This window comes from Caretta caretta, chromosome 1 (genome assembly GCF_965140235.1).
Source record: "Caretta caretta isolate rCarCar2 chromosome 1, rCarCar1.hap1, whole genome shotgun sequence".
NCBI lineage: Eukaryota > Metazoa > Chordata > Testudines > Cheloniidae > Caretta > Caretta caretta.
The window spans coordinates 320,245,082-320,317,170 of NC_134206.1; positions in this window are offsets into that span (position 1 = coordinate 320,245,082).

The window sequence follows — 72,089 nt, forward strand, 5'->3', positions numbered from 1 at the left end:
TTCTATATAAGTACTTGAATTGGATTAGATTGGATTTTCAATCATTCATTTATTCATTCACTCACTCATAACTGGGTGCATCAGATTTTTTTAAGCCAATTTGTTTACAGTTAGCTTATGGGTAAGTAGCACTCCAGTAATCACTTTATTTGTGTATGTTGTGCTGTTGCAATTCTGCTAGTGTGGAATTTGAAGCTATAACTCATTTCTCATTATTATATTTATAGGCTTTCAGTCCTTCTCTGTGTTTGTAAAAATATGAAAAAAAAAACATGTTATCCAAACTGATGAGTTATATTAGCAGCGGAATACATCCACTGGAGCTGTGAGTCATAGAAACTGTCAGGGCTGCAGATACAGTGACTGGCTCTGCATAAAAGCAAAATCAACAACAACAGAATGCTCCTTGGTGGAGAGCTGCAGGGAATGAATGAAAGAACGTCCCATGTAAAGAATGCCTACCTTCCTACTCTCTTAGGTATCTGAACCTGTTCTGTCCTGTGAAGTGAAGCTGACAGCCGTGGAAAACCTATGGAATTGCAGTCCCTTTAAAATTCCTCCTGGGCTGACTGGCACTAGAATATAATTACCTTTGTAATATACATTGCATATATTGCAACAGCACTGACTATAGTCCTAGGAAGGAATGCCCAGTGCTGAGAATAGGAAATAGCACCTGTGGCTGATGAGTCCAGGAAACCTGCAGAGTTTATATGGCCCAACAGCTACAATGGCAATTTTTTGTTGTGTTCAGGCTTATATTCTTCCAAGAAGTGAATATGGTTTCTAGGTTTATACTATACGTTAATTTAAGATTCCTGAAATCTCAGCACTAGCATAAAGAGACTCCACGTATTTTACAGCCCCATTGACTTCACTGGGGTAACATGTGGGCACAAGGGTATAAGCATAAGTATCTAAGTGCAGGATCAAGCCCAGCAGTTTTACCAGACATATGAATACAGCCACACGTATGAATGCTACATGCCACAAGGAGCCACAACAGTGGTCCCTTAACCCACCCAACAATATTGTTAATCTTTCCAGCTATACTCTTAGCCTGACAGAAGAGCCTGTCCTATCTCGGGGCCTCTCCTTTTGTCCCCCCAGGCCCAGGAACATGATACAGTTCTGTGGTGACCTAGAATCCTACTTTCGACGTCTCCGACTCCAAGAATATTTCCAACACACCTCTGAACAACATACTAACCCACAGAGTCCTTCCTACCAACACTACAAAAAGGATTCCACGTGGACTCCTCCTGAAGGTCGAAACAACAGACTGGACTTCTACATAGATTGCTTCTGTCGACGTGCATGGGCTGAAATTGTGGAAAAGCAGCATCACTTCCCCATAACCTCAGCCCTGCTGAACACAACACCATCAACAGCCTCAGGAACAACTCTGACACCATAATCAAAAAGGCTCTTAAACGAGGTGCTGTCGTAATCATTAATAAGTTGGAATATGAACAAGAGGCTACTAGGCAGCTCTCTAAATCCACATTCTGCAGGTCATTATCCTCTGATCCCACTGAGGATTACCAAAAAAAAACTACACCATCTAGTCAAGAAACTCCCTGGGAAAGCACAGGAACAGATCTGTGCAGACACATGCCGAGAACCCTGACCAGGGGTATTCTATCTGCTTCCCAAGATCCATAAACCTGGGAATCCTGGACACCTCATCATCTCAGGCATTGGCACCTGACAGCAGGATTGTCTGGCTATGTGGACTCTCTCCTCAGGCCCTACGCTACCAGCATTCCCAGCTATCTTCAAGACACCGCTGACTTCCTGAGGAAACTACAATCCATCGGTGATCTTCCTGAAAACACCATCCTGGCCACTATGGATGTAGAAGCCCTCTACACCAACATTCCACACAAAGATGAACTACAAGTTATCAGGAACAGTATCCCCGATAATGTCAAGGCAAACCTGGTGGCTGACCTTTGTGACTTTGTCCTCACCCACAACTATTTCACATTTGGGGACAATATATACTTTCAAGTCAGCGGCACTGCTAATGGGTACCCGCATGGCCCCACAGCATGCTAACAGTTTTATGGCTGACTTTGAACAACACTTCCTCAGCTCTCGTCCCCTAATGCCCCTACTCTACTTGTGCTACATTGATGACATCTTCATCATCTGGACCCATGGAAAAGAAGCCCTTGAGGAATTCCACCATGATTTCAACAATTTCCATCCCTCCATCAACCTCAGCCTAGACCAATCCACACAAACGGTCCATTTCCTGAACACTACTGTGCTAATAAGCGATGGTCACATAAACACCACCCTATACCGGAAACCTACTGACCGCTATAATTACTTACATGCCTCCAGCTTGCATCCAGGACACACCACATGATCCAGTGTCTACAGCCAAGCTCTAAGATACAACCGCATTTGCTCCAATCCCTCAGACAGAGACAAACACCTACAAGATCTCTATAAAACATTCTTAAAACTACAATACCCACATACTGAAGTGAAAAAACAGATTGACAGAGCCAGAAGAGTACCCAGAAGTCACCTACTACAGGACAGGCCCAACAAAGAAAATAACAGAACACCACTAGCCATCACCTTCAGCCCCCAACATAAACCTCTCCAGCGCATCATCAAAGATTTACAACCTATCCTAAAAAATGATCCCTCACTCTCACAGATCTTGGGAGACAGACCAGTCCTCGCTTACAGACAGCCCCCCAACCTGAAGCAAATACTCTCCATCAACCACACACCACACAACAAAAGCACTAACCCAGTAACCTATCTTTGCAACAAAGCCGGATGCCAACTCTGTCCACATATTTATTCAAGTGACACCATCATAGGACCTAATCACATTAGCCATGCCAACAGGGGCTCATTCACCTGCACATCTACCAATGTGATATATGCCATCATGTGCCAGCAATGCCCCTCTGCCATGCACATTGGCCAAACTGGACAGTCTCTACACAAAAAAATAAATGGACACAAATCTGACATCAGGAATCATAACATTCAAAAACCGGTAGGAGAACACTTCAACTTCTCTGGCCACTCAGTAAAAGATTTAAGGGTGGCAATTTTGCAACAGAAAAGCTTCAAAAACAGACTCCAATGAGAAACTGATGAGCTTGAATTAATATGCAAACTAGATACCATTAACTTGGGTTTGAATAGAGACTGGGAATGGCTGGGTCATTACACATATTGAATCTACTTCCCTAAGTTTAGTATCCTCACACCTTCTTGTCAACTGTCTAAATGGGCCATCTTGATTATCACTACAAAAGTTTTTTTCTCCTGCTGATAATAGCTCATCTTAACTAATTAGCCTCTCACAATTTCTATGGCAACTTCCAACTTATCTGTATGTATATATATGTATATTCTTACTATATGTTCCATTCAATACATCCAATGAAGTGGGCAGTAGCCCACGAAAGCTTATGCTCTAATAAATGTGTTAGTCTCTAAGGTGCCACAAGTACTCCTGTCCTTTTTGTGGATACAGACTAACACAGCTGCTACTCTGAAACCAGCATTTGGCTACGTTTTAGTTTTGTAAAACAAAGTATTTTAAAATGTTCCACAACTCAATGTTATGAAATGTTTCATATTGATGATGTATAATAAATCATAGTGTATGCCACAATACAGGCACTGGTTTGTGAAGTGTTTGATTTAAAATTAAATATACCGCTCATAAGCCAACAATATTTTAAATTAAAATTGCATGCTGGACATTTGCAGACCTTCATATGATTTTTAGATATTTCATTTTCAAGGTTGAGTAATACTTTCTGCTGTCATTCACAGTAAATAGTGAAATAATACACAGGTATCTCTATAATTTTGGAATTCCTGGAGAATGTCAGAGCATTATTAAGTCAGTGAAAGTATGGGAGGGGAATCCTTAAAAAAAATAAATTAAAAAAAAAGAGAGAGGGAGTGATAAGCTGAATATAAACACTCAAAAATGTCATCCTGTTAATTATCAAAAAAAATAAATTTTGTTGCAGCTACAGAACCACACTTTGGATAGGGGCCATTCATCTCCCTTTGCAGCTGCTGTCCAATATGTTGTCTAGTGGGACCATTTGTATGACAGGCCAGTCCATAAAAAAATAAGCAAATAACAGTTAAAGGCAGTGGGTTCTATGCAGCCGTGGTGTAAGATCAAAAGCGAGTTTGGTATTGTTGTCCCTATTGTTCATCACTGATCACACCTGTAAAATAGGACTACAAAATAATGTTAAGATGACACATCATATTACAGTCTAACCATTGGTTTCAGAGGAACAGCCGTGTTAGTCTGTATTCGCAAAAAGGAAAGGAGTACTTGTGGCACCTTAGAGACTAACCAATTTATTTGAGCATGAGCTTTCGTGAGCTACATCTGATGAAGTGAGCTGTAGCTCACGAAAGCTCATGCTCAAATAAATTGGTTAGTCTCTAAGGTGCCACAAGTCTAACCATTGTTAGGCCAGGAACAATTTTTAGTGATTGCTTATAGTTTATTCACCTTAAACAAAGCCATGTGTTAGTAACTTTTCAGCAACATTCACAGCTCAGATAAAAGAAAATGAGGGAATGCAGCTGTCATTCTTTTTTTCAGAACTACCAGAATGCAAAAAAAAAAAAAAATTAGGAACAGTGCACTAGCTCAGTGGTTCTCAGCCAGGGGTGCATGTACCCCTGGGGGTACTTAGAGGTCTTCCAGGGGTACCTCAACTCATCTAGATATTTGCCTAGTTTTTCAACAGGCTACATCAAAAGCACTACGGAAGTCAGTACAAACTAAAATTTCATACCAACAGTGACTTGTTTATACTGCTCTACATACTATACACTGAAATGTAAGTACAATATTTGTATTCCAATTGGTTTATTTTATAATTTTATGGTAAAAATAAGAATGTAAGCAATTTTTCAGTAGTGCTGTGACACTTTTGTATTTTTATGTCTGATTTTGTAAGCAAGTAGTTTTTAAGTGAGGTGAAACTTGGGGGTACACAAGACAAATCAGACTATTACAAGGGGTACAGTAGTTGGGAAAGGTTGAGAACTACTGCACTAGCTAATGTACTCCCTCAGACCTCTCCTTCCCACGTGACCTGAGGATCATCAGCAATTTTCTTGTCTTTTGGAGGCATGAAGTGGGAGGTGAGAACTGATGCCTTAAACATTCCTTTCCTCTCCTTCTTAGAAGCATTTGCTCATCCTCTTGTAGTACAGCTTGCACTGAACTTCAGGGAGTTTACCGCCCCAGTTGATTCAGCAAAGCACATAAGCACATGCTGTAAAATGTGGTTTCCATCCTGATGACACCAACCTGCATCTTAAAATTAAAATTAACCCATGCCCAGTGCTCTGTTGTGAATAGAGATGGGATTACTCATTAGTTTAGATGGAATTGTTTTGTTGAATCAAGGAGTATATGAAGTTTCATGGGATAAGCCAGCTATTGGGTTGTGAACTTTGTTTCACAAAAAAACTATTGTCTACTGTCAACTTCTGCTAAAAAAACCCTGCAAACTTTGTTCTTCCTTCATGCCTATCTCTTTTTTCTCTGATTTTCATATGATTAAATATCAACCTGATTGTAACAAACATTTTGTATGTGATTTAGATATATTGACTGAAAGGAGCCATGACCATGAATTGAAAATATGCAAGAAACATTTCTTTAGTGTAGGCAGCCCTTTTTCTGAAATAAATAGCTTAGATCATTATCTAGTTCATGCTCACGATATAAATATTACCTCATATCTTTAATGTAGAAAATATCACAGTACAACAAATACAATCCTATTTAGGTAGAAATATAATAAAATGATAGTATCTCGCACTGCAGTGTTAGTACTATGCTTTTAAAACCTCTTGATGGAATGTTGAGCAGTATCCTGCTTATTTAAGAAATAGTGTAGTGCAATCTTTTTAGTGATAGGCTTATTTACTTACAAACCCACTGGCCAAATTATCACTATACACATTGAAACTATCTGTGGTAAGTCATTTTCTCTGACAGTAGAGATATAGTACCTAGTGCTAAGTAGATTCAATCATCTGCTGACACCCCTGATAATATCCCATTCATGAAACCAAGCAGATGTTTCTGCTGTGTAATCCAAAGGGAACCTTATAAACCACTTTTTCGCCTATCCAGGAGCAAATTCTAGTTCAGCTGAGATCCATATACTTGCTGCATGAGTCTGAGAACAAAGGGTGACCTTACCAATGTGTCTTTGAAATGGAATCCTCAGGGGTAATGTGTCCAACAGAATTTTTCCCTGTTTCATAGCATTTTCTCCTTTTCAACCCTGTGTCTAGCTAGAGCCAATAAAGCAGGAGAGATACTGTGTTTATATGCCAACTCACTTCAGAGTGAGTAGTAAACCCTTATTTGAACAACCAAGTAAAATTTGAAATAACACTTAGATGTAAAACCCTGGTTTCCATATTGTTAAATCATGAAAAAAAATGTATTTGAAGGGAAGAAAAAGTCATTGCTAATGCTACTAAAATAATATTATACAAATAGGAGAATAGACAGAAGATGAACTGAAGTAAATATATATAGAAATGTAAGTGAAGGCACTGGTCCCTGTTGCCTTACATTCTGATGACACATTGCTGATAAAGAGAAGGAAAAGATTTCTTTCTTTGTGTCAGAGTTCATGAAAAGATACACATTGTGAAATGACTAGACTATGTAAGACAACCCATGAAAGTCTGTATGTTCCACAAGGACAGAGACATTTGATCAGATCTAATAAAAAATCATAAACTCTTGTTTAATTAATAATGGAGTTTTTCATATAATTAATGGTATTTTCCCCATAGCAGCTGCAATACTATATGTTATATGCCACATACTATACATATGCCACTTACTTAGTGTAAGGGCAAATTTTCAAAAATAGGAATTTGCATGAGGCAACCAAATTCCATAACTGGACACTCAAACTTTGTGCTAAATGCTGATTTCAGCACCTAGATGAAGGATATGGGACCTTAATTTAGGTGCCCAAGTCTGGAAATTGCATTTACTACAGAAAAGTAATCTGTAATAGATTGAACGCAAGGCTTCCCAAGATAACAGTGCAGGTTTCAGTTTACAATATTTTTTTAAAAATAAGAATAAACTAATTTTGGGCATACCACACAATCAGATGCTGTAAATTGGTGTGTGTTATGTAATCAGTATCAATTTTGCACCAGCTGGGATCTAGCCCTGAAATTCTTCTTGCTATAGATTCTATATTTGTTTTCAGACCTACCTCTCTATTTATTCCAAATAGCAGGTCTGGGTAAGGTTTAAATTAAACAAATCTATTTATAACTCCCTAGCCCTTTGCAAAAGTTTGTGAATTTTGGGGGAATGGTTGTACATTTTGGGTATCTTCCAAATGATAGTCACTCAGTTAAATTGTTTATACTTTCCAGCTCCATCAGAAAAAGCTGTCAAAGGTAAAACTAGTCAAGGATTTTCTATTGAAATATTTTCTCAATGGAAAATGTGGTTTTAGAATCAAATATTTCCTGAAATTTTTGTACCACAAAAATTGATATTTCAACTTTTTGTCCTGATGAGTAATTTGGGGTGAACACTAATAAACAAATATTGGAATTTCTTGGGGGACAGAAATTCTGATTTTGGACTCTCTCTAATAAAATGTTTTCTTTGGTATCTCCCCATGAAAAATAAGATAGATAACATGGTGTTAGAATATTGATCATGAACAAGAGGATGGATAATTTTGAATTTGAAGGTAATCAATTGTGAGCAAGCTGTTTAGGAAGACTTGTGCTTTATCAGGAGAAAATTGCATTACTTCACCCTGTTCATAATATACTGCACCCTCATTAATGAATCATTCAGACTCAAGTATCCTGAGTTTTATGAATATATGATGTAATAAAGGTAAATATGAGAATGAATACAGCTTGGAGCTAAGGATGCATTTTACAAATAACCACATTTTATCAGAGAAGCACATAATGAGTAGAAATTATGTTGTATCAAAATCACATATTCAAATACCTACAAAATTTGGGGCGCTCAGGATCTGAACCAAAATCTGCATTTCACTGCTATCTATTGCCTATTAGTACAATGGGCAAAATCCTGGGGGGAAAAACCTTGAAATCCTGGGATATTTGTAATCTGGAACCAGTTTTTTTCGGTTTAGTGTCTGTCATATGTAACAATGAGGTGGGAAATCTGTAGCAATGTGATATTATAATAATCTTGGATAAGAAAAAAGGCACTGAAATATATTCTGTACCAAAGTATTCAGAGAAGCAATCATCAGCCATGGCATTGTAGGTAAATAAAAAGATGTGAACTAAAAAGAAGGAACTCTCTGACCTTCCCACACAAACCCATGCACAACGTATTGCAATAATTTGAGTAGCCTCATTGATTTTAGTGGGATAACTCAGGTAAGGACTTCTCATGTGAGTAAGTGTTTCAGGATTGAGCCCCTACAAGTATATACGTGTACATCTATTGTGCAATTTAAAACCATAGATTTACATCTTGTTTCATGCTGAATCATGCTACTTTCGTTATGCCTTTGCTACAGAATAATGTTAATATGACATCAAAAATATTAATTTCCTAAAGTAGCTACCTTTTTTTCTTATTGACTATTAGATTATTTGGTTATGTTGTGCCTCACGGGCTAAAGGAAAAACTACAAGCAAAAGACATTAAAAGTCATTTGAGAATACTGTACTTTATCAAGTTAAATGCATATTTTTTGACATTTTAAATGCTGTATATAAAATGAAAGCAATATATCTGTTGAACTGGATGGTGCTTTTATGCTGCAGTAAGCAACACTCAAGAAGCCTGAGTAGCAAAGAAACAGATTTGCTAAAGTTGTAATGCCATTCAAAAACCTATACATAAACTGATACTTTAGAAACATCTATAGCCCACAAAGGGGTTTCATTGAAAACTGTAAATTATACATATAAAATGATATGTAACAGTATACATATATTTTTACAGTAAAGTTATGACAGCAGTTCTATTATAAGCCCCCATTTTCAGGAGTTTGTAACTTAACCACAAAAATATGCGACATGATGGAATTTGCCATACACGAGAACAATGTTGTGTTCCCAATTTATTGTTGTTAAAATTACATGAGTAATAAAAGCAAAGAAGTTTACAGGTTTTGTATTCTTTTTGCCTTTCTGGTATAACCCCCAAAGGACCTTTGTTGCAGTGTAATTTTTTTTTCAACTGAGCAAGGAATTGAATTTTGCAACGTGCATCCCACATATCCACAATAGATACTTTACAACCACATTTTAAAGCAAATTCTGTTTCCCTTTCCACACAGGAGTAATTTCACTGAAGTCAAGGGGGACACTCATGTGAGTGAGGTAAGTAGGACTGACCCATTCATGAAGATTAGCATTGCTGAAATTACACTGGGAAAATCTGAGAGCAGATGGATTTTTCCAAGTTGGTTGCAGGGTACCATCTTCTTTAGTAGCCAGGCTGCCATTGGTTATCCCTTCTGCCCCAGCACTCCAACCCCACTTCTTCACGAGCTAGCATCAAGCAGGATTATCTTCTGTACAAATACCCATTCGTATTTGTAATTGGAACAATTTTTATAGTGGGGGTGCTGTTGATGGAAACCATCTATTTGGTGGTTGTTATTACTACTTCAAGCCAGGGGGTGCAGCAGCACCACCAGTAACCCTAGTTCCAGCACCACAGTAAAGAGTGCAGCTGCTCACTGTCTCCGTCCTCCTTCATTCAGTAATATAATAAATTAACCAGGTCGGACAGGTCACACAATGGAAAATGAGGCCAACATCTGGGACAAAAAGACTGTGTCTAACCAAACTTCCTCAGTCAAAATATATTTTTTAATATTTTAAATTACCACCCTGAAGCCTTAAATTTTCACTTACCCTTCCAGAAAGGGATGTATTTGTTTACTAGAACTCAGCGTAATTCACCCTGCATGATATTATTTATCATTATTGCCTGGCTATACCAAAAGAAGGACAGGAAACATCTGACATGGATTTAATCAGCCACACCTTTATTATTAGACGTTTGTCACTACCTGGAAGATAAAAGTGTACAGTGCAGTAACCCCATGGTTATTCCATAATTATCTGGGGGCTTCCCCCAGTTCCCCTCTTTTTCCATCCAGGTGCCCCTCAGCCAATCCATTGCTGGGACCTTACCATCCACTCACCCTCTCCGTAGAAGGGTTAAAATGGACTATGAAAAAAGGGGGGTTGGCTCCCTGTCGTACCAATCATAGAAATCCCTAGCCCCCCCTTCCGTGCCTTTAATGAACACCTCCTCTTAAGTCTGTTTCAAATTCATTTCTCTGGTCACTGTATAGCTTCCATATGGAGTACCTGCACTGGACATTCACTACATACTTACATAATGAGTTGCAACATACAGCCTACCGCCCTTCACGCCATGCGTGAGCAGAGCCCACCTGAACCTGCTGTGACGAAGGTGAAAAAAAAACCAGGTTTTCACCTAGACCAGTCTGGTGGTAAGGGAAAATTCCTTCCCAGCCCCCCTAAACAAGGGGCAGCTAGTGCAATGCCCATAGCAGGTCTTGACCAAACCTGGTATTTCACCACCTAAAGGGAAGGGAGGGTGGGTGCTGCCTCAGCCTGTTCCATGTAAAAGGGGGCTTCATGCACAGGGCTGCTCCTTTTAAGTCCTTCTGCCCCTCTGGTTCCCAGGGGATGAGACAGCATTGCTAGGCTGGTCCCTTGACCCTTTTGCAGCAGTTTTCCCCCCTTTCCCCTCCCTCCAGCAGCCATAAAGCACTGTTTACTTCATTTGGCCAGCCAGCCAAATTCCACCTCTCCCCCCACTTGAAGGTATGGTGCGGTCATTTATAGCAAATGAAGACCTCAAATGAAATCAGGGAACTGCTGTGTTCAACTCTGTATAGGCATACTAAGAGACAGTGCGTGTATGAACACCTTACAGACTGAATAGACAAGTCTGACAAAGGGTGGGAGAGAAAAGAGTGAAGCAAAGTGACTTGCCCAGGAACAGACAGCAAATGAATTACAGAGCTCTGAACAGAACCCAGGTCTCCTGTCTGATTCCTGGTTTTATGTCCTACCCTCTGGAGCTTGCTGACTGTCTGGAGAAGACATAATCAGAAGAACAGATGGAATTATAATGCACCAGGACCTTACCAGTTTGCACTCAGGCAATGAGATATTTCAAAATACATTGGGGGAAGTCCTGGCCCAACTGCCATTCAGTGCAAACTGGACTTCACGCACTGAACAGGATACTGCCCTGATTTACAACCCCACCGAAGTCAGTGGCTTAGGGTGAAAGTGGGTAGTGTAGTCATTTTACAAAGAGAGCACCCCAACCTGAAGTCAGCTGAAAGAAAGGAGGTGTGGTGTGTGACTCAAGACAGGAGCTGGCCTAGTATAATAATATATCAGTCGGAAAACTTTCAGGCGTATGCTTTAAGGTAAGAACAACTTTAAGCCTGACTGTGCACTCCTTAGGGCAGGTTTACACTAGAAGGGCTACACTGGTGCAGCTGCATCAGTACAGCTGTGCTCCTGTAGCACATCTGGTGAAGACACTCTATGTCACATAATTACTCCACCTCTGCGAGAGGTGAAAACGGTGTTGTCACAAGAGTGTCTCTCACCGACATAGCGCTGGTGTGGACAGCACTTTGGTCACTGTAACTTGCGTTGCTCTGGGAGGCGTCTTTTTCAAACCCTTGAGTGATGTAAGGTACATCCGATGAAGTGAGCTGTAGCTCACGAAAGCTTATGCTCAAATAAATTGGTTAGTCTCTAAGGTGCCACAAGTACTCCTTTTCTTTTTGTGAATACAGACTAACACGGCTGCTACTCTGAAACCTGTAAGTTACATCGACTCAAGCAGTACTGTAGACCTGCCCTAAGTTTAACAAAGTTCCTGTTCAGCTTAAGGGGAGCTTTGCCTGACTAAATGAGGACTGTGAATTTTGGCCCTTTATTTTAAAAGTGACTATTCCACCCTCCTCTGTGCCCTGCAAAGAAGGTCAAGGTAAAGCAATGAGCTGGAGAATGGCTGTTCCGAGATCATCAGAATATTTTCCTAATAAACTATAATAATTAAATCATCCCCAATTATAAACTATGTTAAAGTGAATTATTAAAAAGAAAAGAAGGCAGCATCCTTCAAATCCACCATTCACAGTGAGGAAAATTTGTATTAGTGTTTACATATTTTAGTAGATAAATACATTGAAGGGTATATTTTCTGCTTGTTGCTTACCCATGTTAATATTAATCAGAGTGAGGTGCACATATCATGGAGAGAATAGGTGTGTAATTATTTAATTGGTATGATATTAGTTTTATAGCTCACTGTATAATGTGAACTTTCATTCTGGTAAAAACCCAGTTGGGAGTACAGTATATCCAAAGAGATGCAGCACATTACAATGTATTTAATTTGATAGCAAGGTTAAAAAGCTTGATTCAACATGGTATAAACTCAAATGGCACCTCAAGTATTGAGACTTTTATAAGTTTCCTACTTAGTTTAAAGGCACAGATCCTAGTGAAACATTTTCATGATATTGATGAATTGTTTAAAGATTAGCTTCAGTGTACAAATAACAGTAGCCTCCTCTATACTGCATCTGACCCCAAAGATTAAAACAGCTACAGTGTCATTGATCTAACAGTTAAGCATCCCTTCTCTGAAGATTCCCTAACCATATTGACTTCCACTGCACTTTCAGGAAAACATATTTCTGGCAGTAAAAGGAACCAAGCACCAACCTAATGTTTAGGCTTTAATTATAATACTGTGAGCTCAGTTTTAATGTTAATTATATGCAATATCTCCCAGTAGCATTAGCAGGGAATTTTTTTTTCTGGTAACGAATGAGTTTATCTATAATCACAAAATCCTAAGTTCCTAAAAGACAGTCCAGATAATTTTGAATAGAAACATTTTCAGTGTGTACATTATTATCAGAGTAATTCATCTTTCTCATTCTAGAATCAGGTTAGTGTAAATAAAATTATAGTACCATTTACTATAAATAACAGTCTTAATACAAGCTCTTTGCTGAAAGAGAAAGCCCTTTATGGATCTTGGTGGGCCTAATATCCTTGACACAGCTGGAGGGATAAAGGCTATAACAAAGAAGGCTTGAAGTAAAAATATCAAACATTTTACAACCCTAAGGTTGAATATTCATGAAGAGTTATCACAGATAGGAGAATAGAAGCTGTGACATTCTATACCTTGGGGGAGCATCCTGTAACCCCCATATTCCTCATTTTTATATAATTGTGATCTTGCATATAAGATAGGTATCAGGGGAAAGGTTGTAATCTGCTGAAAGTCATTTCTGTATCCGTCTATGTGTATCATTAATGCATATGAAGTTATGAGAATTGTGTGGTATGGTTGTCACTAAAACATGCTGTAAGTTGGGGAATCAGCCACATATTAGCTCCCCAGAGGCAACAGCAAGGAAAGTAACCAACACCCGGGTGGGGTATCAATCAACCCATCAAAAACCATTGTCCAGCAAGGGAGCTACAATTCAATGACTCACCTGTATGAGCCCATTCCTGGGGAATTGGTCAACCTTGCCTGGAGACTCAGCAATGCCCCAGACATGCCTGGACTTGTGTTTTCTAAGCACATGGACTAAGGGTATAAAACAAATAGAGTGGACACATTGGGCCTTTTCTCCTGCCCCCACCTATGCTGCAAGGAACTAAGGGCTTGACTACACTTACATTTTATAGCACTCCAACTTGCTGGCTCAGGGGGGTGAAAAAATCACCCCCCTGAGCGCAGCAAGTCTGAGCACTTTAAAGCGCTAGTGTGGACAGGCTCCGACTTTTGGGAGCCGCTCTCCCAGGGCTCGGAGCTAATCCCCTCGTGGAGGTGGATTACCAGGAGCGGTGGGAGACCTCTCTCCCAACGCTTGCGCATGACCCCACTTGCACTTCAAAGCGCTGCCACGGGAGCATTTCCACAACAGCACTTTGAAGTTTCCAGTGTAGCCATACCCTAAGACACTGAGGAGCAGACAAGACTCCAACAGAGCAGATTGGCCCAGGTTTAAGGAACAAACCTGTATATTAAGGATTGCAATATCCAGTGGGATGAGAAATTGCTTAATCTAAATGTTGCCCAGTCTAATAGGGTTAAGAGTTTAGACTGTGTGCTTATGTTTTATTTTATTTTGGTAACTAACTCTGACTTTTTGCCTAGCACTTAAGATCCCTTAAAATCTATCTTTTGTAGTCAATAAATTTGTTTAATTGTTTATCTTTACCGGTGAGTTTGTATGAAGTATGTGGCAAATCTCAGGTTTTGCAAAGCCTTTCCATTGCTGAAATGGTAAACCAATTAATAAATCTTCACTGCCCATCTTGAGCAGTGCAAGATGGTATATTCCTGAGGGACAGTGCTGGGAGCTGGGCGGGATTTGGCTCTGGTGCCTTTCTCTGTATGATTCATGAGAGGCTCTGGGAGCATTCATGCAATATAGCTGGGCTTGGGGCTCCACATGCTTTTGTGCTGAATGATAACAGTGCCTGGAGGAGGTTGTTGCTGTTCACTAGCAAGGAATGTGAGAGACAGCCCAGGCTGGAGAGAGTTCAGGGGGCACAACAGTCCCACAGTCCCAGGCTGCATTACAGGGGCATCCTGTCACAGAAACTACTAGGAGATAGGGAAGGGAAATGTGAGTAAAGTCTAGATGCAATTGCCAACAAAAGTGAACAGGAAGACTTTGGGGAAGGATTTAATGAGGGTATGAATGCAGATGACAGGGTTAGAGGTAAAGTGTAGTAGAATTTGAATTCATGAGGATTTGACTTTTGGAGTGGGTAGAGGACTGTGCACTACATTGTGTATGATCAACATTCTCCTGGGAGAAAGGCAGTTAGAGGTAATGTAATTGGAGGGGATCATCAACACAGAAACTGAAGTCTGCAATGATGAGACTACAGGAGGAAAGATCAATAGTGAAGATGAAGTCTGAGATAGCCCAAAGGAGAGGTAATAGACCAAATTGGCCTGTAGATTAAAGAGGGTTAATGGGTTGAAACACTGAGAGAGTTTACATTAAATATACTCATCAAACTAGAAACCATTCAGTGTTTTCAAGTAAAGAGCAAATAAAAATCTGGAAATACTTACACAACTTTTAAGTAGATTACTCTGGAAACCCAGTTTGCCTATTTGAGTTCTATAAAGCTTGTTCACCGTGTTAGTAAAAAAACCCACCACTTAGTTTCACCTGAATTTTGAAATTGATCATGGTATTTTAGCTTTCTTCTACAGAGGAAAACTGGAGTCCATCCTAAAATAATAAAAACATTTAGCCAGATCCTCAGCTAGTGTGGGTGAGCATAACTCAATTAACTTCTTGATATAATAGGGTTGGGATGCTGGCAGTACATTCTCTGTAAAGTTCCTAGGACTTTGGATTTGCCCTCCTCCCTGGTCCACAATCACCCAGATTTGTAGACTTTCAGGACCTGCTACAGGGCCCATTTGTTCCTCTAGGCTTGTAAAGAGATTGAGGTATAGATCAATATGCTGATGCCAGTAACTGATTATGTGCTGCAAACTGGAGCAGTGAACTGACTCTACTGTGTTTTGGTTTTGAAATGATAAATTATTTTCAGGGCACTTAGAGCCTGTGTATGAGTGATTTCATTTATATATTTACTCTAAATCAAAATAAAATATATGAATAAATGGAGCTCTGCCATTTTGCAGTACCTGAAGGTCGAGCCCATAGTAGTAGGTACCATTTCCAAAGGAAATCACGGGTGGTGCCATTGGAACCCTAAAATTTTAGACTCCTAGATTAAATCCTGACCTCAGTGAAGTCAATGGCAAAATTCCTGTTGACTTCACAGGGGTCAGGACTTACTCCCTGGAAATGTTCTGTTTCAGTGGGTAGTTGTTCCATTGTTTGCTACACTGCTTTTTAAATTATTCAAGCTAAGGAACCTAAACCCTGCAATACAATGTCCCAGTACATACACTAGATTGAAAATTAGTTAAAATATTTTTAAAAGGTTAATGATAAACATCTTAGAAAAGAGAGCGTAAAGGGGGATATGATAGAGGTCTATAAAATCATGAATGGTGTGGAAAAAGTGAATAGAGAAGAGTTGATTACCTTTTCCTACAATACAAAGTTCAGGGATCACCCAATTAAATTAATGGATAGCAGATTTAATACAAACAAGATGAAGTACTTTTTCACACAATGAACAATTGACTTGTGGCACTCATTTGTATGGGTTGTTGTGGTGGACAAAAATATAAATGAGTACAGAAAAGAACTAAGGTAATGGAAGATAGATCCATCAATGGCTATTAGCCAAGATGGTCAAGAATGCAATCCCATGCTTGGTGCAACTCTAAACCTCTGACTGCAAGAAGGCAGGAGGGGAAGGCGGAGTGGATCTCTCCAGTTGCCCTATTCTGTACACTCCACCTGAAGCTCTGGCACTGCCCACTGTCAGAGGCAGGATATTGGACCATTGGTCTGATGTAGTGTGGAAGTTTTTATGTTCTTAACAATCTATAAAGTTGTGTGGCGGTTGGTGGAGGATAGTAGGGATCTGGCAGAGTTGTTCGATCCAGTGTTCCTTAATGTACTCATTGACTATTTAAAAAACGCTGCCAACAGACAGTGAATGAAGTCTGAAAGTGAAATGGAGCAGTGTTCACAACTCCCATCAGGCTATATAAGCAAGGGCAGAAGGACAAACTTACATGTCTTGTTGTTTTTCAATACATACATCAAACAGAAAAATCAATCACTGCTTTTGCATTCCATCACATTATTAAAATTCACTTATATCTAGACACTGCATGAACATTAATATTAGAAAGCCAGGAAATTAAAATAATGTTAATTTTCAAAAGTATGAAAATATGGAAAAGCACAAAGAAGATCATCATACAACTTTGAGTCTGTTCCCAGATCTGCACCCCATACACCAATAATCAAGAAAAAAAAAACATTATTCCTGAACACAGAGCACACAGCAAGTCACTCTTCATTAAGACAATAATCTGGTATGCTACAAATATTATTATCCCTATTCTATGTTGTATTATTAGTTTTTTCATTGGTAATACACTTAATTTCAGTTTCAAAATATGTTTATACAATATATAGCAATTCAGCCATTTGATCTTATTAATATTTCACTAACAATTTCTGCCATTAATAAATGGAAATTATTTTGTGGTTTTTTATTAGTTAAAAGTAGCTGGACAAAGCAAAATGAAAAGATTAAATTCCATGTTTTACAAGGTGTTAGTACAACACTCAGCGGCGGTGATCTGTCAAGGTCGAGGATGATCTCTTTCATAGGTTTTATTTTTTACGGGTCCTTTGGTGACTGAATAGTCCAATCCTTAAGCTGCAGGCTCATTGGCAGACATTGCAGGTGGTGTTGGAAGTCAGGGTTGGGTCACGATTGCTGCAGGACAGTTGTCAGTCTTGTCTTTTCTTTTCTGGCATTTTTCTGCCACCAGGGCAACACAATTGTCCTCAACATTGGACGTTCCTTCGCTGACAACTCGATAACTGGTTCCTTCTCTGACAAGTAGTAGAGACTTGTCAGTACAACACTAATGTAACAGTCAATAGGAGCCAAACAAAAATGTAACAAAATCCATTTTTGGAAGTATTGTATGAATACTGTAGGACCCATACTGAATGGGGGAGGCAATATATTGACAGATGATGTGGAAAAAGCTGAAGTACTCAATACTTTTTTTTGCTTGGTCTTCACAGACAAGGTCAGCTCCCAGCCTGCTGCACTGGGCAGCACAGTATGGGGAGAAGGTGAGCAGACCTCAGTGGTGAAAGAACAGGTTAAGGACTATTTAGAAAAGCTGGACATGCACAAGTCCATGGGGCCAAATGCAATGCACCTGAGGGTGCTGAGGGAGTTGGCTGATGTGATTGCAGAGCCATTGGCCATTATGTTTGAAAACTCATGGCAATCAGGGGAGGTCCTGGATGACTGGAAAATGGCAAATATAGTGCCCATTTTTAAAAAAAGATAAGAAGGACAATCCAGGGAACTACAGACTGGTCAGCCTCACCTCAGTCTCTGGAAAAATCATGGAGCAGGTCTTCAAAGAATCCATTTTGAAGCACTTGGCAGAGAAGAAGGTGATCAGGAACAGTCAACATGGATTCATCATTTGCAAGTCATGCCTGACCAACCTGATTGCCATCTATGATGAGAAAATTGTCTCTGTGGATATAGGGAAAGTAGTGAACATGATATACCTTGACTTTAGCAAAGCTTTTGATACAGTGTCCCACAGTATTCTTGCCAGAAAGTTGAAAAAGGTATGGATTGGATGAATGGACTATTATGTAGATAGAAACCTGGCTAGATGGTTCGGCTCAACTGGTAGTAATCAATGGCTCGGTGTCTAATTAGCTGTCGGTATCAAGTGGAGTGCCCCAGAGGTCTGTTCTGAGGCTGGTTTTGTTCAGCACCTTCATTACTAATCTGGATGATGGGCTGGATTGCACCCTCAGCAAGTTCGTGGATGACACTAAGCTGGGGGGAGAGGTAAATACCCTGGAGGGTAGCATCCAGATACCTAGACAAATTGGAGGACTGGGCTAAAAGAAATCAGATGAGGTTCAATAAGGACAAATGCAGAGTCTTGCACGAAGGATGGAAGAATCCCATACACTGCTACCGGCTGGGGACCAACTGGCTAAGCGACAGTTCTGCAGAAAAGGACCTGGGGATTACAGTGGACGAGAAGCTGGATATGAGTCAACAGTGTGCCCTTGTTGCCAAGAAGGATAATGGAATATTGGGCTGCATTAGTAGCAGATCAAGGGAAAGGATTATTCCCCTCTATTCAGCGCTGGTGAGGCCACATCTGGAGTATTGTGTCCAGTTTTGGGCCCCCCACTTCAGAAATGTTGTGGACAAATTGGAGAGAGTCCAACAGAGACAACAAAAATGATTAGAGGGCTGGGGTACATGACTTATGAGGAGAAGCTGAGGGAACTGGGTTTATTTAGTCTGCAAAAGAGAAGAGTGAGGGGGGATTTGATAGCAGCCTTCAACTATCTGAAGCGGGGTTCCAAAGAGGATGGAGCTAGGTTGTTCTCAGTGATGGCAGATGACAGAACAATTTGCAGTGGGGGAGGTCTGGGTTGGATATTAGGAAAAACTATTTCTCTAGGAGGGTGATGAAGCACAGGAATGGGTTACCTAGGGAGTTGGTAGAATCTCCATCCTTAGAGGTTTTTAAGGCCTGCCTTGACAAAGCCCTGGCTGGGATGATTTAGTTGGGGTTGATCCTGCTTTGAGCAGGGGGTTGGAATAGATGACCTCATGAGGTCTCTTCCAACCCTAATCTTCTATGGCTCTATGATTCTATGAAGATAAGAATTAACTAAATTTCACAGATTTAAAAATAAATATGAATTCTAAACTTTCTAATACCATCTAAAATGACTATCAGTATCATCATTTTATGAGTCATTCTATGGATAATATTCATTTAAGGACAAAGATGAGTGCACATAAATTGAGTGATGAAAATAATGTGAAGAAATCATTGATATTGTCTCCTAAAAGCCTACTCTTTTTGTATAGTAATACAATTGATTTTTCAGTTTCATTTATGTAACAGAATTTCATAAAATGACCATAGGTCCAATACCACCTCCCTTTCTCATGTTGTTGAGTATTGTCTTATAGTAGCATATCCTGCTTCCCCAACAGCCTTTGTTATCTATGATGTGTCCATTGACTCACATCAGCCTACAGCATCTTCAGGGCTCAAGTGGCCGAGCCATGTCAGCTCAGATCTTTCTTGAGTATATCATCCAAACTTCAGCACCTTTTTTTGCTTTCTATTCAAATATGGATACTTGGGGTGACATAAATAATGCATTTGCTCATTTAAAGACCTTTATGGGAGAAAAACATTGACTTAGCAATCCAGAAAGGCTCCTCTTCATTGCACACTGTGTACATAGGAAATAATGGATAATAAGCAAGTATTAATCTATGCCACAGTTTCAGGTAACTGCACCTGTATTTCCCGCCCTGTGATCTCTCAATGACACCCACTTAAAGGTGTCTGGCTCCCAGTCGTCACCTCTCCTGGGAAGACACCCCTGTTTCAATCCCCACAACCAGGATTCTTGAGGCTGCACAGCTCCCTGATTTACATTGTGATATCCCCAGAAAGCCAGACTGCCTAAACAGGACAGGGTCTGCACTTTGCTTTCTCCCCAAGGGCTAAGACCAGTGTATTGCCCGCAGTTATGTTACCCCATAGCTCCTTCTAAGCAAACACATTTATTCTTAAGGTGAAAAAAACATTAAAATAGTAAAAGAACCTACACGCATGCTAAAAAGCTTACTATAGGTCACCTACCAACTCCAGGCAAGGACTCTGCTAGGTTTCAGTCCCTCAAAATCCACAGCGGAGTTTTCCCCATGGTTACAAGTTCATCTACCTTAGATTCAGAAGCAGATGCAAGGCTGGGCAGATCAGTCATTTCTTTACACAGTGTGTGCCTTTGATCTTGGCCTTCTATAACTGGTAATCAGTGGATAATGGCCCTCTCCTCAGGGCAGAACTTCAAACAGCTGAGTTTTTCCATAACTTGGGTTAGGGAATTTGCATGATCTTCTCTCTATGGGTTCCCCAGGAAATCCACTTAACACTTTTTGTCCCAGATGTTACATGCACCCCAGAGATGTTACATGCAATCCCAGCCCACAATAATACACAAAATTAACACAATAAGATCTTTCGAGGATATTGCAGAAAATGTCCTGTCACAATGACTTGATTCAAAACTGTAAATGTGAGTGAAACTTAGGTGGATATACAGATTTCCACTAAATTATATAAGTATCTTTTTTGCCCATTAGATGCTATATTGCATGGTATATGCCAGGATATTTTTCCAAAAACGGCAACTATAGTAATTTAATCCATCAGGAGAAAGAGAAAGAGAAAGAGAGAGAGAGAGAGAGAGAGAGAGAGAGAGAGAGAGAGAGAGAGAGAGAGAGAGAGAGATTCTGTTTTATTCTAATGTTCTCATATGAGATTTGTTCTTTCTTTTATCCTAGTTATAGACTAACACAGACATTACTAATTGTAGACCATAGACCCTCTGGAGTTGCCAAACATTGTGGACTTTATCCCGATCCCAAGTATCCCACACTTCTTGCTGAAAACAGAAGGAAGTGGCATTTGTTATTGTTGTTTTACTGCTGGACTCTCAGTTTCTTCAGGAGGACTGCTAATAAAATACTGGACATAAGCCAGGGGTTTAGGGATGCAGAGTTGCAGTAGCCCTGACTAAAGAGACTTAAAATCTGGCAAGAAAATAAATCACACAGGCACCAGCTGCAAACCTTTTGTAGCCATTCATGCAATAATTACTCATTTTTGCTCTTCTTTCCCAATTCATATTCATGAAAAAGAACAAGAAGTGGAAAACCTACATTAGAATTGAGGCAAACATGACTGTGTATTGTCAAAAAATGTGTGTCTGAAACAGAAAATGAACAGGAGATCTAATTCCTTAGTGCTGCATGCTTTCCTTCAAAACAAGATCATGATAGCATTTAAAATGCTGAGGGTATTACTGAGCACTGTAGTAGGCAAATAAAGTCCTAAGTAAGGGACTTTAATTTGCTGTTAAGTAGGATAAAACTACTAATATACAGGCTAGCACTATCTACCACCTTTTCCTCTGTCTTGTGTCCTCCAAATGGACAGCTGAACAGGTTTCCACAGAGAATTGGGAAATCTAAAGAATTCTGATTTGCTTATCTGTTGTGACTAAGTGCCAAACCCTCTCCTAGAAATTCAGCACTATATCCTTTGTATATACTAAATTGGTTAGGCTAAATTGTATGTTTAGGCATAGCCCTTAGCAAGGGTGGGCATGTGTAACCATGCATCAGAGCATCACACAAATAACACTGGGATGCATGGTGTCTCAAAAACACTCCACTGAGGGCTCTTGGGTAGAGTGGTAATCTGCAATTGGTCCAGACTAGCAACATACAACAACGACATACTGCCTGATGCTTTGGAGTGGCAAAGCCAAGGTACCATCTACTCCACTCTAGGGGTGGGATAGCTCCTCAGTACTTACATGTGTGTGTCCAGACCCAAAATCTGGGTAGACTGTGCAGTTGTGGAAGGGATGGATTCTTATCCATGTATAGAACAGGTAGTCCAAACACTAGCCCATATTTTCTAACATATTATTATAACTAATTTGCAGAATAAATCTAAGGTTTGCATTGTGCAGGCATGTATGTATTATGAAAACATTTGTCTTCCCATGCCTACAGTGATTAATTTTAATGTGCTGTCAGTGCAACTACGGGTATGTTGACACTGCAAATAAAAACCCATGGCTGAGTCAGGCTGATTCAGGCTCATGGGGCTCAGGCTAAGTGGCTGTTTAATTGCTGCGTAGATGTTCAGGCTGGGGCTGGAGCCCAGGGTCTAGGACCCTGCAAGGTGGAAGGGTTCCAGAGTTTGGGCTGCAGCATGAAACCGAATGGCTACACTGCAAGTAAACAGCCCCTCAGCCTGAGCTTCATGAGTCTGAGTCAGCTGGAACGGGACTGCTGTGGGTCTCTAATTGCACTGTAGACATACCCTATATGAACTTGGACCTCTCTGTAATAGACCAATTACTCCACTTAGCAAAGAGCATCTAATGTAGTCTAGAAGAACTCTCTTCCTTCTTCACAAAACTGGATTAGCACTGGCAGAAAAGGATAAAATGGCACCTTTTTGACAGGTTCTCAGTTTGATAAAAATATCATTTTTATAAGTATTTATATACAGATTCAGTGTCTACATAGGACCGTGTGCTGTGGCTGGCAGTTGGAAGCTGTGAGCTTCTAAACAAGGTTTGAAATCTAGAAGCCTCTGTTCACTGGCTAAGCCTTAGTTGGGGGCGGGGCTATCAAGAAGGTCAGGGCTTTATAAAGCAGTGAGCAAACGACCAGGGAGCTTTGTGAACAGGGACCGCTAACAGGGAGTTTCAAGATGGAGTTCTCAGGGGAGTGGAAAGGGGGCAAGGTACACTTGCCATTCTTTGAAACCTTTAAGCTAAACTATAATCAAAACTTCTTGATTTAAACAAAAACCCTGTCATTAACCGAGGTAGCTGTTGGAGAGAATGCAGGCAGAAGCCCAGCAGCAGAGTGGGGGCTATCTTGTTTATTGCACTCGGTGTAGCATGTATGATTACCTGCCCTGTGGGCGAGTGGCATATGTGTGCATTCAGTGCAAGGATCTCCTGGCCTTCAGAGACCATGTACGGGCTTTGGAGGCCAGGGTGGCAGAACTGGAGGAGCTAAGGGAGGCAGAGAGGTATGTTGATTAGGCTTTCCGGGACACTGTAGATTTGTCCCACCTCCAGTCAGACAGATTCTGTGCTGTTAAGGAGGATGAAAGGCCCAGAGAAGGAGAGCAGTCAATGGGAGCAGAGGGAAACATTCCCATAGTTGGGACCCTCCTTCCAGGTGACGTTGGGGTATCCTCTCGCACTGAGGTTACCTCTCCGAGAGAGGGAACTCCAGTCATTAGGAAAAGGCAAGAGTTAGTAATGGGACATTCGATCATTAGAAACATAGATAGCTGGATTTGTGATGACTGGGAGAACCATATGGTGACTTGCCTGCCTGGTGCGAAGGTTGCAGATCTCTTGAGGCATCTAGATAGACTTATGTGTAGTGCTGGGGAGGAGCCAGTGGTCGTGGTACATGTAGGTACCAATGACATAGGGTAGGGTAGGAAAGATATCCTGGAGGCCAAATTTAGGCTGCTAAGAAAAAGACTGAAATCCAAGACCTCTATGGTGGCATTCTCAGAAATGCTTCCAGTTCCACGCACATGGCCAGGTAGTCAGGCAGAGCTTCACAGTCTCAATGCATGGATGAGACAATGGTGTAGAGAGGAGGGGTTTAGATTTATTAGGAACTGGGGAACCTTTGGGGATGGGGAAGCCTATACAGGAAGGATGGGCTCCACCTAAACCAAGGTGGATCCAGACTGCTGGCACTTAACATTAAAAAGGTAGCAGAGCAGTTTTTAAACTAAAAGATGGGGGAAAGATGATTGCTGCAGAGGTGCACGTGGATCGGACGGAGACTTCTCTTTGAGGAGAGTCTATTGATAGAGATTCTCTAGGTTTTAGTCAGGAGGAGAGGATGGAAGAGGACAAAGTATGAGCCAGATCAGACAAGAAACAGACATATAAAGAATCTGACACATCAGAAAAGGGCAGACAAATAAACAGTGTCAAGTTTTTAAAGTGCTTGTACACAAATGCTAGAAGTCTAAATAATAAGATGGGTGAACTAGAGTGTCTCATGTTAAAGGAGGATATTGATATAATAGGCAACACAGAAACCTGGTGGAGTGAGGACAATCAATGGGACACAATCATTCCGGGGTACAAAGGAAGGACAGAACAGGTCCTGCAGGGGTGGGAGGGTGGAAGGGGAGTGGCACTATATGTGAAAGAAAATGTAGAATCAAATGAAATAAAAATCTTAAATGAATCCACATGTTTCATAGACTCTCTGTGGATAGTAATTCCATGCTCTAATAAGAATATAACAGTAGGGATCTATTATCGACCACCTGATATCACCAGGACAGTGATAGTGACGATGAAATGCTCAGGCAGATTAGAGAGACTATCAAAATAAAAAACTCAATAATAGTGGGGGATTTCAATTATCCCCATATTGACTGGGTACATGTCACCTCAGGACGAAATGCAGAGACAAAATTTCTGGATACTTTAAATGACTGCTTCTTGGAGCAGCTGGTACAGGAACCCACAAGGGGAGAGGTAACTCTCGGAAATAGTGACCATAATATAATAACATTTAACATGTCTGTGGTAGGAAGAACACCACAACAGCTCGACACTGTGGCATTTAATTTCAGAAAGGGGAACTATGCAAAAATGGGGAGGTTAGTTAAACAGAAATTAAAAGGTACAGTGACTAGAGTGAAATCCCTGCAAGCTGCATGGACACTTTTCAAAGACACCATAATAAAGGCTCAATTTAAATGTATATCCCAAATTAAGAAACACAGTAAAAGAACTAAAAAAGAGCCACCGTGGCTTGACCACCATGTAAAAGAAGCAGTGAGAGATAAAAAGTCATCTTTTAAAAAGTGGAAGTCAAATCCTAGTGAGGTAAATAGTAAGGAGCATAAACTCTGCCAAATTAAATGTAAAAATGTAATAAGAAAAGCCAAAAAGGAGTTTGAAGAACAGCTAGCCAAAAACTCAAAAAGGTAAAAACAAAATGTTTTTTAAGTACATTAGAAGCAGGAAGCCTGCTAAACAACCAGTGGGGCCCCTGGACGATCGAGATACAAAAAGGAGCACTTAAAGACAATAAAGCCATCACAGAGAAACTAAATGAATTCTTTGCTTCAGTCTTCACGGCTGAAGATGTTAGGGAGATTCCAAAACCTGAGCCATCTTCTGTAGGTGACAAATCTGAGGAATTTTCACAGACTGAAGTGTCACTAGAGGACAAACTTAACAGTAACAAGTCACCGGGACCAGATGGCATTCACCCAAGAGTTCTGAAAGAACTCAAATGTGAAATTGCGGAACTATTAACTATGGTTTGAAACCTGTCCTTTAAATCAGCTACTGTACTCAGTGACTGGAAGATAGCTAATGTAACGCCAATATTTAACAAGGGCTCTAGAGGTGATCCTGGCAATTACAGACCGGTAAGTCTAATGTCAGTACTGGGCAAATTAGTTGAAACAATAGTAAAGAATAAAATTGTCAGACACATAGAAGAACATAAATTGTTGCACAAAAGTCAACATGGTTTCAATTAGAGTTCTTCGAGGGGGTTAACAAACATGTGGACAAGGGGGATCCAGTGGACATAGTGTACTTAGATTTCCAGAAAGACTTTGACAAGGTTCCTCACCAAAGGCTCTTACTAAATTAAGTTGTCATGGGATAAGCGGGAAGATCCTTTCATGGACTGAGAACTGGTTAAAAGACAGGGAACAAAGGGTAGGAATAAATGGTAAATTTTCAGAATGGAGAGGGGTAACTAGTGGTGTTCCCCAAGGATCAGTCCTAGGACCAATCCTATTCAACTTATTCATAAATGATCTGGAGAAAGGGGTAAACAGTGAGGTGGCAAAGTTTGCAGATGATACTAAACTACTCAAGATAGTTAAGACCAAAGCAGACTGTGAAGAACTTCAAAAAGATCTCACAAAACTAAGTGATTGGGCAACAAAATGGCAAATGAAATTTAATCTGGATAAATGTAAAGTAATGCACATTGGAAAAAACAACCTACAATATACATACAATATGATTGGGGCTAATTTAGCTACAACTAATCAGGAGAAAGATCTTGGAGTCATCATGGATAGTTCCCTGAAGACGTCCACGCAGTGTGCAGTGGAAGTCAAAAAAGGAAACGGGATGTTAGGAATCATTTTAAAAGGGATAGAGCATAAGACAGAGAATATCTTATTGCCCTTATATAAATCTATGGTATGCCCACATCTTGAATACTGCATATAGATGTGGTCCCCTCATCTCAAAAAAGACATACTGGCATTAGAAAAGGTTTGGAAAAGGGCAACTTAAAATGATTAGGCTTTTGGAATGGGTCTCATATGAGGAGAGATTAAAGAGGCTAGGACTTTTCAGCTTGGAAAAGAGGAGACTAAGGGGGGATATCATAGAGGTATATAAAATCATGAGTGGTGTGGAGAAAGTGAATAAGGAAAAGTTATTTACTTGTTCCCATAATATAAAAACTAGGGGCTACCAAATGAAATTAATGGGCAGCAGGTTTAAAACAAATAAAAGGAAGTTCTTCTTCACTCAACGCACAGTCAACCTGTGAAACTCCTTGCCTGAGGAGGTTGTGAAGGCTAGGACTATAACAGGGTTTAAAAGACAACTAGATAAATTCATGAGGTTAGAATCATAAAATCATAGAATCATAGAATATCAGGGTTGGACCGACCCTTGGGGCACTCCACTTGATACCGGCTGCCAACTAGACATGGGTTATGAGGAGAGGCTGAGGGAGCTGGGATTGTTTAGCCTGCAGAAGAGAAGAATGAGGGGGGATTTGATAGCTGCTTTCAACTACCTGAAAGGGGGTTCCAAAGAGGATGGCTCTAGACTGTTCTCAATGGTAGCAGATGACAGAACGAGGAGTAATGGTCTCAAGTTGCAGTGGGGGAGGTTTAGATTGGATATTAGGAAAATCTTTTTCACTAAGAGGGTGGTGAAACACTGGAATGCGTTACCTAGGGAGGTGGTAGAATCTCCTTCCTTAGAGGTTTTTAAGGTCAGGCTTGACAAAGCCCTGGCTGGGATGATTTAACTGGGAATTGGTCCTGCTTCGAGCAGGGGGTTGGACTAGATGACCTTCTGGGGTCCCTTCCAACCCTGATATTCTATGATTCTATGTTCCAGACCCCTAATCACTTTTGTTGCCCTTCGCTGGACTCTCTCCAATTTATCCACATCCTTCTTGAAGTGTGGGGCCCAAAACTGGACACAGTACTCCAGATGAGGCCTCACCAATGTCGAATAGAGGGGAATGATCACGTCCCTCGATCTGCTCGCTATGCCCCTACTTATACATCCCAAAATGCCATTGGCCTTCTTGGCAACAAGGGCACACTGCTGACTCATATCCAGCTTCTCGTCCACTGTCACCCCAGGTCCTTTTCCGCAGAACTGCTGCCTAGCCATTCGGTCCCTAGTCTGTAGCTGTGCATTGGGTTCTTCCGTCCTAAGTGCAGGACCCTGCACTTATCTTTATTGAACCTCATCAGATTTCTTTTGGCCCAATCCTCCAATTTGTCTAGGTCCTTCTGTATCCTATCCCTCCCCTCCAGCGTATCTACCACTCCTCCCAGTTTAGTATCATCCGCAAATTTGCTGAGAGTGCAATCCACACCATCCTCCAGATCATTTATGAAGATATTGAACAAAACCGGCCCCAGGACCGACCCTTGGGGCACTCCACTTGATACCGGCTGCCAACTAGACATGGAGCCATTGATCACTACCCGTTGAGCCCGACAATCTAGCCAGCTTTCTACCCACCTTATAGTGCACTCATCCAGCCCATACTTCCTTAACTTGCTGACAAGAATACTGTGGGAGACCGTGTCAAAAGCTTTGCTAAAGTCAAGAAACAATACATCCACTGCTTTCCCTTCATCCACAGAACCAGTAATCTCATCATAAAAGGTGATTAGATTAGTCAGGCATGACCTTCCCTTGGTGAATCCATGCTGGCTGTTCCTGATCACTTTCCTCTCATGCAAGTGCTTCAGGATTGATTCTTTGAGGACCTGCTCCATGATTTTTCCAGGGACTGAGGTGAGGCTGACTGGCCTGTAGTTCCCAGGATCCTCCTTCTTCCCTTTTTTAAAGATTGGCACTACATTAGCCTTTTTCCAGTCATCCGGGACTTCCCCCGTTCGCCACGAGTTTTCAAAGATAATGGCCAATGGCTCTGCAATCACAGCCGCCAATTCCTTCAGCACTCTCGGATGCAACTCGTCCGGCCCCATGGACTTGCGCACGTCCAGCTTTTCTAAATAGTCCCTAACCACCTCTATCTCCACAGAGGGCTGGCCATCTCTTCCCCATTTTGCGATGCCCAGCGCAGCAGTCTGGGAGCTGACCTTGTTAGTGAAAACAGGTTAGGTCCATTAATGGCTATTAGCCAGAATGGGTAAGGAATGGTGTCCCTAGTCTCTGTTTGTCAGAGGGTGGAGATGGATGGCAGGAGAGAGATCACTAGATCATTACTTGTTAGGTGCACTCCCTCTGGGGCACCTGGCATTGGCCACTGTCAGTAGACAGGATACTGGGCTGAATGGACCTTTGATCTGATCCAGTATGGCCATTCTTATGTTCTTATGTTCTAAGATGGGTCAACTTGAGTGCCTAGCATTAAATAAGGATATTGATATAATAGACATCACAGAAACTTGGTGGAATGATATTAATTCATGGGACATGGTAATACTATGGTACAAAATATATAGGAATGATTGAGTAGGTTGGAATGGTGAGAGAGTGGCACTATATGTGAAAAGAAAGCATAAAGTCAAGTATAGTAAAAATCTTAAATGAATCAAAGTGAACCATGGAAACTCTATGGTTAGACATTCCACTCCTGAATGATAGTACAGCAGTAGGAATATACTATCGACTCCCTGACCAGTGTGCTGATGGTGACTATGAAATGGTCAGGGAGATTAGAGAGGCTACAAAAAGAAAAAAACCAACAATAATGGGAGATTTCAACCATCCCCATATTGACCAGGGTCACATCACCCCAGGATGGGATGCAGAGATAAAATTCTAGACACCATTAATGACTGCTTTTTTTGGAGCAGCTAGTCCTGGAACCCACAAGAGGAGCAGCATTTCTTGATTTAGTCCTAAGTGGCACACAGGGGTAAATATAGCTGAACTATATCAGGAACCATAATGTAACTAAATGTATCATTGTTGGAGGGGTGGGGGGAGGGTATACAAAAAAAACATGAGGAGAGATTAAGAAGACTGGGACTGTTCAGTTTAGAAAAGAGATGACTAAGACACAATATGATAGAACTCTGTAAAATCATGAATGGTGTGGTAAAAATGATTAAGAAATTTTATTTATCCCTTCACATAGCACAAGAACCAGGGGTCATCCAATCAAATTAATCGGAAGCAGGTTTAAAACAAACATAAGAAAGTACTTCACACATAGGACACTCAACCTATGGAACATATTGCCAGGGGATGTTGTAAAGGCCAAAAGTATAACTGGGTTTAAAAAAGAATAAATTAAATTAATTGAGGATAGGTCCATCTATGGCTAGTAGCCAAGATGGTCAGGACACAACCTGATGCTGGGACTGGGTGACAGAAGATGGATTATTCATTACATTGCCTTGTTCTGTTCATTCCCTCTGAAGCATCTGACACCAGCCATTGATAGATCACAGGATACTGGGCTAGATGGACCATTGGTCTGACTCAGTATGGCCATTCTTATGTTCTTAATAGTGAGTGCAAAGTTGATATAATATGCTTCCATTCAATTCTGGTAACATTTATACCAACTTTGCACTCCCACGACAAAGGTGTGAATAGTGACACAAGGTCAAAGGCAATTGAAATGCAGACCCCTTTTCTCTAGAGGATGAAGGTGCCTGTATAACTTAAAGCTAATATCTGAGCAGGACAGAGTGGCTCTCAAGATATAGATATTAGAAAGGAGTTGTAAATAGATCGCATCTGTGAAAAGTTTGGAACTATGATAAGAAGAGAAGAAATATGGAGCTAAAATAAAAAGAGCCATGACGTTGTTCCCTCTGCTTGTATATTCTATCCCTTTCACCTACCTTAAGTCTGTCTTGTCTATTTAACAAGTTCTTCAGGCAGGGATTGTCTCTTATTTTATGTTTGAACAATGCCTAGTATAATGGAACACCATTCCTGACTGACCACTAGGCAGTACCATAATAAACATGATAAATATCAAATATAGCACAACAGTCCACGTAAAGTTGGATATAGTGCTTGTTCTCCGGAGGGGATGGTAAAAGAGGACTTGATAATGCACAAGGTAATTGAAAATGCTATTAAGACCTCAGCTAATGTCTCCCAGGTGTTGAGTTTAAGCATGCAGGAGGAAAACTTGAGGCTTAGAAAGTCTATTAATGAGGGACATGTAAAAAGCCACAGGTAGCAAAGTAGCTTATATGCAGGTTCACTGAATACTGTCAGAGACAGAAGAAAAGGCAGACTTAAGTATTGCCAGTCCTTCTTGAGATATAGTTATGGATACCTCAAAGGGAAAGTTTTGATGGAATGGGGTTTTTGGCAATGGTCTTCTGATAGAAAGAGTAATCATAAACAGGAGCAAACACCTGATAAGTCTAAATAGTATCTAGCTGGATATTGTTTAAGGATATTTTGCACAGTATGGTGGAGAAGAGATTTACTCTGAAAATTCCTGTGCATTATTTAGTTACATGCATTCCTTTTATAGGCTCATAACAAGTACACTGAAATAGACTGACTAACATGTTAGCATGGTTGTCACCTGACCCACCATGGTTCTACTGAAACAGGTGATACTGGAATGATATTACCTCAGATATTATATGTAGCTGTAAGAAACTTGTGGGAGGTATTGCTGGCATTATGAAGAATACAAAGATTTTTGGCCTGATTTTGACAAATGGTCTCTGATTTTATAGGTACAGTTTTGCACCTGCTGATAATTGTGCCTGCAGTTTAATTGCTGGCTGAGATTTTCAAATGTGTCTAAAGGAGTTAGGCACCTAAATCCCATTGAATTTCAATTCAGTTGGGGAAGAAATTAAATGGGATTTGAGTATCTAGCCCCCTTAACCTTCTTTGAAAATCCCAGCCTCAACTTTGAATTACTTAATATGATTTATATCCATAATTTATTGTTGATACAATTATTTGTAAGGGCAAAATTGCACTTGCAAAACAGGAGGCTAGAATAAAGCATTTTTTTAAAAAAATCAGAACCAAGGCATATCATATGCAGAACTAAAAATGAGGAATAACCGGCTAGATGGTAGTACAGCTGAAAAGGATCTAGGGGTAATATAGTGGATCACAAATTGTAAATGAGACAACAATGTGATGCATTTGAAAAAAGGCTAATATCATCCTGGGGTCTATTAAAGGGAGTATTGTATGTAAGACGCAGGAGGCAATTTTCATGCCCTCCTTGGCACTGCTGAGGCCTCAGTTGGAGTACTGTATCCAGTTCTGCGCACCACAATTTAGGAAATAATGTGGACAAATTGAAGAGAATCCAATGGAGAGCAACAAAAATGGTAAAACATTTAGAAAACCTGAGCTATGAGGAAAGAATGAAAATACTGGCTAGGTTTAGTCTTAAGAAAAGAAGACTGAGGGGGGTCTTAATAACAGGTTTCACACATGTTAAGGACTGTTATAAATAAGATGGTGATCAATTGTTCTCCATGTCCACTGAAGGTACAACAACAAATAATGGGCTTAATCTGCAGCAAAGGAGATTTAGTTTAGATATTAGGAAAAACTTTCTAACTATATGGGAAGTTAAGTTCTGGAATAGACTTTCAAGGGAGGTGTGGAATCCCCATGGTTTAAGATTTTCAAGAACAGGTTGGACAAACACCTGTCAGAGATGGTTTAGGTTAATTTGGTCCTGCCTCAGTGTAGGGGGCTGGACTTGATGACTTCTCAAGTCCCTTCCAGCCCTACATTTCTATGATTCTGTATCTATAAACAATGGTAATTCCTGAGGAGGATGATGAGGAAGCTCCTAATGCAGTATATTCCTATTTATCCAAAACTCTATAACCCAAATCTTCACATTATCCCTCATGTCACTCATCGTGGAGGACAGGGAAGGAATTGAGATAATGCAGAGGTGCAGATAATATAGCTGAGACCCCCAATCATGACTGTGAGGAGAAGGAGGACAAGCCCCCAGACACAGGGGACACCACCCTGCTGATGAATTGCTCCTGCAGCGGTGCAGAGAGCCCTCTGCAGCTCCACTGTCACAGGATTGAGTGATCAGGGCCATGGTAGTAAAGCTGCAGAAGGCTTCCAATGCTGCCGCAGTGCCAGTGATACACATCCCTGCAGGTGCAGGATGTGGAGGGCAGGCTGTGGTCCTGGCAGGGCAGAGCAGAGATCCCCAGTAAGTACCATGAGGAGAAGGAGGAACACTGCTGAATGTTTCCTGCCCTCTTGATCATCCAGACTCCTGATTATCCAAATAAAATACATGTCCACCATGCTATTTTGATAATCGGGAGTATACTGCACATAAATAAATAAGTAAATAAATAGCTATAGTAATGGCTGGTAAGGCAACACATTTTGTTGTTCATTTTTATATCATTCAAGGTCTTCTTTCTTTCCTTCTTTACGATCACATTGCATTGTGTGTGTAATGTCTGCTAATGAGAAAGTCCCATACTGAATATGCTTTGTTTTTAAAACTAATGGATCTGAATAGTTATACGTACTTGGTTTTAAATGTGAAGAGGCAAAGATATGTAGATAAGTGTACATCAGTGGTCTGCTCATTTTCTTGTTCAATTACCAAGTAATTTAGTACTTTTCTTGCAGTGGTTAGTGACGGGGAAAACAGGTTTACAATCAATAGTGTACTTCACTGTTTAGATGATTTCCTGCAATGAAATGCGTAAAGAGCTTCTTGATGCTGTTAGAGACAGCCAACTAGTTCTGAGTAATATTAGTTATCAAAAAAGCATATGAGCCTAAGAATAACTTTAAAAAACATACATCAAAATAGTTGCAAGTAAAATGGAATGAACTGAGGATTTTGTTCAATATTTTCATGGGATAAGCTTCAAAAACTTTGGATGGTAGATGGGTATTATGTTTTCAAAAGCAGCAATGACACAAAAGTAACATTTAATTACTTAGCACTGTAAGAGCCTCTATAGAGGACACGGGTACTGTCCGTGAGGGTGGTATGGAAACATATCCCCCAGGAGGTTAGCACAGACAGTGCAGTAGAGCAGATAGTGAATATGCATTTTGTTCAGAGCTAACGCATCTGGGTAGTTAGGCCTGTTTGATTTAAATTAGAGGGAGGAAGGTGTTTATGATGGGTTAAGAAACATTTGATTTATTTTCCCTTTTATGATACCCAGCTCATTTAATCATAGCTGGTGAAAGTCTCTTCAGCCACATATAATCAGAGTATCGTTTTATGCAGGTGTCGTGCGCAGAGATTTGGAAGACAAATACTCAGGTCTGCACCTGCCTGCTCTGGATTAGAACAGTAACAGCACAGACACTATGTTTCTAGGGCTTGACTTCCAGCATCCTTTACTGCACTATCATACAAGGAAAGAAAAACATTTTTGGTTCCATAATTGGAGGAAGCAGTGTGATCTGAGTCACACTTTTTATTAAACAAATCAAAGCTAATTATTTGTAAATACAGGGTAGACTACTAATACCTTCCATATCTATGCAAGATGGCCATGACAAATTCACAGACTTTAAGGCCATAAAAAGCATCCATGATCATCCAGTTTGTGTTCGTGCATAACATAAGCCATAGAATTTAAACTCATAATTCCTGCAGTTGAACAAATTATTATTTCCTATTACGTAACTGAATGTGATCAAGTAAAAAACATTGTGAGTTTATCTAACACATTTTTTTAGAAAGACACAATGGGTTAAATTCACAAAGGAATTTAAATGTAATGATGCTGAGCATTGCCAGGCCTAATGTTTAGGTGCCTAAAAAATCACTCAGATTCACAAAGCCTAAGTTTGGTGCCTTGGCTCCCTACACAATGCCTGAGGAACAATAGGTGCATTAGAATGGGATTAATTACAGCCAGAACACTAGGCAGCTTCTCACCTAAACTAGCCAATGGAAGATGCCAAGAGGGGTGTGTGCTAAACCCCACCCCTCTCTTGAAGATCAGCTCCTAAGTCTGAGAATCCTGCTTCAGGTACCCCTGCATCTGAAGGGGAACAGTAATTTGAATTTGGGATTTGTCACATATCAGGTTAATCCTCTATCCCCTGAGATATGGGATATTCTGGTGTGGGGAGACCCTCAGTTTCTCTTGTTGACATTGTTCCACTGTGAATAACTAAGGAAAAAAGTCATTAGAGCAGGGGACTGGATTCTGTGTTTCCCATCTCCCAGCTGAGTGCTCTAACCACCATTCTTGGGCTGACTTTCTCTTTCTCTCAGGCCCACTGCTTCGTTCATTATTTATTCACAGTGGACCAACTTCAACAGAAAATAGTGAGGGATTCCCCACATCAGAATACCTCATGCTTAGTGGGTAGAGTAATCAGCTGAGAAGTATCAGACAAATGGGGGAGTTGAAGGGTGGGGGGGTCTCCCACATCCCAGGTGAGTACAATTTTGGTACCTGTTAGTAAATATTAACCCTTTTAGTCATCTGCTTTGAATATTAATTTAATGTACATATTAACTCTTCTCCCAAAATCTTTATGGTATTAGCAAAAAGTGTGTTTTAATAGTAAGGCCAGAGTGTTGACCTATAACCTGTGAGTGACATATATTCAGGAATTTCATATGATTGAGCGCTGGAAACTAATCCATCATAACTTGTGCCTTCAAGTCTGTGGGAAAACAGGAAAGATACCCCCTCAAACTAGCAAAATTGTCTACAGAGATATAAGTTGGACTGCTCGACTGATAGTTATTGCAGATGATTTCTCCAATGATGAAATGAGGAGCCATTCTGCTGTTAGGAATAGCGACTGGATTAGAATTCCCTTTTTGTTAATCACGCATATAACATAAAGATGCCATAAAGAAAATTCCACAGTTAAAGAGGTAAATGAAAAAGTTAAAACATAACATATGACAAAATCAATCATAGGAAACTATTTTTCCGTCCAAAAAAGGGGTTTCTTTATCTTGTACCCTATAAAAAAACAGGGTTAGTGGGAATTAGGTTGTAAAATGCAAAATTGCAGGCATCTCACCAGATACAGAGGAAAGAGATATAGACTACAGATTTTCACCTTATACCAACGGTGGTTATATATCTATTCTTTCTGTATTCTGTATGGTGTACTAATATCTGATTAATAATTTTTGATTAAATAATTGCATTTGAGTCTTGCATTATATGACAATCTCGAATAGTTATTAAATTCAGACATGCAACAACCAAAACCACTGGACTAAAAGTTATGAGGAAGCTGATGGTTCTCCTGCTGCTGTTTTGTGTAAGCTCACTTATAGGGGTCCAATCTGGTAGGTGAGGTTTGAGCATGCCTACCAGTTCAGGCCCCACAGGTGAGCTAGGCAGAAAAAACACCTATTTTCCTCTGGTTTGCATATCGCTCTGGAGGGATGCTGCATGCTTGTAGGCAGAAACATAGGTGTCTAAGGAACTTTTACTAGAGAGTTTAGGTGCCTACAGTGTTCGGGGGCAGCTGAATGGGGGATTTGTGAATCTCAGTGGGGCCTGATTCTGAGATTTAGTCACCTAAAGTAGAAATTAGGTGTCTGAATCCTGCTGTGAATCTAGGCCCAAATCTCTTTTTTTTAGGACTCCAAGTGATGAGGAATTTTCATTGGGACGTGTTTTCAATCTTTAATTACTCTACTGTTAAGAATTTCATTCTTTTTTCCTTTTTGAATTTCCCTAACTTCAATTTCCAGCCATTGGATCTTGTTATGGCTTTGTCTGCTAAATCACTAGATTAAAGGTGCTTTATGTTCCTTCCTATGTTGCTGAAAAGTTTTCCAGTTCGGATTTTATGTGTGGATTTTTTAAAACCCCATTAAGGAAACATCTCTGTATCTATCTCATACATTTTGGGCTTACTGCATTTGAGCATGTAGTGAGGTGGTCTGGCCTCCCACAGACACAGATGGAGAGAAAACCCTCACTGAGCCCTGGTGGGTGGAGACAGGCCGTGCTCACCCCTCCATCAGAAGTCAGTGGGCAGGACAGGAAGTACAAAAGGCGGATCTGGTAGCTCATTTGGGCTGCAGCTGCCAGAGGAGCCAGACACCTCCTGCTTGCTCCCGAACTGGGAGACTGCTGCAGGCCCCTATGGAACCAAGGACTGGCCAGAGCCGCCGACTGACCCAATTGCGGAGGAGTGGCCAGGATTTACTGCAGGCTTTCTACCCGGACGATCTGGAGGATCCCCTACCGATCCAGATACACCCTGTGGGGCAATTAGGAAGTGGCCCAGGGGCAGCTGACCCTAGTCTGGCTGCACCACTGCCAGAGATTAGGTCAGCATGTTCCAGTTAGGGTCCCTGCTGACCTAGTGGCAGATCGCTCTGCCACTGGTAGGGCCCTAGGCTGGGATGCAATGGAACGGGTGGGCCTGTGTCCCCCTTGCCACTCCAACCCTGGGGGTGGCAGTCTCCTCCTCTCTAGGCCATGGAGCCAGTGTTTGTCAGCCATCCGCAGGAGATAGGATGACTGGATCCCTTGCTGCTTGGCCCTGAATACAGGACCGAGATATGGACTCTCGTTGCCCCACCCTGACTGAGGACCTGGGCTACCTAACTGTGTCCACGGCTCAGCCCTGTCTACAGGCCAGAGATATTGACACTCATTGCCCTTCCCTGACTAAGGGCTTCCTGACTGTGTTTATTGCTTGGCCTTGACCATAGGCCTGAGCCCTAGACTCCTATTGCCCCACCCTGACTCAGGGCCTAGGCCATCTCATTGTGTTTGTTGCTCAGCTCTGACTACAGGCCCAAGCCCTAGAATCCTGTTGCCCTGCCCTGATTGAGGGCTGGGGCTATTTAACTGTGTTTATTGCTAGCCCCTGAAAACAGGTCTGACCTAGAGACTCTTGTCACCCTGCTGATTCCCCACGGTGGGTGACGCACAGATATATAGTGAGGTGGTGTGGCATCCCATGGATCCAGACAGAGAGGAACCTCACTGCTAGAACACTACAGAGCCCTTTTTATTCCAGGTCAAAACTGTGCTAGTCATCCTCCTGTTTGCAAGATTCTGGCATAGTTTCTCTGACCTGGGCTTTTACTCTGCAATCTGTGCTAGCCAAACTATATGCAGTATACTAGCCATTAGGTTGTTTACAGAAAAGTTTCATAAATCTCAAAGCAGCCTTACCGAAAAAGTTTAGGAAAACTGTGCTAGGAACCTGCTAGCAACTACCTTGTTTAACTATTTAAAGCTGCATCACAGTGCTGATATCAGTGTTAACTGGCTCTTAGAAAAATTTACCAAACCCTGCAAAATCACATTTTTGTCACTTGCATGCCCATGTTACATGTTTGAAATACAGATGTTGCTTTAAGTTCTAGGGTCTAGGGTAGTCATTGAGCATGTGAAAGGCTAGCACCTATGTCAATGCATGGGTTTTCTCTTTGGCACCTGCTCGAATCTATGGCAAGCATGGGAAAAAAAACCCTCACCTTTGTCTGATTTTAATAAAAAGACAGTTGAGTTTCTCCAGATATGTTTTGTGCAACTGTAATTGGACAACCATCTATGTGACAGCTGCCAGCAGGATCTGTCTGTAAATTTTCCACTTGCAAAGGTATGGAGGAAATGTATGGACAGGCTGGGTTTTGATTTTAAGAATGTGGTGGAAATTCCAGTAAGATTGGGGCTGCTAGTGCAAAGGCACAGTTAAGCTTGCTGGGAGGTATGATTAGGAAAATATAAAGTTGGCCCTTTTCATGGACCAGAATGTACCTAAAGCCCCAGGAAAGCTGTTCAATTCCTTAGAATTCCTCTGATTTCTTAGAAAAGTGTCCATATTTTGAGGATAGGTAAATAACAGCTACCCAAAATATATGCATACCTGTATTTTCTGTGTAAAAGAGCCATTTAGAGGATATCAGTCCAGTATTTCTTAAATTTATTTACATGGGTCAGATTCCTCCTCGGCTTTCTGTGTGTGCACAGTGTGTATAGGGAGAAGGGGACAAAGAACATTCCTTATCCTTCTGAAGGCCATGTAAGCATCAGCCAGATTTGCACTCTGGGGAAAATAGGACTGTTCCCATCCTACTTCCATGGGGGTGCATGATGCCCCAAAGGGGACAGAGTGCCCATGAAGACTTCCCTGCTATTCTCCACCCTGTGGAATTGGAAAGCCAGGTAGGAAGTAGTATGCTGCATCCTATAATGGAAGAAAATATTAGGTGCACAGCCTCAGAGAACTTGGGAGCAGGTTCCAGGAGCCAGAATGGCCCAGTGCTCCCTTTTGGGACAGTGTTGCTCTTCACTGCCCTTTACTTCATATTCATTCATTTATTTGGCTATAGACAAATGCTAAAACAGGTCACCTATCCAGATATAACATGGAATGGGAGCAAATTCTGTACAACTGCTTCCCCTACCCCAGCTTGATTAATTGTTAGAGCACAGTCCGAGTTACATGTTTTATAAGACTTTCAGGAAATATTACAGGTAAAACTCTAGTGCTATTGTTTTTTCAACCCCCAAACATAGGCATTTGTAACAGAGTGAGTGAGAAGGAGGGAAAGAAACCCACACAATTTGATTACTACTTAAAATTTATGTTTAATACAAACAAGATTATTTAAAAATTATTTAACATACTATAAAATAACTTATTTAAAAGCTATAATCAGTCTATCAGTATGTATTTAGGATATAGACTTTCACAAATTCTGCTGCTATTAAAAATGTGGGATTTTAGCATATCTCCACTCTACTTTAGCATACACCTATAAGCATGCTGTCTTTCCCCCCTGATCATTCTGTTCTCAGTGTGACCTGCAAAGGTGCTTGTATTACCTGGATCCTTTGAAACTGGCATGAAACTTCAGAGTATCTCAGTTCAGAAACAAATACTTCTGACTTGTCAGTAGAACATAAATTTGGTCTGCAGCTCTCAATTTCTGATTAATATATGACTGGCTCTCCTCAGCTTCTGTGTCAGAAAAGGTCTTCAGCCCTGAGAACCAACAAAACCTCCTGGCCTTGCGTCATCTTCTTCAGCCAAGCCTTCCCCAAGGGCTCTCAGAGGTCCTATATTTATAACATTCCACCCTTGCCTCCAAGCTCTGATAGACTCATCTCCCAGGCTGAGCTAATGTAAGACCTGCCTTCCCATAATGGAGGCTTTCCATAAAGCTTCAAGAAAGGTGCTGCACATGTGCAATAACAACCAAATCCTCTTTTGGCTATTTCTTAGCTCTTCTATCTGCTACCTACTCTGCTATCTGGTCACAACTTAAAAGTTTAAATCCCCCTTCCTCTCTACTGTTTCCCCGTGCCTTCAATTTCTCTAATTTTCAGAATTCTGGGGGAAAGGGTGAACTTTGCAGCATACCCTAAAGGCAAGCAGAGTTGGGCTACTTTGATTCAATGTGGGGAGCAAATTCTGAAGCCAGAAAGTTCCTATGAAGAATGTTATGCTGGCAGCCCCTTCTCAATTAAATAGCTGTTGTGTGTATGCTGTGAATAATGATTCAAGACTGTCAAATAACAGGCTTAGCTGGAATTATTTAATCAAAGATTATCAATCAGAGACTAGCACAGCATTATACAGAATACAGAAAGTATAGCTATATTAACACAGATATATTGGTGTAAGATAAAGAGCTGGCTCTGTGTTTCTTCTTCAGTGTAACTGGTGGAATGCAGTTTCATTCCCCAGCTAAGTTCCAAAAATCCTATCATTATATAGGATTTTTAGACAGAGACCCCTATTGGCGAGCATACTCTCCAGAAACATATGTTCTGATATCATTTATTTTAATATAGATATGTTCTCAGTTTACCTGATTAATGTGTGAAGGCATACTTGTTTATAGCTGAGGGGAACAATGTTCCTCAAGATAATATCTCTCAGTTGGTCCATTTTGCTGTGATGGGGTGCTTGCCTCACAGTGGGCTCTAAGGGGTTAGTGGAGCCTTAGGGAGGCTGCACAGGAGGCAGCCAATTAGAGAAGGGCTGAGGGAGCAGCCAATCGGGGCCCAGCAGGCACCTGAAGAAGAAGAGCTGCAGGGCAGAGCAGCTTTAGTCGCTCCCTGGAGCTCAAGGAGGGAGGAGGACTGGCTGCTTTGCAGGCTGAAAGCAGCTAGCACCCTGGACAATGCAGTGCTGCAGGCAGAGACCCGGGCAGGTAAAGGCAGCTCCTGTCAGGCTGCAGGGATATGCAGGCTGAGATCCTGAGGCAAGGACAAAGGGGGTGCTGGGGATGTGGGGTAGTGTCCCAGGGAAATCTACTGAGGAGTTAGAGGGGGAGTAGCAAGCAGGAGCCTTCTACATGGTCGCCCCCTCCACTTGCCACTGGGGAAATGGCTAGACAGTAGACTGAGAGAAGTAGCTGGGCAGGGATTTCAGAGATGTCTCCCAGAAGTGTGGCGTACAGCATGTGGCATGGCTGGAGGGACATGGTTCCTAGAGCAGAAGAGGACACCATGGTCCTTGGAGGGACATGGGTTCTGGAGCAGAAGTGGTGACAGGCAGAGCACCACCAGAACAGGGCACACTGGCTAACAGAGCTAATTCTCATATTGGCCACGAGGTGGCACCAGAGTAGTGAGTGAGCCCTGTTACATTCCCCCCTAATCATTCTTCCCTATTGATTCCCCAATAGGAAACCTCTGTTGTAACAATCATCTCTCACCAATTTCCCAGGTCCATGTATGCTTATGTATATATATAAAGGGAATGGTTTCCAAGTTTATGTGGAGTTTTATAGACATGGAGGTGCTAAGGATTATTAGATACAGCCTAATGCATACAATTCCTGAATAGGGCTACTTTAGGACAATGACCAATATTCTGGGCCTTGGAATTCATCATACTCTTTGTTAATATCTTAGAGTCTAAGGAATAATTAATATATAAATGAGTCAAACATACAAAAAGAAAAGGAGTAAAAGGGTTAATATTTATATAAAAGTGTTAGTATAATACTAACAGGTCTAACATAGCTTGAGGTTTAAGTGTCTTGGCTGATGTCAGTGGTGGTGGTGTGTGATGGAGAGAAAGATGGTCTCTCAGGTGGATAGCTCCTAAGCCGTTTATACCTATGGGCTGTGACTGTAGAGCACAAATGAGACCAGAGGGTTTTAAGATGTATATATCTAAACTGTATGTGCAATAATGTGCAATAATATAAATACACAGGCAATAGGGTCGAGTGTATAATGTAATACTGGCATAATATCAAATGAAGTGACTCTTCGTAGACAATTGACAATGTTCATCATTAAACAATAAATATTATAAAGGCACCATCATTATATCCTAGAATCTGGGCATCCATTGACGATATAAAAAGTTGACTTCTATGTCAGTACATAAGTATACCCTTTGGAGTCTATAGTCATTATGGACTGCAGGATTTGGCCCAATAAAATCTCAGTATGTAAATTTAATGGAAGGTTTTTTAAAAAAAAAACAAAACAAAACCTGTTCATTTGACTAAGGGGCCAAAAAATTCTCCAAGAAAAGATAGTCCCAGAAGAGAGATGCTCTCAGCGGCTCATACTGCAGAGACAAACGGTTGTGGTAAGCTCTTTACAGATGCATAAAAAGTCAGACAAGATTAAATACCATCACTACATCCTAAGTGCAGCAATGAAAAATTATTTTGATATGTTCAGTGGGTTTGTACTGTCAAATGTATAGATCATTTCTGATTTCTACCCATTGCATCAAGTAAGATTTTCTGAAATGGACAGCATTTTTGCAAACATTTTCCTTTAGGAAGAAAGGGGGAAAATATTGAAGCTAAGCAATAGGAGAGTTGGGCAATTACTGTAACTACTGTAGCATGTTATCCTATTACCGCTAAGTACAAAAGTTTCTGAGCTCTTGCTTCCAAAATGTCATGTCAGACAAGACCTGGATTACTGCTGAAATTTTTTAATCTTCAGAGTAGGGAAGGCCAACATTTTTATAATAGGATATAAGCAGCAATACTCTATTGTCAATGACAATGCTACAGCTTTTCAGTTTTACTTTGACACAGACTGCATTTTGTATCTGACATTTGCTGAAGTGAGTCATTTAAACTTCATCTTCAGGAATTAATTATTACTATATGTTTCTAGGGCTTCATATTTTTAAAATAATTCTTTTAGTGGATGTATACAATTTAAGATACAGACTTAACAATATAGTTTACAACCTGCATTCATGCCACCTGGGGTATCCATCAGGATCTACTAAGCTAAGCAGGTTTGTACCTGATCAGTAGATGGATATGAAACACCTTCAAAGACAATACAGGTGCTGCAGGAGGTGTTGGTGCTTAAATAGCACTTTCATCTCTGCATCCATTTTGAATCAGTTGCCCACTGCGGATCTATGGAGAGCTTCAGTATCAGAAGAACTACCATTTGAAGGAAATTTAAACCCACATTAGGGCACAAAATTAGCCCTGGTGTTCTGGCCAAATTCCAAGTTAAGTAATTACATCTTCTTTACTTAAATTATCCATTCATTATCAATTAGTGGGACAGTGGGACAAATTCTGCTCTGATCTATTGAGCCAAACAAGTATCCTTCCTAATGGATATACAGTCCTAACAAAGTCAATTGAAAAGAATGTACAAAGTGTGGCAAGAAAATATAAGATGGAAATTAGGAGTTTCACTGTGGAATTTGAAGAGCAAATAACCAAAGATATAAAAATAAATAAGACATTATTTAAATATATATCAGAAGCAGGACATGTACAAGGGAACTGGTGGATCTGTTGAACTACTAAAGGTAGCAATTAGGAAGGTTAGGGACAATGGAGAGAAGATACATTATTGCTTTACATAAATCTTCAACACAGCTGGTATTTGGAAGATATCTACCCTGGACTTGCTCTTTTTGAGAAATTAATATGCAAGATTGAGGAGTCAAAAATAGAGATAGGACAGAGTGTTAAGTTAAAGAACAACAATATCAGGATCAGTTGGTGTACATTTAAAAGTTCTGAAGGAACTTTAAAATAAAGTGGCTGCTAATGAAAACATGCAACAATTAAAATCATCCTGAAGGACTAGAAGGTAGCAAAGGTTATACTTATCTCTAAGAAAGATACTAGGAATAATCCTTAGAATTACAGACCAGTGAGCCTCACTTCTAACAAATGGATTGAAACAATAATTAAATATACAGTTATACTTATCTAGATGAACATGATATGACTGGGAAAAACCAGCATGGCTTCAACAGCATTCTTTAGGAAGCCAATAAAAAGCCTTTGACAAGTTCCTTAAGAAGAAGAATTTAAAGAAAATAAGTAGCCAAAAATTGAGAGGTAAGGTACTCCCATTGATACAGAACTGGATAGTAGAGAAAACAAAGTTTTAAATATAGCAAAGTGGAGTGCCTAAAGGCTCCTAATTAAGACTGGTGTTGTTTAATAGATATTAATCAAAGATCTAGAAAACAGTTGTGAAAAGTGGTGAAAAAAATGCAGAAGTCACAAAATTATGTAGGAGAAGACTGTGAAGAGCTTCGAGGTGATTTAATTAAGCTAAGTAAATGGGGGACAGTTGTGGCTGATGAATCAAGTTTGGCCAATGTGTGGTAATGCAATTTGGAAGGATGATTTGAACTACACTTAGGCCTGGTCTACACTAAGGGGGGGGGAATCAATCTAAGATACGTCGACTTCAGCTACGAGAATAGCGTAGCTGAAGTCGACGTATCTTAGATCGACTTAGAATCACTTACTTTGCTTTCTCGTGGCGCGGGATCGATGGCCACCGCTTCCCCGTCAACTCTGCTTCCGCCTCTCGCCCTGGTGGAGTTCCGGAGTTGACAGCAGAGCGATCGGGGATCGATCTCTACCTGCCAATACGGCGGGTAGTGTAGACATGGCCTTACACTAAGAGTTTAGTAAGATGTAGAAAAAGGATTAGACATTTTCATGAATAAATCCCAATTGCATTAGACAGTTGTGGAGGTTTTGTTTGTTTATCAGTTGATTATCTGATTTACATTTCAGACTAAAAGAACTCCATGCCAAAGGGTGCACATCCAAAGTGCTGTGGAATCCTTGACATACATGTAAAGCTACAAACACATAGCAGTTAAAAACCGAAGTGGTGCTTCTCTCTCTCTACCATATATAATTCCATCACCGGTCATGTTACCCATACATCTTAACAGTCCCACCTGTCAGGAATCCCACCCACACACTTCCTCAGCATTCCCCCAATGCTTTTTCAAACAGATGGACTTTGCAGCATGCCCAGAAGATCTGGCTATCTCAGATCTGGCTATCTCAGACCTTGTAGATCCCGGGAAGGGTGGGTGGAGAGTACCCCAAAGGAAAGGGGTCATTATGGAGGGATGTAAATGACACCTTAGCTTCAACTCAAAAGCCAATAGGAGACCAGGGCAGATCACAGAGACAGGGTAACATATGCTGCCACCAAGAGGCAGACCTGAACAAGTGGGCTGCCATACCTGCACCATCTTAAATTTCTAGATAGAGTTAAGCTGCAGCTACATGCACAGTGCATTTATAAATACATAGATTCAAAGGCCAGAAGGGACCACCATGACCATATATTCTGATTTCCTGTCTAGCACAGACCATAGAACTTCCCCAGAATGATTATTTTAGAACTAGATCATATCTCTAAAAAAATGCAGTAATCAAGTGTTGAAATGACAAAGGCACAGATGGATCCCATAACATTTTTGTAATATTTGCCTTGTCTTTTTATATTCAAAATATGGCTTATGACTCTTCTGAAATAAAAATACTGTTACATTTTTGTCTTTGATTTTATGGCAGGTATAATTAATATGAAGTTAAGATATCCATTTGAGATTTAATTATATGACATCCACATTGGACAACTTTCTTTTTTCCCTCGGCCAACAATATAAATTGAAGCATTTTCAGTTCAATTCAATCAGACCCTTGGAAGTAGTTGGGAATGTATACCTGTTATTTTTTCTTTTGAATATAGTCGGTTTATTGTACAGAATAATTTATCAGAACCAGTTGCTTGACTCACAGACAGTTAAACACCCTAATTCTTATGTGTGATTTGCTGTCCACAACACATGAACATCTAATTTCCCTAAGTGTGACATATGGTTTTCCAAAATACTCATTTTGTTTGGGAGTTTATGTGATGTGTGGACAGATTTGGAAGTGCATACTCCACTATTTGTTCCATTGTGTCGTTGAGTGATTGTGTGCTGCATAATTTGACAACCTCTTCTATCAGCTCCTCAGCATAATCTGCAACATGCATAATAATTATAGCTTCATTTCAAGAAAAACATGAACAAGGGTCAGAAATGTGTCAATCTGTCTAACTTCTCCTTCCATCACATCTGTTTCTCTTAAGAGTGGGACATACTGAGACTGTCTTAGAAACAATACTGCAATTTTAAAATGGGATGTTTTATGCTGCCATGCCATTAATTAACTATTGTCCTATAACCTGCGCCTTTGAAGAAATTCCTTACTAACTGTGATATTTTAATAACATTATATTGAAATCAGTGGGACTACTCTTGCACTTAAAGTTAGGCACATGCTTCAGTACCTTGCTGAATCAGGACCTAAAGCACATTGTAATTCTTCCATGAAAGTATTAGTAAGTATTTACAAGTAAGTATTGGTATTATTTAATGGGTCACACTTAATATTAACATTTCATTTAAAATAGTTTATAATGGACTAATGCATTATTTGTAGATTATTTAAACATGTTTCAAACATGAGTAATGTGTTTATAACCATCTATATGTGCTTATGTATATAGATGGTTATAAGCCACATTGTAAACAACCTTTGGGCCTGTTAGACTATATAGAAATCTGTAGCAATTGATTGACTATGTATTAAAACTTTTTATAAATTATTTATAAATGGAAACTTAATAGAAGATGTGACTATATATTAACATTAAATGATCTTATTAAGCATACAATGATTAGTTATATACAAAATCATATACAGTGTGTAACATTAGCTAGTATGTTCCATGTTATCACTCAACACAATTTACCACTCACTTTTGACTCAGTCATCTGGGAACACATAGCAAATCTTGTATATATAAGTTATCCTTCCATGTTCTGCCTGCTTAATTATTTAAAATTCAATGCCAATTTTATTTTAAAAACATATTAGCAAGAACTGGATCTGCAGCGCTATATTTTACTGTCAATAAAAGATTGCAAAAGTAGTGTATGCAAAAAATTCCCAGAGAGTCAACATATCCCAATATAGCCTTCCATCTCACAGGGTCCTAGAGCTTGGGCTCCAGTCCAAGTAGGGAAGTCTACACTACAGTTAAACAGCCCCATAGCCTGAGCCCCTGGAGCCCACGTCAGGTGGCACAGGCCACCCACGTGTGTTTAATTGCAGTGTAGAGACTCCCTAAGAGTATCTAAAATTATAGCTCCGAAAACCAAAGATGCATTCAGCAGAAACCATCTTTCTCACAATACAGTTGCAGTAAGAATAGCTGACAATGCAATAGACTTGTCAGAATTATTTTATTAGAAATTGAAACATAGGAAGCCATCTCCCTTCCATCTGGTGAGAGAGTTACTGTCAAGGACACTGTCCAACATGGCATTTTTGTCAGAGGTGCCTGAGGAAAAATCAGCGTTAAAATAAACCAGTGTCCTTTTTTCACATTTTGATTTACAATGGGCAACAAAAATGTTAAATTAGACTGTAGAAAAGGTGATTAAAATCATATTTCAAATGGGAACTTTTTTGTTGTTTGAGAGGTGTATGTGTGTTTAAAAATAACCACTGGTGGATTTTTATTTTTGAAAACATTTTTTGAAAAGGTCAGAGACAAGGGATGAAATGCAAAGAGTGCTAACACTGGTATACCTATGTTCTTGATGATTATTGAACAATTATAACATGCACCTATCAGTATTAGGGCACTGTACATATACAGATAAAGAGACAGTTTCTATCACAATACCTGTAATTTAGCATGGGTCATATTCTGATCCCCTTACTCATGTTGAGTAGCACCTTAATCCACAGAGTGCCCCATTGACATTGCTATGGAATAAATTGAAAATCAGTGTGTTCAAATATGTAAGAATCTTCTCCTAGGTGATTATGCTTTGCTTCTTTTTTCAGTATTGGGGACTCTACTACTGTGTTACCATTTTCAGTTTTCAAGGTATGAAATACAGACATGGAGTCACATTCTAATATTCAAAAGTCACTGAATTGGAGAACTGCAAACTGTCTCCTCTGAACTTTAACCTGGAAAACATGGTACCTTTGATGTAGATCATTTGCTATGACTCGGAGCGAAAAAAATAAACAAAAAACCCTCTAAGAAAGTAACTACTGCTTGAGGACAAAATTCCATATCTTCTATCTATCCTAGGTAGTTGTATGTCTCGCATTGCAGTAATATATGAGAAGCTTGCAATCTTTTCATGTATTTATCGTTAGACACAATGGGACAAAATTTTAACTCTGCATACAACTAAGGGCCCTCCACTTTAAATGTATTTCCCTCTGTCCCCTCCTATCTCTGGATTAGCCCCAATGTATGGACTTTTAGATTATGCTAAGGCTTTTGGTGTGGGGAAGGTGGATATATCCTCATTACTGGCTGATTGATGTGGGTATTTGCCATTATTGAGGTTGAGACACTTGCTGGATTTTTTCTTTGATCTATTGACTGTGAAGTGATGTAATTCACAGGTAAAGTGCTGCTTACACTTCTGACCCTTTTCTGATCTGAGTAAACCCATTCAGGTGTTAAGTCTCCAACTCTTAGACTGGCATCTGGGTACAATATCTCATCTCATTATCATGCAGCCAGCTACCTAATGCCTGTTGAGAGTCTTTGGGTTAAGTTTGGAGGTGAGAGCAACAAGGGTGGTATCATGTTGGGCATCTGCTATAGACCACCAGACCAGGAGGATGAGATAGATGAGGCTTTCTTTGAACAACAAACACAAGTTTCCTGATCAGAGGCCCTGGTTCTCATGGAGGACTTCAGTCACCCTGACATCTGCTGGGAGAGCAATACAGCAGTGCACAAACAATCCAGGAAGTTTTTGGAGAGTGTTGGGGAAAACTTCCTGGTGCAAGTGTTGGAGGAACCAATAGGGGCCAGGCTCCTCTTGACCTCCTGCTCACAAAAAGGGAAGAATTGGTAGGGGAAGTAGAAGTGGGTGACAACTTGGGCAGCAGTGACCATGAGATGGTCGAGTTCAAGATCCTGACAAAAGGAAGAAAGGAGAGCAGCAGAATATGAACCATGGACTTCAGAAAAGCAGAATTTGACTTCCTCAGGGAACTGATGGGCAGGATCCCATGAGAGGCTAATGAGGGGGAAAGGAGTTCAAGAGAGATGGCTGTATTTTAAACTAACCTCATTAAGGATCCAGGAACAAACCATACTGATGTGCAGAAAGAATAGTAAATATGTAGGCAACAAGCTTGGCTTAACAGAGAAATATTTGGTGAGCTTACATACAAAAGGGAAGCTTACAAGAAGTGGAAACTTGGACAGATGACAAGGAAGGAATATAAAAATATTGCTCGAGCATGCAGGGATGTAATCAGGAAGGCCAAAGTACAAGTGGAGTTGCAGCTAGCAAGGGATGTGAAGGGTAACAAGAAGGGTTTCTACAGGTATGTTAGCAACAAGAGAAAGGTCAGGGAAAGTGTGGGACCCTTAATGAATGGAGGAGGCAACCTTGTCAGGCCTCACTCCGCCTGTCCAAATTAGTGATAGGCACACACCAACCCCCGAGTCCTCCGAGCCTCCCTCTGGAGTGCCCAGACCTTGATCTACTAGACACTCACAGAAGTGTCAGATTCTCTGATCCCAAAGGAATAGAGCACACCAGCTTACTAGTTTTAACTCAGTATCAGCTCTCTGCTTAACACACAGCCTTTAAACATATATAGAGTGAAAAAAAGAACAATTTTAGTATCAAAGAACACAGATTCAAATTACAGTAAGAAAATATTGGAAACAAATGGTTACATATACAACAAAATCATAACATGCTTTTCAGAGCTTAAACTTAACTCGCAAGACATTGCCTGTTTCTTACAGGATAGCTTTCCCCAAGTCCTTTTCAGCCAGGTCTTTCATAAGATCAAGCCCGCTTGTACCTAGTATTCACAGATTGAAAGATGCTAGAGCATCTCTCTGCACTCTCTGATATACTAGGCTAAACATTTGATGTTCACCTGAAAACAGAGTCCTCCCATCCCCCTGCAGGTTACCTCTTCCTGTTAATTTCCTTCTGAAGTCTCCACAAGCTCTTCATTAGCATTTGACTCAGCATACTAATATTCTTCTATTGACAGACACAGGATGCACAATGGTCCAGGAGGGAGATTATATCTCCACTCCTGTCTGAAGAAGTTTGTCTCAAGACATGCTACCTTTGAGTAACCTTTTTCTCTGAGTGACCTTGTGACTTTATGTTCTCTGAGTGACCTGAGAGAACATAAATTTCAGCACATATACATAAGTACTCATATATTTTCTATACATACATCTCACAATGCTTATGATGACAATGTGACAGGCTTTCATAAGAGACCTTATATGACATTCTTTTGGTGAGCCCATGGAGTCCCTGTATCCCTATGTAGCCCTGTACTCTCTGCCGTTGGCACTGAAGTATGTGGGTCACAGTGGGTAACTGCACACTTACCTTTCCCTTTCATGTGCAAATATCCATGTTAGACACAAATACAGGTTTTTAAAAGTGCAACGACTCGTGCATTTTTGTGGATGCAACTTTGCAGCTGAAAATGTAGCTTGATATGTTACTTTTCTATTCATCTGCAAGAAAATTAAATGCTTAATTTCATAAATAAGGGCAAGATATTTCTGTGAGTTAGTACACTAGCTTTTTAATCTCCGTTCATGTATTGGCTTAGGTCACATTCTGAATTTGGTGGTTTCATTCCATTCCCTATTTGGGCTTGTCATAAAATTGCCACCCAATTTTGTACTAAAGATTCAGAACTAGAACAGCAGAAGTATTTCTGGTCTGATCTTGGCTGTACTGTGCTGTGTGAAGGATTTATACAGTGCCATCCTACTCTATTCCTTGTTGAGGTCAGTACTTTTAAAACTTCATTTTGCAAAGCCCTAAAATTCACTCCCAATTCTTTTAATGTTAAAACTAGAGTTCTGGATTTCAACAGATTTGTAGCTCTTTGCATATCCATTCAGAAGTGATATTGCCAGAGTCTCTCTGTGGATTTTCAGAGAGAACTCATTCAACTGGAGTCCAACTGAAAGTTGAAGGGCACATTCATTCAAGTTGGACTGACAGAATTTTATGGACTCTTTTATTGTTTGCACAGAACTGCACTTATAGCACCTTGGTGAAAAAGCTTTATTAACAACAAAATTGAAGCAGAACATTGATCATCTAATTCAAAAAAGAAGTACAAATGATTTTTTTCTACAATACTATTCATGGTATGTCAAATATTTAGCACTGCTGTTTTTTTTCTGTGTAATGTTATTACTGACCCTTTCAGATAACGTCCCTTTATATATACAAATGATTTTTAAAATATTCAGTTTGAGAAGACTGGCACAATTTGGTATTCCTCCCAACAAGGCTAGGACCTACTGTGCTAGGTGCTGTACATATAGACAGATAGTACATCTACACCAAAGAGCTTCTGTTGCATTCGATTTGATTCAGTTGTATAGATGTTCTTATACTGCGCTCATCACTGTAGTATCTGAGCACCTCTCAGGGTACATCTATGCTGCACCTGGAGTGTTCTTCCAGCTTAAGTAGATGGACCGGCACTTGACCTGCTCAAGCTAGCACACTAAAAATAGCAATGTAGCAAGGGGGAGCATAGGTGGTGGCTCAGGTTACCCACCTGATTAGAGGCCCACCAGGACCCCCTGGGTACATACTTGTGAAGCTAGTTCAAGCCACCACCTGAGCTATCTCTGGTCACACTACTATTTTTACCATGCTAGCTTGAGCAGAGTACCAGTTTGTCCTCTCAAGGTGGGAAGCACAGTGTGAGCTGCTTCCGTGTAAACATACGCTAAGACAGACAAAGGGTGGGAAAAATAATATTATTGTCCCCACTTTACAAATGGAAGGCACAGAAGGATTAAGGGCCAAATGTGTGAAGGTATTTACACGCATAATGATTCAGCTAAGCACCTGTGGGATTTACAACTGTACCTCAGCAGGTTAGGCACCTAAGTCTCATTGACTTAAGGAGGTCCCTGGCCCAGGTCACATGGGAAGTGTGTGGAACTGAATTTATATCTCCCAAGTCTCAGTCTAGTGCCTTAGTCACAAGACAATCCCTCCTTTTTGGAGGGAACCTATCATCCTGTCCATAATACAGGGCAGAGGGTCTTGGAGTCATCTCGGACTCAAAGTGTCCTTCTGGTTGTTTGAATCTAAGAACTCTCATTTAAAAAGTAACTTTATTCCCAAATGAAATAAGGATACAAAATGATACTTCATATGTCCTGTCTTCAGTGTTAGCTATAAACTTGCAAACATGACTTGTCCGCTGATATTTGAATTATCAGAATCAAATGACATGTGCCTACTGTCAAATAATGTAAATGAATTACTTGCCCAGTAGGAAAAAGATGTGGTTGGGTGAGTGTCAACGAGCTATCTGAGTGAGATACGGGGTTATTTGAAGGCTGGTTAATGGCAGCTATAGAGTGTACGGAAATAATGAATCTCTTTAACATCATTAGACGTATGTTATTCTGAACAGGATTGCACCTAAATTAAGTAAGACTGCAGCTCTCGCTGACTGTCTCTTCTACACTGTTGTGTTTTTTCTTGTTGAAAAGTTATAAAAAATAATAACAGAGAAAATAAAAGCAAAAGCTGAAGTAGAGACCTTAGGATCTGGTGTATGCAATACTCATCATCTGTAACAGCTGATTACTGGAGTCTCAAATGGTACTGGTGGCAGCTCACATCCAGGAAGGCAATGGCTACATCAGAAAGCAGAGCTGGCCAATCACAGAATAGAGCTCATGCTGTTCTGCCTGAAGGGGAGAAGCCGAGAACGTTCTCCCCATGTGCTTGAGAGCTCCATTATGAAATTCCTTCTGGGGTTGGGAAGAACCACAGTCTTATGTCCTGATCCTGAAATTTGATCTGCTAGTGTAGACCTGTGTGGACCTATTGACTTTGATGGGATTCCACACAGGCATAAGGACTTAGTCTAGCAGATTTAATTGCAGCATCAAGGCCTTAAGCAGCATGCATTACCAAATTACCCATCAGACAGAAAAAAGAACATATTTTTCTATCTTCCAAAAAAAAAATCATATTTGTATTTTGTACTGGTGGCTCAGTTTTTGTTTTGTTTTTGCAAATCCCTAAGTGTTTTTATTATTCAGCAATCTACCATTTAAACAAACTGTAAAAATCTCAAAGGAAATGTCTGATCAAAATGTTTAGAGGGTCTCCTGAACATTTTTTCAGTGTAACGCACAAAGATGTGCCCTCAACTCCCAACATAATTGGGAATGTTCAGATCAGATCACTTGATTGCTTGAAGAACGCTACTTCTCATCTCTGCTTACGGCCAGATCCAATACCCATTGAAGTCAATGGAAGGCTTTTCATCTATGAGATCAGACTTCCATTGATTTCTACAGGCATTGGCTCACACCCTAAGTGAGATGTGCCCACATAGCTGGAGTTTCCAATGAACCATGAGACTGTTCCATTGCGTTTCAGAGATGTAGGACAGGAATGGTAGTGGTGCTCTAAAATACATTGATATCCGCAGCCGGTCCCTTTCAGTGATTACAAAATGTCCTGGTTTCTGTTTGAGAATAATTTAGCTGCCGTTTGCATTAATTGTTGTACCCAAACAGCTCATGAAAGCTATTCATAATAGCAACAAAACACAAACAAACAAAAACCCTGGCAGAATGGGGAGCACCTTTAAATGTGTCTTCACTAAAGCTGGTCTTAAAATGGTAACCAGGAATCTGTGAATCCTGGGGATTGGTTTGGATTAGAATCCAAGGATCCAAATTTACATGTGCAGTCAGATCCAAACCAGAAGGAGTCTATTTTCTGGTACTAGTTTGTATACATCTGAAATGCCATCAGGACAGCTGGCCTCACACTGTTGTTATAATTGTCTGAATGAACTGTATGGTCTGAATGAACTGTCCCCTGACATCTAGTGATAAGCTGGAGGAAAAGACTTCAGGAGCAGACTTCAGAGTGCTAGCCATGTTAGTCAACTCTGCCTAGGTGGTTTGGGGTTACAAATCATTCTAGTATTTGAATGCAGGGGTAATGAAATGTTATCCTTATAGTACAAGTAAAGGGAAGCAGAACTATGCTTAGCATGCCCTGATTGAGAGGGTCGCCCTAATCTGAACCTCACTTGCTAAGCAGGGTTAGGGATGCCAAATTGCAGTGAAAAGCAAGAGAGTATAGACATTCCTGCCTGGTGGTGGGGACTCTGCCTATTTGACTTGCCCCTCTTCAGCATTTAATCACAGAGCTAATTGTACTCAATTGGGAGTCCTTGTTTCTGGTTAGTGATTCCTGCAGCTGAGGAATGGTGAGGTGAGGTGGTCTAGGAGCTAAGTATTGTGTGGGGACAGTGAAAGATGATCTGAAACTGCGTGGGGTGTGAGGTTCCCCACTACCCGTGGAAATCACTAAGAGCTGCATTAAGTGGTGGAACTTCAGAATGTGATATCATGAGCAGCAAGCCGTGGTGGCTAGTGCCAACAGAGAAGCAGTGACAGTTTCAAGTTTGGGAGCTGATCTGCCCCCACCCTGCCTTCTCTTCTGGTTAATTACCTCTCTGGATGATCCATTTAGGTGACAAAAGAAACATGCTTTCATACTTAATGGTGCCTAAAATAAGAGAAATACAGGTAATAGCTACTTAACAGTTTAGAGATCAGACATTGTTTTTCCATGTAGAGACTCTGCCATCCAATATGGAAGTGAGAAAAATCTATAGGTTGTTCTTTACAGTTAATTAAGCATCTACAAGTTTTCTTTTTTCTCAAGGAAATCAATATTATTTCACTATAACAAGCTGCTCAGTGGTGTCGGTTTATTTCTGAATCCCTATGAACAAAATATGACTACGGTATTTTCTTTTATTTTTTGTTTTTCATTGTCTGTTTTAAGTCCTCCAGGCTTCAGAATAGTATTCTAAAGCAACAATTAACAGTCAATTTAAACACAAATATCAATTCTCTCTAGTCCCGGCTAGAATCATTGATTTAATTTCCTAATGACAGAAGAATTAAGTAATAGGCTCTGAGTAGGAATGCAGGCAGCCATGTGAAGCCATGTGCCAAATTGATATTTCAGCAACTCTGATAACTTATTAGGGCAACGGCCATGGAATGTCATGGAGTCGAGTGATAAATCTCCAGTCAGCTGCCTTCATATTTCTTCTTTCAAATAAGTTTTGTCTCATAAAATTAATTGCCATTTTTGTTGCCTCGTCATTGCTCTCTTTAAAATGACAGTTAATTAAAAGGATCACAATGAGATTAAATATGATGAAAAAGAAACACAAATCTTTTTTTAACAGCGTGCAATAAATACAGGTAGATATTCAAAACATTGAAATTCATGTCTGTACAGACAGACAACCCAAGGCTTACACATCATTTAGGTTACATATACACTTGAAGCTGGGGTTGTGACTTCCAGCTCATGTAGATATATGCATGCCATCTCTCATCAAGCTAGTATGCTAAAAATAGTAATGTAGCCATTTTAGCATGGGCAATGGCAACTGGGAGCATGGGCTAGCTTCCCTGAATACATATCCAGGGAGTCCAGACAGGTTTGTATTCAGGGCAGCTAGACAGTGCCGCTGCTCACCACTTCCCATGCTACAGCTTTTAATGCACTAGCTCGATGAGAACTAATGCAAGTATGTCTACATGAGCTGGTAATCACACCCCTAGCTCCAAGTGTGGATATAGCTTTTACTTCAATTCAGTACCTGAAAGCACACCTTAAGTAGTGCATAGGTCTATGGACAGGGATTGATTTCAGTCAAGAGGAGTAAATTGTATATTCTTAGAATGTAGACCTAACAGGACAAAATGTTAATCGGAGAGAGTAGAGCTGTGTGAATATTTTTTTTTTCTGTTTGCTGGCAATTCTGGGGGGAAATGGTTGGGGGAGGAATTAAACAAAAAATCAATGTTTTTCAAAATATTTGGTGAGATTGAAAAGTTGAAAAAATATATTTTTGTACTAGATGATACATTTTGCTTTGAGTATGACCATTTTTAATTTTTTTTTAATTTAAAAGAAAGGTAAAGGAAATTTTGAACCATAAAACATTGTTTTGAACCAAATAAACCGACTATTTTGTTTCAAAAATGGTCAAAAACAACATTTTGATTTCTTCAATTTCTTTAACTGAAACAATTGAGCAAGACAGACACAAATTTGTGAAATATTTTGATATTGCCATATCTGCATTTTTCTCTGAAAAAAGTTTCCTATGAAAAATTTTGACAAGTTCTAATTTGATGACTGAATATTGCCTCTAGGTTAGGTTGCTCGGGATTTTTGAAATACAAAGTATTCATGAATCTTCAGTAAAATATACATTGTTTTAAAGTTTCAGACAGTTTTTAGCAAAAAAAGATATTAGTTGATGAGTTATGTGTGTTAGGGAAAGATTATTTTAACATATTCAGCTGATCAGAGTAACAACCATGAATTGAACACTATTAAATTTCTGGGGTGAAATCTTGCTCAATTGGAGTTTGCCATTGCTTTCCATAGGACCAAGATTTCACCCCTGGATTTGGCATGATTTTTAAGTCTGAAATAGTTCCATTATAAACTAGAAGTGAGTGAATAATGGATTTTTCTACTTGCTGGCAATTCCGGGGGGTGGGGGGGGGGGGGATTGTTTCACATTGACCCAAATGAAATTTTTTTCTACATTTTTAGCAAATCAAAAATTCAAGAAAATATTAGTTTTGAATTGAATGAAACTTTCATTCAACCAGAAAGGAAATGTTTTATTTAGATTTCAAGCATTTTCTCACATTTTTTTGTTTGAAATAAATAATAAATTAAAGTTTGAAATGAAAAGTCATCTTGAACCAAAAAACCGGAAACATTTCATTTTGAAAATGTCAATACAAAACAGTTCAATTTTTTCAGAACTTTTTTTTTGTTTTTCCAACAGAAACAATTCAGTGAAACTAACATGAATTCACAAAAAAAAATTTCTATTGCCAAATTGCATTTTTTGCTGAAAAGAGTTTAGTGTAAAAATGTCATCAATAATAACATTTTGCTTCTTTCTGAGAAATTTCACTGGTTGCATGTAATTTGTCAGTCAATGTTAATATATCTTACTTATCTCTATATAATTCATGTAGATTCCTAAAGGTCCCATCACCACAGTATCTAGGTATAGATGGAGGTTTAAGGATTGCAGCAAGGATTATTGCAAGCCACAGATACTTGTCCGTCCTACCCTTGCACAAGATCTAGAGTTTGATTGCAGTGTTCCAGAAAAATTCTGCTGTGATTTTTTCCCCACTTTGTTATGTGGGTCCTGCCTTTCTGAAGATGTAGGTTTTGCAGAGTGCTCTGAATGTCACAAGACTCCCCCCCCCCCTCCCCCGGTCTTAGCTGGTGGGGCATTCCATAAGTAGGGCCCTCAACTAATAAGGCTGTGCAATGAACTTCTAAAATTTTGGGCCTGGGCTCTAGCAGTAGTAGTTCACTAGTTGATCATAGCATCTAAAACAAAAGGAAAAACATTTCCTGAGATAGTGAAGGCTTAGCCCATTAAAGGCTTAAAAGTCCAGGACCAGCATACTGAAATAGATTTATTAATGAATCAGGAAGCCAATGCAGTTTGCATAGAATTACTGCTGTCCATATTATGTATTTATGCTATTTATTGAGATTGGGATTTTCCAAAGAGCCCAAGGAGTAAAATGTGCAACTCCCATTTAAAGCCAAAGTGAATTGGGTGCCTAATTCCCTTAGATGCTTTGGAAAATCACACTCTGAGCTCCCAAGAATATGTTGGACACTGTATGGAAACATAAACAAGACACATCCCTGCCCTGAATGTAAAATGTAAGGGCTCAATTGTAGCTTTGCCACAAGCTCTGCGTTGTTCCAGGAACAGTCCAATGGCCAGATTGTGACTCAGAGTTTACAACTCACAAATGTATAAAAGACACAAATGTGTGAATGTAGCACAAAGAAAACAAATGAGCTAAAGACATAAGTCTTTCTTACATTATGATGAATCTGTATGAGATCAGGATCCAATAAAAATCCATTTGAGTAGTTAAGAAAAAATTAACCTTGTAAAATAATTATAAGCTTCTATAATAACAAAAGAGAAGAAAGGGAAGGATAATATCTTACTGATTATGGCAAGCACATTTTATTGAACTTTCTTCAAAGAGAAAGGAATGCAATTAAAGCTGATGTTATCTGTATCAATTAAAATACAATTTCCCCAAGGTGCCTGTGGTTGAGACCCAGCTTGTCATTTCACCCAAAATAATTAAGGAAGTTTGTGACATTAATGACTTCCTTAAATATTAAAATTGCTAGGCCAGGATGGTTTCCCATCTGAATATTATGAAACTTTACAATTTACCAAAGAAAGACCTTGTGCAAACTGATCATATATAGCTTAAGACTGAGGTGATTCTAAATAAAAAAAGAGAGAGATTAAAAAATGATCTAAAGAACTGGAAACTTAACCTCACCAAAGGTCAAATTCTGCCCTCCCATATCTGCACTCTGCAAGTATATCTATGGACAGATTTTAGGCCTTGATGTAGATTGTACAATTTTAGCAACGATATTATTAAAGCTGTGGCTTCTACAAAAAGTGAGTGAGTTCAGTGAGTTCAAGGTCATGTATAAGTTTTATTACACAGCATGGAGAATAGGCCTTTGTGAAAGTTCTCAGGAGAATTTAAAGTAATTCCCTCTAAGAGGAAATAATCTTCCTGCAGGAGAGTGGTAATTTAAGACTTCACTGAAGTAATATATTAACATATACAATCTTAGCTGCATTAATGAAGATCTCTTAAAAGTGTAATATTGTAGGGAGAGCTGGTAATGATCCAAGTTACCCAACACTTTTGCCATTAACACCCACCATTTCTTAGTTTTGCCAGTCTTACCAATTTCTTTTTCTGACTTCTTCAGAAAAACTCTGCTGCAGGGACTTAAAATTAAGCAGGGGATAGTCAGAGAGGTGTCTTTCTGAAAATCCCCATGAAAATCCAGCCACATTTGGTCATGTCTGAGATACAGGGAATCACCATTTGCACATAAACAGTGAACATGTTAGAGGCTCGATCCCCAAGATTCTGAACATTCCATCTGCCCTGCATATGATCCCCAGGCTCACTCACCCTCCTTCTTTATTCTGAGCAAGCCACACAGAAGAAACTCTCCAGATGGAACACAGGAAAAATGAATCCTAATTTCTTTCTTGTTTCCCCGCTATAAAAATAACTTGTGGCCTAAAAAAAGTGCACTTGGCTGGGAGCCGGGAGGGCGGGAGTTCAGGTTTCACCTCTTCTAGTGACTGGTGTTAATAATTCTAGGCACTTCGCAAAACTCATTCATCTACCTCAGGAAGTAGAGTAATATAAACCCCTCCCTCCCTTTCACTGAAGAAATAAATGACAGTTTGTCTACATTGCAGTGTAAGCCCAGGGTCTGTGGGATACCAGTCTACAGATTTGATGTTTCTAAGCCTGTGCTTTAGTATTCACACTGATTAGTGACCCTGCATTTACAGTTTCTGGACCTGGGCCTCATATCCATGTTCATGAGTCCACACTGCACTATGAAGTGCCAGGTCAAACCAGCCTATCCTAGGTTTCCTAGCACTCTGTCCACCTGTAGCCCCATTAGCCCTTTGGCATGCACAGTGGGGAAAAGTAACTGTCATCCTGCACAACTTTACCAGAAGTTGTCTTACCTCACCAACACATCCTGCTGAGCCATCATTTGGGTCTGTATGGTTCCAGAAACCAGAGCCAGCAACATGGATGAGGCACCATTTGAAGAACTTGTCCTGTTTGTGCTTTCATTCTTGTTTGAGGAAACAAGCAGAGCATCCATGAGATGCTGGTAGACATTTCAGCAGCATTTTCTGATGTACCAATGGAACCTCTCAGAGGAGGAAGAGAACAATACAGACATGGCAGACTCCAACTGGCTGATGCTGTTCTTAACTCTCTGTGTAGCTACTCATGCCCCGTTTGTGGGCCAGCTGTTCTGGAGCAGGGCCACAAGCACAGACTGGTGGGATCACATTTTCATATGGATCTGGGATGACCAGCTGTGTGCCCAGAACTTTGCCTGAAGAAAGCGATGTTTCTGGATCTTTGTGTGCAGCTTGCCCTGAACCTCCAGTGTCAGGACATATACATGGGAGGCTATGCCACACCACTCCAGAAGTAGGTTGTTATAACATATGTTGCTAATCAGTTTAGTGTTGACAAGTTCTCATAAATATAAAGGGAAGGGTAAACCCCTTAAAAATCCCTCCTGGCCAGAGGAAAAATCCTCTCACCTGTAAAGGGTTAGGAAGCTAAAGGTCACCTCACTGGCACCTGACCAAAATGACCAATGAGGAGACAAGATACTTTCAAAAGCTGGGAGGAGGGAGAGAAACAAAGGGTCTATGTCTGTTGGTATGCTGCTTTTGCCAGGGACAGAACAGGAATGGAGTCTTAGAACTTTTAGTAAGTAATCTAGCTAGGTATGTGTTAGATTATGAATTCTTTAAATGGCTGAGAAAAGAATTGTACTGAATAGAATGACTATTTCTGTCTGTGTGTCTTTTTTGTAACTTAAGGTTTTGCCTAGAGGGATTCTCTGTTTTGAATCTAATTACCCTGTAAGATATCTACCATCCTGATTTTACAGAGGTAATTCCTTTACTTCTATTTACTTCTATTTCTATTAAAAGTCTTCTTGTAAGAAAACTGAATGCTTTTTCATTGTTCTCAGATCCAAGGGTTTGGGTCTGTGGTCACCTATGCAAATTGGTGAGGATTTTTACCAAACCTTTCCCAGGAAGTGGGGTGCAAGGGTTGGGAGGATTTTGGGGGGAAAGACGTGTCCAAACTACGTTTCCCAGTAAACCCAGTTAGAGTTTGGTGGTGGCAGTGGATATTCCAAGGAAAAAGGATAAAATTAATTTGTACCTTGGGGAAGTTTTAACCTAAGCTGGTAAAAGTAAGCTTAGGAGGTTTTCATGCAGGTCCCCACATCTGTACCCTAGAGTTCAGAGTGGGGGAGGAACCTTGACACAAGTCAACTGTGAGAGCAGACATTTCTGAGGCAATCATGAGTGTCATTTACCAAAAGATGATGGGCTTAAACAATGTCCCTGAAATAATTGCCAGTTTCGAGAGAATGCACTGAGGCTATTGATGGGACTCATGCCCATAATTTGCCCTCCTCAAGGAGCACTGGAATACATAAAACCCAAAGGATACTACTTCTTGGTTATTCAGGCCATTCTCAGAGGCTGATTCGTGGATGTCATTGTGGGCTGTATTGGAAAAAGCGCCTTATGCCAGTGTTTTCAGTTGATCAGGACTTTACTGTCATAGATACGCTGGGACACTATTCCCACCAAATGACATTGTCATAAATGTAGTAATTGTCCCCACTGTTGTTCTAGTGGCCCCTACTTACCACCTTCTGACTTGAGTTATGAAACCATACCCTGATCTCAGAGGCCTTGGAAAAAGAAGGTTTATTTATGCTCTTAGTAGGTATAGAATGGTGGCTGAGTGTGCATTTGCTGATTGAAATCCTGCTGGCTCTGTTTACAGAACCATTTGGATTGCAGTGTTATCTGCACTATTGTGGCTTGTTGTGCTCTTTACAATGTTTGCTGAGCCATTTTATCCAAGGTAGACTCAAGACAGTAATGGATTCCTGGAGCAATAGAGACAGAATGTGTACCTATCCCACTAAAGCAGAATGCACACATGCAACAGAAATCAGGAATGATTTGCACACTTACATTATGGGCTTGCATGGGCCAATAAATAAGGGCTAATAGTATATGTACAAATGTATCTGTAGAGTAATATCAATGGTGAATGAAGAACTATCACAGTGTACTATGAGTGGGAAAGGGAGTGGTTGTTATGAATTCTTAATTATGAATGAGATGTGTACTTATACTATATTGGGGGGGAATGGTGGTTCTTAAACATTTTTACTTATGGATGAGATGAATGTATTATGAGTTGGGGCAGGAGATGGTGGTTCTTATGAATTTTTACTTTTGAGTAGCATGAAATCTGATTTTTTCTAATGGAGCTGAAAAGATATATTGATACATTTTGCTGCATATGACTTCCCCCTTATTCCCTCATCATGTTTTTTATCTTTATTCTTTGAAATGTACATGTTATGCAGTTTGTCTGTAATGATGGCTATAAACTTTGTTAATGAATTCAAAGACTTTATTTGTTACCATGAATGTATTAGAAAATGACAATATTAAAAACTGATAGGCAGGCCAAGCTGCCATGAAATTATCAAAACAGAAATAAAATAAAAGTGTATAACACAAACTGTGAACAGTGCAAGATAATGAAACCCATGCAAGACAAATAACAGTGCATTTGAAACACCCCTGCTTCTGAGTGTTCCCTGCTTCCCTGTTGTTCTTTGCCTTTTTAGTGCATTTTGCCTGTACTTGGTGCTGCTGCATGGGAGTGGAGGACTGATCAGGATACATTTGCTCAGTCCAATTAGCATTCACTGCTTGTCTGGGCCACCCAACCATGAAATTGTCCAATTCATTCCTGGTCTGCAGGACAGGGTAGCGTGGAAATGACTCAGGATATGGTACTGGTATAGGAGGTTTGTATGGATCTGGAACCTGCACTCTCTCGGCCATGAGCACAAGCAGCCTCTCAAACAAATCCTTCTGCTGCACTTTATCTTCCTCCCTAAAATAACATTCCTGCTCCAGCAACCAGGGGCGGCCCTAAATCAAATGGCACCCCAGGTGAGGATCATCTTTGGTGTCACCCTTCCATTTGTTAAACTTTTGAAATACTTTTGAATACTTTATATTTTATTGCATTTGCAGCCCATGTCATGACTTTGATGCATGATTTGCATGCATGATTTATTCCTGTCATATAAGACAATAAATTTGCATGCTAGGATTGGTAAATCTGTATTTATTCATGCCATATATAAGCAAATAAAATAATTTGTTTCCCCTAAGTTTATAGAAACTTTTTAATTTTAAGCATAACTGAAATGTACTAACATCAAGAAATTGAACTGTGTACCAACACTGGGTAGACCCGTATTAAAAAGTATTTCAGTAGGTGACATTACACAAAGTAAAACTATTTCCCAATGTTTATTCCTCCCCCGCTTCCCCCCACCCCCCCGCTGTTCCTCAAACGTTCTTGTCAAGTGCTGGAAATGGGCCACCTTGATTATCACTACAAAAGGTTCCCCTCCCCCCAGCTCTCCTGCTGGTAATAGCTCACCTTACCTGATCACTCTCCTTACAGTGTGTATGTAACACCCATTGTTTCATGTTCTCTGTGTATATAAATCTCCCCACTGTATTTTCCACTGAATGCATCTGATGAAGTGAGCTGTGGGTCACGAAAGCTTATGCTCAAATAAATTTGTTAGTCTCTAAGGTGCCACAAGTCCTCCTTTTCTTTTTGCGGATACAGACTAACACGGCTGCTACTCTGAAACCTTAGAATGGTAACCCCAGTCTTTAGTTCAAAAGGTCACTTTTCTTGCCTTCGCCCTCCAAACTGAAGCACAGCATCAGAGAGATCAAAAGACTGGCCAATTTGGCATTTTCAAGCAGTAAAATAGCAAGTGATGTCAATCTCTTGTCAGCCATTGTCAATCAAAGTACGTTTTAATGAGGCTGAGCTTTGGAAAGCTGCATTCACCGCATACAACTGTGACAGACAGTGTGAGCAGAATCCTCAAAGCTATCCACACATTAGGAAAAGTATCCTTCAGGCTGCATCATGAATGAATTGGAGAACTTGGGGTGGAGAGTGCTTCCTGCGTTGCAAAATGTGACAGATGTTGTCCAGTTTGACATAGAGGTGTTTATCATTGACATCCGAAAATTCCCCAGGTGTCAGTGTCCAGTGAAGGTCCATAAAATTGTTCAAGAGTGTTTTCCTTTCCTCTGGCAGCTTTCTAAAGTCATACAAAAAATCCCAGGTACTTCATTTGTCCAAACCTTTCTTCGATGGACATTTGAGCAGTGTCAACAAGTGACCAAAAATCTCCCTCTTGAATTTTTCTTCCAAGCTTCCAATCACCTGCTCCTTGCCTTCATAACAAAACTCTCTTCGTCCAATGAATATGGGTTTTTTTGAAGACAGGCTCAACTCCTAAGTTTTCCACCATTTCTTTAGCATCAGTTATGGCATGTTCAAATCCATTATCTCTTTGGAGAAATCTAGTCAGTTTCTCCTCAAAGTGGTAGCGGTTGCAATGTTCATTGACTGAGTTTGTAATACCTTGCTTACAGCATTTATATGGAATAGACTATATCCTGTCAAACAACAACTGAGACCAGAACTTTGACGTCAGTGATCTTTGTTTGCTAGGCTTTGCATCTTGTATCAGATTCCAGACTCGGCTTTACTTGATTGTGCCAGTTCCATCAGGGTGCTGTAAACCTCAATCACTTGGTACCTCACTGGCTGTCCCAGTGAGTGTCACTTAGCGGCTTCATGGTCAGATTGTAACATTCTCTGTGAGGATATTCCACCTGGTATTTGATGCTGAAAACAGAATGTATATCCTTTTAGCACTCCAAAGAGAGATATTGAAGATAAAGAAGATGACACTGCATCTGATACAACCAGATTGAGGGAATGGATGAGGGGAAAGCAATGGATGTGTTATTCCTTGACTTTAGCAAAGCTTTTGACATGGTCTCCCGCAGTATTCTTGCCAGAAAGTTAAAGTATGGGCTGGATGAATGGACTATAAGGTGGATAGAAAGTTGGCTAGATTGTCGGGCTCAATGGTTAGTGATCAATGGCTCCATATCTAGTTGGGAGCTGGTATCAAGCGGAGTGCCCCAAAGGTCTGTCCTGGGGCCGGTTTTGTTCAATATCTTCATTAATGATCTGGAGGATGGCATAGATTGCACCCTCAGCAAGTTTGCAGATGACACTAAACTGGGAGGAGAGGTAGATATGCTGGAGGGTAGGGATAGGATACAGAGGGACCTAGACAAATTAGAGGATGGGGCCAAAATAAATCTGAGGTTCAACAAGGACAAGTGCAGAGTCCTGCACTTAGGATAGAAGAATCCCATGCACCGCTACAGACTAGGGACCGAATGGCTAGGCAGCAGTTTTGCAGAAAAGGACTTAGGGGTTACAGTGGACGAGAAGCTGGATATGAGTCAACAGTGTGTCCTTGTTGCCAAGAAGGCCAATGGCATTTTGGGATGTATAAGTAGGGGCATTGCCAGCAGATCAAGGGACATGATCGTTCCCCTCTCTTCGACATTGGTGAGGCCTCATCTGGAGTACTGTGTCCAGTTTTGGGCCCCACACTACAAGAAGAATGTGAAAAAATTGGAAAGCGTCCAGCGGAGGGCAACAAAAATGATTAGGGGGCTGGAGCACATGACTTATGAGGAGAGGCTGAGGGAACTGAAATTGTTTAGTCTGCAGAAGAGAAGACTGAGGTGGGATACGATAGCTGCTTTCAACTACCTGAAAGGGGATTCCAAAGAGGATGGATCTAGACTGTTCTCAGTGGTAGCAGATGACAGAATGAAGAGTAATGGTCTCAGGTTGCACTGGGGAAGGTTGAGGTTGGATATTAGGAAACACTTTTTCACTAGGAGGGTGGTGAAGCACTGGAAGGCGTTACCTAGAGAGGTGGTGAAATCTCCTTCCTTTGAAGTTTTTAAGATCAGGCTTGACAAAGCCCTGGCTGGGATGATTTAGTTGGGGATTGGTCCTGCTTTGAGCAGGGGTTGGACTAGATGACCTCCTGAGGTCCCTTCCAACCCTGATATTCTATGATTCTATCAATGGCGGCCACAAGACACAAAGAAAGCTCTTGGATTCAGTACAAGAATCCTTGCCTGGATGCCACTGTTTCTTCCCTTCATGTTCAGGCCATTTTCATAGCCTTGGCTGTGTCAGTCGTGAAGCTTTAGAACATAAGAATAGCCATACTGGGTCAGACCAAAGGTCCATCTAGCCCAGTGTCCTGTATTCTGACAATGGCCAATGTCAGGTGCCCCAGAGGGAACGAACAGAGCAGGTAATTATCAAGTGATCCATCCCGTGTCACCCATTCACAGCTTCTGGCAGAGGCTGGAGACACCATCCCTGCCCATCCTGGCTAATAGCCACTGATGGACCTATTTATCTAGTTCTTTTTTTAACCCTGTTGTAGTCTTTGCCTTCACAACATCTTCTGGCAAAGTGTTCCACAGGTTGATTGTGTTGTATGAAGAAATACTTCCTTTTGTTTGTTTTCAACCTGCTGCCTATTAATGCTATTTGGTAACCCCTAGTTCTTGTGTTATGAGAAGGAGTAAATAACACTTCCTTATTTACTTTCCCCACACCAGTCATGATTTTATAGACTTCTATCATATCCCCCCTTCATCGTCTTTTTTTTCCAAACTGTAAATTCCCAATATTATTAATCTCTCCTCATACAGAAACTGTTGCCCTTATCTAAGCCTTTTCCAATTCCAATGTATCTTTTTTGAGCTGGGGTGACCACATCTGTACACAGTATTCAAGATGTGGGTATACCATGGATTTATATAGAGGCAATATGATATTTTCTCTCTTATTATCTATCCTTTCTTAATTATTCCCAGGATTCTGTTTGCTTTTTTGACTTCCACTGCATGATGAGTGGATGTTTTCAGAGAACTATCCACAACGATTTTAAGATCCCTTTCTTGAGTGGTAACAGCTAATTTAGACCCCATCATTTTATATGTATAGTTGGGATTATGTTTTCCAATGTGCATTACTTTGCATTTATCAGCAATGAATTTCATATGTCATTTTTTTGCCCAGTTACCCAGTTTTGTGAAATCCCTTTGAAATTCTGTGCAGTCTGCTTTGGACTTAACTATCTTGAGTAGTTTTATATCATCTGCAAATTTTGCCACCTTGCTGTTTACCCCTTTTTTCAGATCATTTATGAATATGTTGAATAGGATTGGTCTCAGTAAAGATTCCTGAGGAACATCACTATTTACCTCACCATTCTGAAAACTGACCATTTTTATTTTATTGTCATTCAAAACGTGAATAGCCAGTTCTGTTATGTCTTTTCCAGTAGTCGTAGTCCACAGACCAGAAACAGATAAAGGGTTCCTTTACTTGGATACAGCCATCCTTGTCATCAACAAATCTTACTGTAAACCACATCTTTTCACTGTGACTAATGTTGGGAGTGCAGTCCATTCTTATGCGTAGTACTTTGCTTTGCTGAGCCGCATCAATATGTTATCAAGCACTTTTCTTGCCATAAGGTCTATCCATTTGTTTTGAATTATTTTGCTGCAGTAATGGTTCATAGCTTCTTTACAAACTACTTGACATGGGTGCTCACGCATGACATCATCGTATTTTCCAAAGAGCTCTACCAAACCGAGGAAATTATCGTTCTGTTCAGTGAACAACTTATCCGAAGAGAGAGAGTCAAATTATTCTTTGCAAGGAAGAGAGTATTGAGATCAGATGCTTAAGCACGTTCCTCCAGTGCTGGGTTTCTACATTAATAATTTGCTGGTTTTCTGCGTCTGCATTTATTCAGCTTGAGCCTGGACTCGACCTCCATTCAGTTGGAGTAGGCTATAAAATGGCTGGGTGACTTTTCATGTTGGTTCATAGCATCAGCTAAGTTATGCCAGTAATTGTACCCAAAAAGGACAAGCAACAATTTGGTATTCTTGTCAAATATTTTGCAATAAAAATAGAGCACCTTGTCAGCTTATTTTGAGTAAACTAGCCAACACTGATTCAGTTTCTCTCCATTCTCGAGCACTCTTTTACAGTATGATTTTTGAGATGTGTTGCTTCCGCTTATTTACTGGAACTGTCATATTCTCAATTTTCCTAGCACATTCAAAATTGTACACCAGAGTCAGCACCAGAGTCAGTTCACTAGGCTGATCCAGCAGCTGCTGGCTCCCCTCTGGGACCTATCTTAGATTCAAGAGTTACGAGGTCACTATCTTGGCTGATCGGACCAATGTGAGCCTCTGTGAGCTTAGTGCTCAGTACAGTTCCCAACATCCAGTCAATTATCTCATAAAAGAAGCAGGGTAATAGCGAGTTCCCAGAGGTGCGGTTCTCATCTGTGGCTTTCTGATAGTTAGTTGGTATTAAACCACTTGATCCACCAGATTTACCAGAATCTTACTGTTGTCCTGTGCCCAGGTAGCAGCATGTTTGGAAAAAGACTAATTCTTCTCAATGACCATAGCTAATGCAGGACAAGGTTCACTCTATTTGGGCAGAATAAAATGGAATGGTCAAATGCCAAGCAACTGTACTTGAACCGGGGGTGTTGCCTCCATTTCCTGGGAGTCAATGGCTAATCTTGGGATAGAAAGAAAAAGAAATCCTGGCCCATGGGACTGTGAGATATCATCAGTAAAATCTAAAGACACCAATGTGGAGATCTGGGCCGAACTCCATCCACCCTGCCAAATGATACAGTTTGGACCTGAGTCCCAATGGGACTCAGGCTCCGACCCACCCTCCCAAGGGTTGTAGGGCCCTAGGATCCAGGTCCTGAGGGCTTACTGATCTGAATCAGACAGATCTGTGTATGGTCAGAAGGAGGGACTGGACTCAAACCAGAGTCTGAGCCCAGGTTTACATTGCAGTGTGGACATACCCTTACAGATTGCCCAAGGTTACTTCTGGCAGAATCTGGAATAAAGCCCTGATCTCTAATAGAAGAGCTACTAATACCCAGATACTCAAAGGCACTTAGGTGCTGCACCATTCAGCATTACAATGCCAAAGCCCTAGATGCCCTGCCACCGAATGCAATCCCTAAGCTAGCCATCCAGTTTCCCCAGACTGTGGATGGGGAAAGATAGGCACTTAAGAAAGGGATCTCCAGAAGCCATCAGTTGAGCAGAGAACTGCCTGAGCTAACCAGGAGTGAAAGGCTGAGGAGAGGAATGGAGAGAGTATTGGGGTTTAAGCTCCTAAACAGCTGATCTGGTACATATAGCTGATGCCCAGGGATGGGCACCTCATTCTGCTCAAGAGCCTCTCCTGGAGTTAGGCACCTAAGTTATGTCACGTGTTCAGGTAGTCCATGTCCTATCAGGTGAAAACATCTCTCTCTTCTTCTCATGCTTGATACCTCTCTCACACTCACCCTACATTTCCCTGAGTCCCTGGCTGTCTTGTTTTGTTGGTGCTGTGCTGACCCCCCAGCTCTCCTGCTGGGAACAGTCTGACAGGTATCAGGTCTTTAAGGTGCTCAGAGCACATCTATACGGTCAGGCCTTCATGGCAAAATAGGCATTACCCTGCCTGGTTTAAAATTCCCACTTCAGAACCTTGGGAACATTTCCTTGAGCTAGAATTTTGGGCTACCTGTTAGCTGTGGGGTGGCATCAGGACTTAGGAAGCTTTGTGAATGTCAGCTGGCAGAAACTTAGATTCCCATGGGGTTAGGTGGCAGCTGAAATATTTTTGGTACCTAAATGGTGAACGTAGGCACCTAAAGAGGCAGTTAGACACCAAAATCCTTAGAGGATCTGGACCCCAGTACCTTTGCCCCTCAGAGAAGACCCTACCAAATCTCCATGATTGGACATAATACTTTACAATGAGGGTGTTTTTCACAAGTATATATGACTTATTAGTGAATAACAGCATGGGATGGAAAAAATAGACAGCAAATCTTAGCAATCGGACTAGAATCACTACTGTCCTTTGGTCTGTGAAAACAGATTCACCAAACATTGATGGAATTAGAGTTTTCCTGACAATACTTTTTCACTTTGTGATGTCTATGTCCTTGCTGAATAAATAAATGACTAAATATTTATAATAATTACAATTGTACCCATTGCTTCAGTTTTCCTTTGTTTACACATTGCAGCTCTTAATGAAGCTGCTATTCCAAGACTTTTAGTCAGTCGTCTCCCACATAGGGAAGTCCAGAAAGAAGTGGCAACTGTAATACCAGGGGATTCCTTTTCACACTGTTATCTTTCATCTTCAGCTAATATAGTACCCTGTTTATTATGATCAGTGATGACTGCCAAAATCTTAACAACCAGTTCCCTCCTCACCACACAAGGGGGTTGTGCCCCCCCCCCGGGACTCCTGCTGCATCCAACACCCCGTGTTCCTTGATGCCCCCCCCGGACCCCTGCCCCATCCACCCCCTCCCCTGTCCCCTGACTGCCCCAGAACTGGGCAGAAGGGTCTCGTAGGCCACCGTAGTGGGTGCCCACCCCGCCCCTAAGAGCCGGAAGGACCGGCTGGGGCGCGAGGTGGGGAGTCCCGGCAGTGCTTACCTGGGGCAGCTCCCAGGAAGCATCCAGCAGGTCCCTCTGGCTCCTAGGGGCAGGGGAGCATAGCTGGGGGGGAGCAGCCGCTCCCCCCACTGATTACATCAAAAGTGGCACCTTAGGTGCTGACTCCGTGAGTGCTCGGGGGCTGGAGCACCCACGGGGAATATTTGGTGGGTGGACCGGCAGCTCCCCACCCGCGCCCAGCCCCAGCTTACCTCACCTCCGCTCCGCCTCGCCTCCTCCCCTGGCCGCGCCACCCTGCTCTGCTTCTCCGCCCCTCCCCCGGCTTCCTGCGAATCAGCTGTTCGCGTGGGAAACCAGGGAGGGCTGAGAAGCAGGTGGCAACTTTGCGCTCAGGCCCAGGGAGGCGGAGGTGAGCTGGGGTGGGGAGCAGTTCCCCTGCGCGCCCCTCCCAGGTTACCTCCTGTGGCGTGGGTGGCCCTCCTCGCACCCTTCTCCCCCTGCTGCCGCAGCTTCCCTCCGCCTCCGCCTCCCTGGGCCTGAGCGTGAAGCCGCCGCCTGCTTCTCAGCCCTCCCAGGCTTCCTACACGAACAGCTGATTCGCAGAAAGCCGGGGATGGGGGTCGGAGAAGCAGAGATGGGCGGCGCGTTCAGAGGAGGAGGCGGAGCAGAGGTGAGCTGGGGCCGGGCACGGGGCGGGGTGGGGAGCTGCCAGTGGGTGCTCTGCACCCATCAAATTTTCCCCGTGGGTGCTCCAGCCGCGGAGCACCCATGGAGTCGGGGCCTAAGGCGCCACTTTTGGCCGGTTGTTAAATTTAGAAGCCCTTTTAGAACCAGTCGTCCTTCGCGGGACAACCAGTTCTCAAAGGGCTTCTAAATTTAACAACCGGTTCTAGCAAACCGTAGCAAACCAGCTCCAGCTCACCACTGATTATGATCTATGTCAGATCTATCAGCATCAGCAAGGCCAATAGTCAAGGCAAGTCATACACTTCATTTCTGGACTCCTGTGTGCTAGATGTTATTTAATGTAATGGTGACACACACGGAGGAACTGTGCACACTGTAAGTTGCTTATTATCTCTCAATGGTTAGCATTAACTGTGAATCATTGGCCTGCAGTGCTGAAAACTCACTATTAGACATGGTAATGATATTAGGCTCTCGGTGCTGTCAATGTGTTTTAACACTGTACTGTAATACTCTCAATCCATTAAAGTCATGCAAACATTTAGGTTCAGCCAGTACAAGTATGCTCAAATTGTACTACTCTTACAACACTAGCTCTGCTTTAAAGTTCTTGGGAATAGTCTATCCATCGATTCACCAGGAGCTTTTACGTTGTAATGGTATTTTGCCTGCTGTGTATTCTCCTCTAGACGCAGGAATGCAAAAAGCTCGTTTTTATTGTTTGTTTGCTTTTGTTTTTAATTCCCTGCCAGTGGCTAAAACAGATACTTTTTATTATGGCACATCTTGGGTGCTATGTATTGTGTCTGCTGCCTGTGAACAGGCACAAGAGTAGATTTTAACCACTTAGTAGAATCCATCATCTGATGGCTGGATTCCTTGTTTGGTGCAATTATCAGCTGGTTGGAAAAAAATGGAAGTTTCAAAATTACCAGTGATAGGTAATGTTTACTGATTGACTAGTTGGTTTGAATTTGTGGAAAATATAATCTGAGTGCTGTAATGGGGAGTACCAACCCCTCACTGAGCCTGAAAGGGTGGTGAGAGCCTGTGGGTGCAATCAGCCTCACTCTGCTACACCTGCCATAAGTGTCAAACCTGAAGGGAGGAGTTAAAAGGGCTGACCCTGACAGCCACAGACTGACCAGGAGGGAGAGTAGATCTCTGGCTCCTGCCCAGTGAGAGAGGTCTGGCTGGAGTTCAGGAACTGA